Below are 71,554 nucleotides of genomic sequence, written 5' to 3'. Positions count from 1 at the left end.
CTCTGCCTCTCTTCCCCCGTCCCCACGCATGCTCTCTCTCTCTCTCGAAAATAAATAAACATTAAAAATTTTTTTTAAAAACTCTCAGACATATAGTTTTGTTTCCAACAGTGTAATTTGGGTCTTTTTAATAACTTTCATGTCTCCACTTAATATGCTGTCTTTCTTCTAGCTCTTTGAACACACAGAATGCAGCCACCCTAAATTGTAATGTCCTTGTCTGCTAATTCTAACATCTGCATTCATTTTAAGTCAGTGTGGACTGATTTATTTTTCTCGTAATTGTGGATCATATTTTCCTGTTTCTTTGCATGCCTGGTAAGTTTATTATTATTATTATTATTATTATTATTATTATTATTAGATGTCTGGTATTATCAGTTTTGCCTTGTTGGGTCCTGGGTAGTTTTATGTATCCTGTAACCATTCATTGTGACCAGAAACAGAGTCTCCCAGGACGATGTTACATCAGGAAAAAGGGAAGATGGTGATAGATATCATTTTCCAGAAATTCTTAAAGCTATCTAGGTATAGGATAATCATACCATTTTTCTGTGTCTCACTCTGTTTCCTTTTATAGAAAAGATTGAGGAAAGAGGACAGGTGAGATTCCTCTTTTTTTCTTTTATGGCAACTTTAAAACATTCTTTCCTTTTTTTTTCTCTAACAGAACAGAAACTAAAAGAATTTTTAAATTGTTGCTTAATTTAATTCAACCAGAGCCAAAATGATAAGAGAATAACAAGCTGAAAAATTCCTTCTAGCGGTATTCAGTGATATCACATCTATTCCGAATAATTGAAAGTGCAATTTGACTACGTTGCTTAGTGTCCTTTAAAAGTAAGATTCTCCTGGACGCCTGGGTGACTCAGTCTGGCAAGCATCCGAGTCTTGATTTTGGCTCAGGTCATGATCTTGTGGTTTGTGAATTTAAGCCCCGCCTTGGGCTCTGTGCTGACAGCGTGGAACCTGCTTGGGATTTTCTCTCTCTCTCCCTCTCTCTCTGCCACTCCTCCATTCACGCTCTCTCCCCCTCTCAAAATAAATAAATAAGCTTTAAAAAAAAGTGTATCTTTGCTAATGTCACCAAATATCTCTCTCACTGTGGACTGTTCAACACTTAGCTGGTAAATACTCAGTCTAATTAATAGTCAGTTAGGATTAACTCTAGAGGCGAACAAGAATCAGCTCACTGGGAAGGTTTTAGGCCTGCCCACCATGGATGGCTGTTCAATTCCTCCTTTTTGGTCTTCAGACACTGTGCTCAAAGGGGCCGATGGTGCTGTTAGCTGTAAAACCTGTCAGGGGAGAAGAATGCTCCCTGCTGCAATGTTTTCTGGGGCACATGCCTGTCTGAGCAGCATCCTGGGTGTGCCATTTGCCCTGAAATACAATATCATCCTCCATTGAGTGCCAGGGAAACTCTACGAAGGGAATAAGAAGTGGCAAGATCCACGCAGGCAAGGCAGACTTGGAAGCCCTGAATGCCACCACATCCTGAGCCTGTAGCTCCAAAAATTATCTCCCTTTCTGGGGCACCTGGGTGGCTGAGTTGGTTGAGCATCCAACTCTTGATTTCAGCTCAGGGCATGATCCCAGGGCCATGGGATCAAGCCCCACACTGGGCTCCATGCTGAGCATGGATCTTGCTTGGGATTCTCTCTCCCTCTCTATCTCCCTCTGCCCCTCTCCCTGGCTCGTGTTCCTTCTCTCTCTCTCTCTCTCTCTCTCTTTCTCTCTCTCTCTCTCTCTCAATTTAAAGATTTTGTTTAAAACGTAAAAAATTAAAAAAAATATTGTCCCCCTTTCTGACCCTCAAGCACTCCATACAATGGGTGCAATAATACACAACCACCTCTAGAACAAGAACTAGAGCGCATGCCTCTCAGAGGGTGCCACCCAGTCCAAAGAGCAATGCTGCTGACATTAGGTGCCTCTCTGACCTTGTCCCTCTCGTCTCCTCGGCAACCACACCAGCCCACACCCTCTCCTCCATACGTTCCAAGGATGCTTCAGCACAGAGCATTTTTGTTTCCTGTTCCCTCTCTACCCACCTACATCCTTAAGGGTCATTTCTGCTCTACCTTTCCAGGTGGTTTCTATTTCTTTCCAAGTTTGAGGTTTTTTTCTGCATAGCACTTTCCACCACCTCCTGTGGTCTATGTCTACTTATCTGTTTGTTCTGCTGACCCTCTGTAAGCTCCATGAAGGCAGGGACTTTGTTTTGGTCTCTTCCTTACCCCTGGCACGTGGGGCAGTGCCTGATGCCCAATAAATGTTTGTTGAATGAATAAATATGCAAGCATTTAGAACAGAACCAGGATAACTAGTGTGAGTGGATCTTTGGGAAATTGGCTTGACTAGACCAAAGTAGCAAGCGATGTTGGCCATAAATTAAAATGTGACACGTCAGGCAATTGGAGATATTATAGGGATCCGTGGGTATGGGGGGAGGGGCATATCTAGATAGCAATCTAGGAAGGTGATGAGGGAGGATCCATAACAATGGGGCAGGTGGGGCCTGAAAATCTCCCGAAAGAAAGGATTAGAAACAAGCCTTCAGCTGGTTCAGCGGCCAACCTTGGTTTCCGCTCAGGTCATGATCTCTCGAGTTTGTGAGTCAGCACAGAGCCTGCTTGCAATTCTTTCCCTCCTCTCTCTCTGTCTCTGTCTCTGTCTCTCTCTCTCAAAAATAAAATGAATAAACATAAAAAGAAAAAAGAATTTTAGGGACTCCTGGGTGGTTCAATCAGTTAAGTGGCCGACCTTGGCTCAGGTCATGATCTCGAGGTTCACGAGTTCGAGCCCCGTGTGGGGCCCTGTGCTGACAGCTCAGAGCCTGACACCTGCTTCAGATTCTGTCTCTTTGTCCCTCCCCCACTCACACTCTGTCTCTCTCTCTCTCTCAAATAAATAAATAAATAAATAAACATTGGGAAAAAATGGAATTAGAAACAAGAGCCGCTGGAAGAACAGTGCCTCAACCGCAGATACCGCGAAGCGGCCCACAGCGGGCTGCTGTTGGCTTCCCAGAGAGGGGGCCCGCACAGCCTTTCTGTGACCCACACGGTTAGCCAATATAGCACCCGGAAGCATGGTGACAAGTCACATAGCTAATCAAAAGCTGTCAGCCGCCCCTCGGGACGACTTACAAACCCGAGCTAGAGTTTGGCATTAGCACATTCCCCTTCCACGCTGGCATTTCTAACACAGACTTTCCAAAGAATGCCCATGTTGTCATTAGGTCCACAGCCTCTGCCCGAGTCCTCTGATCTAATGGTCGGGACTATGAGAACTCCACCTGCAACGCGCAGCCAAGAGGTGAGGCCTGACACCGATGTTTCCACGGGCCAACCATGGGCCCTGCAGAGCGCCTCACCCTTCACAGGTCCCCAGTCCACGAAATTGAGCCATTTTGGCACCGATGACACAGGTGCCCTCCTGGACGAAACCCGTTCAGGGCCAGGGAAGTCGAGGCACTGAGTCCCTTTTCCCAGGGGAGGCCGGCCGGGGGCACACCCAACACCTCGTCTGTCTGGGAGAGCTGTGACTTTATAAACAGGCTCAACGATCCCTCTCCCTGTTTCTCTCTCCGTCTCCGTCTCCCTCCCTCCCTCTCCCGTCCCCAACGGCCAACGACTATGCTTGTGCATGAGTCTCAAGTCTTCACAGCAAGAGAGAGAAATCCACAGCAGCCTCCCCGGGATGGTTCTCCTGGCAAGACTCAGCAGACTCCTCGGGGAGAAGAGCTATAATTTTGCTCCAAGTGATTCCGCGAGGCCCTCGCCCTCTCTCTGTAAGAGAACAGAGAACAGGCAGCTTGCTGTAGGGGCTATAATTGCAGAGCCTGTCGAAAGGAAGACAGAGGGCGGGAAGGCGAAGCCGGGAATCGTGGGACTCACGTGAACCCCCTCTGTCCGTGCTCAGAAGGGCCTTCGCCACAGGAAAGAGCGGGGGCGACATCCACAGCAGCCATGCTTGCATCTGGTTCGTGGTAGGTGACACGTGACACTTGTACTCTTTGTTTAGTTTTTCTAGAGCTTTGGGGGCCTGATGCGTCAGGTGAAGGCCGGCTGAACTGTCCTCACTGGTGTCAAAATGAGATGGAATCAAACGCGTAGTTAAAAAAAAAAAACAAAAAAAATCAGGGGCGCCTGGGTGGCTCCATCGGTTGAGCGTCCGACTTCAGCCAGGTCACGATCTCGCGGTCCGTGAGTTCGAGCCCCGCGTCGGGCTCTGGGCTGATGGCTCGGAGCCTGGAGCCTGTTTCCGATTCTGTGTCTCCCTCTCTCTCTGCTCCTCCCCCGTTCATGCTCTGTCTCTCTCTGTCCCAAAAATAAATAAACGTTGAAAAAAAAATTAAAAAAAAAAAAAAGATGAGAAATAATTTCCCAAAGGTCAGAGGTCGGTCTCTCCAGAGCCCAGGCTCCTCTTGACCTCGCAGGGTGGGAAGCCTTCCCGTACACGTGAACAACCCAAGAAGCTTCCTGAAAATACAGATTCCGGGGCAGCCTCTTCGGAGATTTCTGATCCTGTGCAGGTGTCCCTGTCGCCGGGAATCTGCATCGATGACCGGGCAGCAGCCTGCATTCCGAGACAGGTGCTACGGTACCTCACTTTGAGAACCAGGGCTCCAGGTAACTACTCAGCATCTCCTGGTCCGGCCCCTTTATTAGGAGAGTGAGAGCCCCCCCCCACCCCACTCCCGCCAACAATGAAATAACTTCCTGGAGGGTGGTCCACTAGCCCGGAGAGGGACCTCGGTCAGAAGGGAGCCAGCCCGCCCAGCATTCTTTCCACCGCATTCCAGTGGAGAAAATAAATCCAAGTCTCTCAGCAAGCTTTGTTCTCCGCCTAGACTTTCAGTGCTGCCAGCAGCCGAACTCCCCTGGAGCGTCAAACAATACGTTCAAGGCCAGCACGGAAAAATCACACCGCCAATCCGAGAAATCTCAGGGCTCTGTGCCCACGTCCTGCCAAAATTGGAAGCAGTGAAAATCATTTAAATATTACTTTTCTTTACTTGTGAGAATATCAGTGTGTGAAAATTGTCACGGGTAACCTCAGGAGTTGTTACAGCTTTCTAAAAAGCAAGCTTCCTTTCCAATTGCCATTCAGTGAGTATTGTTTCTCCTTTTACACATCCCGTTAAGCTCCCAGCCCCGTATTAGATCCACATAATACCTAAATGTGCTCCAGACCTGTTCTTAAGGTGGATGTAAATGGACGTCTCATAATTCTATGAGGTTATTACTGCTAAATTCACTGTTAAGGGGCCGTCCTCTGAGCTAGTACCCTGAGATTGGTGTTTTCTCTCTGTTTTTACCCAGTTTGTGTTGAACGAGCAAACGTCAGGATCGTTGGCTTCATGTCAAAGTTTGGCAAACAATTCTTCCCCTGTTTGGGGGCTTATTTATTTATTTCTGCATGCACTCTGCGAGAGCCTGTCATACCCAGTCCTTTATTTGTTTTTAATGTTTATTTTTGAGAGAGAGAGCATGAGCAGGGGAAGGGCAAAGAGGGAGGGAGACACAGAGTCCCAAGCAGGCTCCAGGCTCTGAGCCGTCAGCACAGAGCCGCACGCGGGGCTCGAACTCACAAACTACGAGATCATGACCTGAGCCGAAGTCGGACGCTTAACCGACTGAGCCACCCAGGTGCCCCTCACATCAGGTCCTTTAAAGGATCCCTAAGATGTGCCTGTCTCCAGCACTTTGGGGCAACTCCGTTCGTTCATTGCTGGTGTTATTACAAGCATCGGTACACAGGTAGCAAAAATCTTGATTATGCAAACGTGTTGCTGTGTCTTTTTTGTGTGTGACGATCTTCTGGTCCAATTCTTTCTCCTTTCCTAGTGCTGGTTTTCTTTATCACACAACTGTTCATAGACAGGTTCGTGAGGTTTCTAAATGTGCTTGGTACTGTTACTGAGGCAACCCGTCCCAGCGGATGCCAGAGGTACGAGCTTCAGAGGCCCCGCACATCTGAGCGACACGGTGTGTGTGTACAAGAGGGGAGTGTTTTCCAGATGCACAGGGTTTGGGTTGGAGTGTCTGACAAAGGAGCCCGCAAAACCAGACCGATACGGGGTTTTTGAATTAGGTCTTTACATTCCAGAAGACGCTCAAAATGCCGCCCCTCGTTTCTGACAACCTGGTGCTGTCTCTTTTTCCAGAAGCCGCAACGCTCCCTGTACTGCGTCCCAGGATACAAAACAGCACGTCAACACAGCGAGGTGGTGTTCCCCGCCTCACAGCCTTCCTGTTGAACAGGGTGCTCCGGGCGAAGCATGGGGGGTGGGGGAGCGGGGGTTAGCGGCCCAATGAAGCCACTTAACAAAATGGTGTAGAGGCCTGGGAGTTCTGTTAGCTGATGAGATAAATTCCCCCTGTGTGGCATCTACTCCCCCGGGAGATTTTTGTCCTTCTGGAAGGGATACAAAGTCTTCCAGGCCATTAGGGTTCCACACAGTTATTTCAGACCCTTGTGGGAATTACTTTATCATTTTAAATCATAGACCAGCAAACATTTTCCATTAAAGGCTAGATAATAAATATTTTCAGCTTCGCAGGCCGTATGGTCTTTGTCACTCATGGCACAAAGGCAGCCCTAGATAATATGTAAACAAATGGGGCTGATTATGTTCCAATAAAACTTTATTTATGGACACTGAAATCTGAGCTTTGTATAATTGTCACAAATTACTAATTAATGTTCTTCTTTTTAAAAATTTTTTCCCATATTTTTTTCCACCGTTTAAAAGTATAAAAGCCATTCTTAGCTCATATGTCTGATAAAGACAGGCGTGTCTGTCTTTATCAAGATCTGGCCTGTGGGTCATAGTTTTCCAATCCATACTTTAAGCCAATAACTGACTAATAAAATAGCAATAAAATAGAAATACCAACAGAGCCATCAGCTTCCCTGTCTTACCTAATTCTTAGCAAGCACTCAAAAAGGTCAACCATGGGGCTCCTGGGTGGCTCAGTTGGTTAAGCATCTGACTTTCAGCTCAGGTCGTGATCTCATGGTTCATGGGTTCGAGCCCCATGTGGGGCCCTGCGCTGACCATGTGAAGCTGGCTTGGGATTCTCTCTCTGCCCCTCCTCCACTTTCCCTCTCTCTCTCTCTCTCTCTCTCTCTCTCTCTCTCTCAAAAATAAATAAATAAATCTTTTTAAAAAATGTCAGCGGCGCCTAGGTAGCTCAGTCAGTTAAGTGGCCAACTTCAGCTCCGGTCACGATCTCATGGTTCATGGGTTTGAGCCCCACATCAGGCTCTATGCGGACAGCTTGGAGCCTGGAGCCTGCTTCGGATTCTGTGTCTCCCTCTCTCTGCCCCTCCCCTGCTCACGCTCTGTCTCTCTGTCGCTCAAAAGTAAATACACATTAAAACCAATGTTTTTTGTTTTTTGGCTTTTTTAATTTTTTTTTCACGTTTATTTATTTTTGGGACAGAGAGAGACAGAGCATGAACGGGGGAGGGGCAGAGAGAGAGGGAGACACAGAATCGGAAACAGGCTCCAGGCTCTGAGCCATCAGCCCAGAGCCTGACGCGGGGCTCGAACTCCCGGACCGCGAGATCGTGACCTGGCTGAAGTCGGATGCTTAACCAACTGCGCCACCCAGGCGCCCCAAAACAAATGTTTTTAATGTCAGCTATGATTATACTAATCAGTCTTTGGGACATGTTTGGGAATGAAGGTCCGCACATAATTTTTCTAGTCACTGCAAACTGAAACCTTGCAGCCGCCAGGTACCCACCCTGCCCTCATGCACTAATGCTCTGAGTGTCACAGAGAGACACCTAACTCTGCCCTCTGGTTTACCCACCATCCCTGGAAAGGTAACTATCTCAGAACGAACAGAAGAGGAAAAAAATCTAACTCCAGAGCTTGGGTGACAGCAAGTAAGGATTTTCTTTTCTTCCTCACCATAACCCAGTTACTCACAGACACCCGTCGTGCACCGGAGAAGAGGGATGAGAAAGAAGCTGGTCGTGTTCCTAGTTTGTAACTTTATGCGTAAAGGTCCTTCCCAGATGGGAGTAAAATGAACTATGGACTTCGTTGTCACTGCCTCCAACCCTAACCCTAACCCTAACCCTAACCCTAATTCTTTCTCCTTCCTTCCATTTTTCCTTTCTGTCTTCTGAAGTAATGGCTCAACATCCACATGTGTTCTATACCTTTCCTACTCCAAGCGCGACCCTCCATCAGCAGTGGCCTGGAAGCTTGTTAGAACAGCGGTCTTTGGGCCCTGCCCTAAACCTACTGAATAGGAATCTGCATTTTTGACAAGGTCTCCAGGGTGTGCACATTATAGTTTGAGAGGCACCAGTCCTTCCCATATCCTCAACCAGTCCTTCCAATATCCTCAACACCCCAGAGAAGAAAGAGCTCAGGTCAAACCTCAGGCTTAAATTCCATAAAGAAATGGAAAGCCAGGGGCGCCTGGGTGGCTCAGTCGGTTAAGCATCCGACTTCAGCTCAGGTCACGATCTCGCGGTCCGTGAGTTCGAGCCCCGCGTCGGGCTCTGGGCTGATGGCTCAGAGCCTGGAGCCTGCTTCCGATTCTGTGCCTCCCTCTCTCTCTGCCCCTCCCCCATTCATGCTCTGTCTCTCTCTGTCTCAAAAATAAATAAACATTAAAAAAAAATTTAAAAAAGAAATGGAAAGCTGGCCGTCTTGAGATTATTCAAAACTGAAGAGGAAAACCAAGGCTGGTGGTCAAACTTTAAAATGGGCAAGTGATGGGGCACCTGGCTGCCTCAGTCTGTGGGGCATGTGGCTCTTGATCTCGGGTGGTAAGTTCAAGACCCACCTTGGGGGTAGAGCTTACTTTAAAAAACTGGGCAAGCGATATGGCCCTGTTTTGTTGAAGATCAAAGGCTTTCTCACACGGCCTTCAATGTGGAAACAAGTTATCCAAGACCAGAGAATGATCATTATGGGCCAGCAGCACAGAGCCTCAGTGCAGAGCTCCAGGGTGAAGGGGGACGGAGAAATGATATTCACACACCTCCCGTGGCTGGGGCTGGGGGTGACCGAGGTCACTTCACTGCAGAAATCAGGGAAGGATAAGCAGAGCAGAGCTATTCCTTGGTGTTCTGGAATATAAGGGAAAAGGCAGTGGTGTGCTGATAGATGTTTAATTTTTTTTTCAACGTTTATTTATTTTTGGGGGGACAGAGAGAGACAGAGCATGAACGGGGGAGGGGCAGAGAGAGAGGGAGACACAGAATCGGAAACAGGCTCCAGGCTCTGAGCCGTCAGCCCAGAGCCTGACGTGGGGCTCGAACTCACAGACCGCGAGATCGTGACCTGGCTGAAGTCGGACGCTTAACCGACTGCGCCACCCAGGCGCCCCAACTGATAGATGTTTAATAGCCAACTCCAGGGACCGGAGGTGGGGAGGCAGAAAGCCCTGATTGGTAGCTTTTATCAGTTTTCACGGTGTCTGTATTCCCACCTTGACTGATTTCAAACTACGGAAGTGATGTCACCGGACGTGAAGTTGGAAAGAGACGCACAGTAGCACAGCACACAGATATGGTAAATATATTCAGAAGTGTAAGAGTAAGTTGTTTTTTTTTAAATTTTTTAATGTTTATATATTTTTGAAGGAGAGAGACACAGAACATGAGTGAGGGGCAGAGAGAGAGGGAGACACAGAATCCAAAGCAGGCTCTAAGCTCTGAGCTGACAGCACAGAGCCTGACACGGGGCTCCAACTCACTAACAGCGAGATCATGACCTGAGCCGAAATCCGATGCTCAACTGACTAAGCCATCCAGGTGCCCCTGTTTTATTTTTTTAAGTCTATTTATTTTTTTGAGAGAGAGAGAGAGCAAGTGCACGCAAAGGGGAGGAGCAGAGAGAGAGAGGGAGAGAGAGAACTCCAAGCAAGCTCCACACCATCAGCACAGAGCCCAACATAGGGCTTGAACTCACGAGCCGTGAAATCATGACCTGTGCCAAAGTCAGACGCTTAACCAACTGAGCCAGCCAGGCGCCCAAGAGTAAACTGTAGTAAAATAATTAGGAACTGGTGAGTTGTGTTCGTTACCTTCATTTTAAATACAACTAATTTAATTGTATGCATTACATATTATTATTGTATTACATAACTTCATTTTTAATAATGATCGTATTTTAACAGCTAGGCCCAAATATTCCTGACAATCAGCTCTCATGAGGCAGTACACGCAAGCTCTCGCACGTTGCTAGAAAAAGAGAATTTTCACAACTGTGGACCGCAGTTAGAGGATGCTTCCAGACACACTTGCACAACACATGTGGGTTCCACCCCACTTATTCACACCCATGTCCTATCAAGTCTCTGTTCACAGGTTGCCTTAAAAGAAAAAAAAAAAACAACTCACACAGCTCATCCTGTAAACTTTCACTAAACTTTCTCGAGAACATTTCTTTGGTGTCTTGCGTTGGCTTATTCTGGTTGAGAGTTTTTCAGTTTCCAGCTGGAACGTTTCATGTGACTTGTTACACCCATGAGTTCATTCGTTCAGAGAAAGAACCCCAAATGCCATCTGAGCCTTGTTTCAACTCTTCATTCACAAATCTGTAATGGTCCTTGCTCAATAATCCTAAGGCTTTGACTTGATTTCCATCCCATATTTCCTCTTTTTTCTCAATGTTAGCAAAAGGAAAATTGACGGGCAACATCGTCCAACCAGTAAAGAGAGGCAGCGAAAGGAGTTTAAACGCTATAACCCAAAGAATCAGCACCTGTAACAGAACGGACCAGTAATTTCCCTGGAAGGATCCAGGATTTTGACATTTCCAAAAATTCTTACTAGGATTTTCCTGGTGTTGCTGATTCATGGGACTGAGTCAGGCTGTTGTAGGGAACCCTCCCTAAGGAAAGGAAAAAAAAAAAAAAAAAGACCTCAAGGCAACCTGGTTATACGCATATGTGACAACATCCATCACGACCCTGTAACATGAGACCACTTAATCAGACTACATATTTGTGTGTTACCGTATGTGGGAGACAGAGAAGTAAAAAATATATTTAAAACACTAGGCCACCTGGCTGTTGGGGGCTCAGTTCTTAGGGTAGGAACCCAACGGAGCGGTGCTGACTCAAATAAAGTTGCTTCCTGGAAAGAAAGGCCTCCGTGTCCCGACTCCCTGTGTCAGAATCCTGCCACCAGGCCACCTGGTTCCTGGTTCCAGATCCCTCATTGACTAGCCTCCCCACCCCGATCTGAACCACTCAGCTTCTCTGAGCCTAGGTTTACAGCGTGTAAAATAGGGAGTTGGTAGATGATGTCTAAGATCCCTCTCACTTTTTTTTTAATTATTGAAAATGGAAAAAATAATCAAAAATAGGACAAAAGGGGGTGGGGGGGATCCAGGAAAGGACCTGTTGCTCAGTGCGGCAGTCTTCCTGGTCCGCCTTGTCTGGTGGGTTGCCGCATTTTTTATTTAGTTCTCTGAGAACGCACTTCCTTACCAGGTAGCAGCTCACAAAATGTGGCTTCCATAAAAATGATTTGCATGACCCATTTCGCGGCCGCTGAGCTGTGAGGGTCCTAATGCCCGCTTTTCTTCACTGTGCGGGTTTCTGTTTGTGTGACCGTCCTCCCCGAGGTGGGCCTGTGACACTGTCGTCTGAGGCTGTCCGGCCAGCTCCACGGCCCCCCTTCGCTCAGCAGCGGCTGGCCACACAGTCCCCAGCCTCCGCAGCACAGAAGCAGGAGGGTCCCACGGTGCCTTAGAAAGGGACAAATAACAGGTCCCGCAGGATGCTTAAGACTACGGTTCTCTAAAGACTAATCGCCCGGCAGTGAGCGCCCCTCACCCTTCACTTTTCAACGGAGAGGGCTGCAAGTTGCTTCCTAGGTGTGATTTAGACGCCTCCGGCCTTCCAGTTTCCAGTTACAAAAGTCCCAGGTCCGCTGATGCGGTTTATTGTGGCAACAGTTCCCGGCAACTGCCCAGACGCCGAGCGCCTCCAGCCCAGGCTTTCAGTGCGGCAGGTGGGAGAGGCGGAGAGTGCTGGGGCGCAGGGTGCAGGGGCGCAGGGGCACGGTGCAGGACGCGGGGCGCAGGGGAGGGGGCGGCGGGGTGAGGTTCAGGGGCGCGGCAGGGAGCGACCCCCGGGGGCGCACCTGGAGGCCCGGCCGGAGGTGGAGCGCGCGGCATGGGCTGCGGACCTTCCCAGGCTGCTGAGGACCAGACACGCGTCCCCGCGCCCAAGAAGGGCTGGGATGAGGGATTTAAGGTAAAACCAACAAAACAGACAAGCAGGCACAAGGCCTTTTGCCAAGTTTGGCGGGGGAGCGACTGGAGTGGGCTGGAGCTGGGTCCGCAGGGGCCTCGCAGCCCTCCCGGTGGGTGGGCACAGGGTGGGCGGGATGGGAGCAGCTGTACCGGTCTGTGTTTCACTGCTGTCGTGTCCAGGGCCCCGCTGCTGTAGGACTAGCTTTGAGAGCCTTTTGTGTGTCGAGAACCTGCGAAGTTGGTCACACCCTAAAAAGTAGAGCCATGGGATCCGCACAGAGCTGGGGCCGGCGGGGATTCTCAGGGGAGGGTGGGAGATCCTGGGAGGTGCCTTATATTACCCGCTTCCGGAAAGTGGGCCCTTTGAGAATTACTTAAGGGCTCAAAGACACGGTTGAGGCCTTCCATCTGGCTGAGCCCTCTTGCTTCCCACCTGAGGACCCTGGGGCCCAGAGACGAGAACGCCTTGCCTGAGGCTGCACAGCTTGTTTGGGGGCAGAGCTAGAGATAGAATCTAATTTTCAGAGTCTCATTCCAGTACTCTTTCTGCTCCCTCTCTCAAGGTTGCCATCCCGGTAATTCTTCTGCAGGCCTGAAGGGGAATTTTTTTCCAGGGTGGGGCATGGAGGGATGGGTTGGTCCAGACAGAAATGAGGTCCAGGATTTCGTCCCATGCTCACCACGGTCAGTATTCCACAAACCGAGCTGGGAAGGCACAATGGTACCCCTTGGAGAGGGGTCACCCAAAGGTAGTAATACCATATAACTGATCACCAAAAGCAGAATACTTTTAGGAGTGAAAAGGAACGCTATTAATAAATTTGCCAGGTCTGATTTAAGCCCATATTGTTGGCAGAAAACCAGGATTTACGGTCACCCTTCCTAAAGGGCATTTTTGGAGCTACTGTCTCAAGAGCACACCTTTTTTTTAGCAGACAATGTGCAAGGTGCCATTTGGTGTCATTTACAGCACCTACTGTGTGGGGGGGGGGTGCATGCACACACACACCCCCACAGCACACCTGCTGGGCTCTTGGAGTACATCAAAAAACAAACTGGAAGCTGGTAAAGGCTGAAACTCAGGCTTAGGACCTGGCGCCCTTGTGGATGCCTGTGCCCAGGTGCCTACCCATCTTGACACTGTTTTCTGCTTTTGTTGTTGTTGTTGTTTGCTTACTTATTTTGAGAGAGAGAGCACAAGCAGGGGAGGAACAGAGAGAGAGGGAGAGAGGAAGAATCCCAAGCAGGCTCAGCACTGCCAGCGCAGAGCCCGAAGAGGGGCTCACACTCACGAACCGTGAGATCGTGACCTGAGCAGATGCTTAACCCACCGAGCCACCTGGCGCCCCTGTTTCCTGCCTTCTGTTCCAGCCACCTCTGTCTGAGTTCCGGGCCCTATTCCCTCTTACTGGGTCTTCCTGCCTCCCCCGTGAGCACCTGCCTCCCACACTGCCATCTGTCTTTCTAAGAAAAAATTCTCCAGAGCACGCAAAACCCTCTACCCGCGGTCCCACCAGGCTTTGTAATGTCGTCCTGTCCGGCCCAGCACACTAGAGGACTCTCGCGTCTGCCAACCCGAGAATCTGCAGGGTTCGGTCCCACCAGTCACGGACACAGTCCATGCTGTTCCCCATGCCATTCCATCCTCCTGGAATGCCCTCCTCAGGCCCCATTCCCAGGTCCCCTGATGCAATTCCTGCTTGTCCTTCAGCACTGAGCCCAAACACCACCGCTGTACCACTCGCTTCTCACACAGCAAGTGTGTGTTTAAAGCTCCTCCTCCCTCATAGATTTACGGGCTTCTTGGAAACAACTTGGTCCTCTTACTTGCTCATTACTTCTGCTTTGATTAATATGTAGGAATACATTTTTCTCCCTTTCTCCAAAAACTGTACGAATATGATTTAAAATGTTAACCCATTGCGCTTTTCTCTTTTTTGCGCGAAAAAATCTTTTTTATTTACTTGACTGGTGCGATTACACGTGAGACTTCCAGAGAAGGACATTTTCACCATTTGTGTTTCTTATCTGGCCATTATCATTTGTTTCATTTCAAGGTTATTACTGAAAATGACTGTTGCACAGAGCAGGAGACAGTGATGAAAAGCAATCCTCTCTGAGTGTCAGATATGCTGGGTCCCTGGAAGCCAAGCTTCCCTGGGTTTGGAAGGGTTTCTGGGTCTCTTCCTGAATTCCCTGGGCATGAAAGTCATTGCCTCTCTCCTGGGGTTTTGACAAGTCTCCTAACTGGTCTCCCTGGATCCTTCCTCCTCTGCCCACCCCCACCTGTGCTCCAGCTCCGGGCTTTGCATGACCTCCAGAGCCATTGTTCTAAAATCTGGTAATGTCATCCTCTGCTAAAAAAAAAAAAAAAAAAAAAAACAGTTCCCAAATCATTAGGTAGGCACACACACCAGGGGTCAAAGAATGTGACTACCTCAGTTATGATTTCTGGGTTCACTGTTTGTTTCAGCTGTGTGACTTTGGTCAAGTTATTTAACATCTCTGTGCTTTGATTTCCTTATCTGTAAAATGAGGGCAATAATAAGAATAATAGTTATGTTACAGAGTTGTCACAAAGATTGGTGAATTCAATTCACGTAAAATGATCGGATCAATGCCTGGCACAGAATAAGTGCTCAATATGAGTCAGTACAATTGTTATTACAGTGATTTATGTAAGATAAAGTCCTGACTCCTTAGCACATCTTACCAGCCATCTTTTTTAAAAAAAATTTTTTTTAACGTTTATTTATTTTTGAGACAGAAAGAGACAGAGCATGGACGGGGGAGGGGCAGAGAGAGAGGGAGACACAGAAGGGGAAGCAGGCTCCAGGCTCTGGGCCATCAGCCCAGAGCCCGATTCGGGGCTCGAACTCCCGGACCGCGAGATCGTGACCTGGCTGAAGTCGGACGCTCAACCGACTGAGCCACCCAGGCGCCCCTTACCAGCCATCTTTGAGCTGCCTCCTGGCAAATTCTCCGGCTTCGTCTCTTCCCACACTCATTGCTGGTCAAACCTCACTACTCGTGGCTCCCCAAATCCATTCCGTTTCTATCTCCATGCTTTTGCACCTGCTGTCTTCCCTCCTTTCAGACCTTTCCCCGTCCTCCAGGCTGGGCCACATGCAGATACGTACCCATCTTTCAAGACAACTCAAGACCACTTTCCTGACCCTGCTCCCCACCCCGCTAGGCTACCACACTGGCAGACCTTATACCTTCTCCTGCCATATTTCAAAACATCGTATTGTATTTATTCATGTCTGTGTTTGCTTCCCATCCTGAGTTGTTATTATCATCTTGAGGACAGAAACTGTTCTCTGTCTCTGCAATCCCCCCTGCTTACTACAGCGCCCGATAAAGACCAGGCACTAATGACCATTTCCTGAGGGACCCGGTGTCCCTCCCACTCCCTCCGATCCTTGGTATCTTCTTGTCTCCTAGTTGCATAACTAGACCAACGACAGTCAGCAAGGAGTAAATTCAGTATTAACATCACCTGAAACTAGGGGAGGCTGGGTGGTTCAGCATCTGACTCTTGACTTCAGCTCAGGGGGTGATCTCAGCTCAAGCCCCATACCAGGCTCCGTGCTGACTGTACAGAACCTGCTTGGGTTTCTCTCTCTCTCCTTCTCTCTCTGCTCCTCCCCTGCTCACGCTCTCTCTCTCCCTCTCTCTCTCTCTGTCTCTCTGTCTCTCAGAAAAAAAAATTTTTTAAAAATAAAACTTAGGGGCGCCTGGGTGGCGCAGTCGGTTAAGCATCCGACTTCAGCCAGGTCACGATCTCGCGGTCCGGGAGTTCGAGCCCCGCGTCAGGCTCTGGGCTGATGGCTCGGAGCCTGGAGCCTGTTTCCGATTCTGTGTCTCCCTCTCTCTCTGCCCCTCCCCCGTTCATGCTCTGTCTCTCTCTGTCCCAAAAATAAATAAACGTTGAAAAAAAAATTTTTAAAAATAAATAAAAATAAAACTTAAAAAAAATTATTAAAATAAATAGCCTGAAAATAGACTCAGGGTCGATGCACGCATATACCTCCTTCCCGACCCCAAGTGGTAGACTTTGGAAATCTGATCCAGCCAAGGCGTAATCACTAATGAAACACTCTCTAGCTACCAGACAGTGCTATTTTTGCTAACTTCCTAAATGTACAGGCTGAACGTTCAGTGGTTCACCAGTGTCTTTAAAATGAGATGTACAGGTTTGCGTGCATGAAATATTTATGTGTCTTAGTGGCACAACTTTTAAAATATTCCGAATCAAACTTGTCAAGACTACTGACTTTGTCTTCACTTTTACCCTAGTCTAACATGGCAGGTAGACATGGTAATAAAATAATGCATAATAAGAAAAGCATGGGGGAACTTTTCTCAATGAGGGAAATGTTCTGTATGATGAACTCCGAGTTTCTGTCTTATTATGAAAGGGAACAGACTAGATTGGAATAGACAATCCCTAAGGACCCCTCACAGTTTCCCCCTAACCTTTGACAAGAAAGTTCTGGCTTATCATCAGCAAAAGGGACTAAATGACTTCTTCAAGTCCTAATTTTTTAAACAGGGTATTTTTGAGTGTTTTTGGAGGGTTGCTATTTGTTACAATATTCGTTAGACATAAACTAGAAAATCAAATGCTGAAGAATGCATTTTTTCCTATATGTCTACAGACAAATGTATTTATAAAATACACCTGCCAATAATGTGATTAAGATTTCAGTCCAAGGGAGACATGACAGATGACTCCCTCCAAACTATTTGGCAAATGTGTTTCCCAAAAGCTTTAGAACAGAACCTATAACACTTCCAGACCGAAAACAAATATATGAAACACAAACAAAAAACAGCCCTGTCTGTAATTAAAAATAATACCTTTTTTGGAATGCTGATGATTCCCATGCATAACTGTTAGCTTAGAATTCACGGCTTTTCAATTCTAAAACTAATAAGATTGTATCCCCAAGACAATGAAACATAAAATAGAATTGACACAAAATATAAACATATCGAATCTCTACTTCTTTTTTTTAATGCTTATTTATTTTTGAGAGAGGGAGACACAGCACGAGCAGAGGAAGGGCAGAGAGAGAGGGAGACACAGGATCCGAAGCAGGATCCAGGCTCTGAGCTGTCAGCACAGAGCCCGACGTGGGGCTCGAACTCACGAACCTCGAGATCATGACCTGAGCTGAAGCTGGACGTTTAATCGACTGAGCCACCCAGACGCCCTTCAAATCTGTACGTTTGCACAACTTCATCTCCAGGAAACAAAGTCAAACCTCCCACCCACCTCCTGATCCCCTCCACGGCAGATAGACTTCTCATTGGTGTGAAAATATAAACCCTGCATGCATAGAAAGAATAAGAAAACTGTTTTTGCGATGCCCCCGAGAGGCATAGGTATAATTAATTTGTCAATATTTCTGGCCTCTGAACTGTGTCTGTTCTCAAGTCTAGATTATGAAATTGGGTTAAAAATTTCCAGAATGTGTTGCACAGAGATAAGATATTTGAAAGACATGCTTAGTTTTTCAGAGAGAAAAACCTTACATTTCTGCTCTGGAAACTGAAGCCTGGTATATGTTATCTTATGCCCAAAGATTGTGCTTCATTTGCTGCCATTTAAGCTTTGGTCACTAACAGAGCTTGAAGGCAGACGGGATCTAAGTCAGAATAAAGGGGTTAAGATTCTTGGTAAGGCCTGGATTCCTCACTTTGATGAAACCAATGAGGGTCACATATTAAATGTGGAATTTAAATATATTCTGACTTGTGGGGTGCCTGGGTGGCTCAGTCGTTTGAGTGTCTGACTTCAGCTCAGGTCATGATCTCAGGGCTCGTGAGTTCAAGCCCCACTTTGGGCTGCTATCAGTGAAGAGCCTGCTTTGGGTCCTCTGTCCCCCTCTCTCGCTGCCCCTCCCCCCTAGCACGTGTGCTCATGCTCTCTCTCTCTCTCTCAAAAATAAATAAAAATTAAAAAAATTAAATCTATTTTTCTGGTTTGTAGATGACAGAATATCTTTGTGAAAAGCCGCCTTTTAGATTGAGAATATTCGTGTGTGCTCTCAGCTCCAATATGGACGTGTTTTTGTTTGTTGTTGCTAAATTTTCCAAGGTCTCTGATGGGAAACGTTAGATGGCAAAACTCATCCCTATGTGTAACTCAGTGCCCTGCTATGTTCAAAAAACGAAGGCCTGCAAGACACAATGAGCTTGTGAAATTGCCTGCTTCACCGCCATTGCAGACATCAGTTTTCAATAGTTTATTTGGAAAGGAGGTCAAGAATACCTAATGTGATCTTTGCTCTTTTTAAAAAAAAAAAAAAGTTTCTGTATTTTTGAGAGAGTGCGAGTGGTGGAGGGGCAGAGAGAGAAGGAGATAATCTGAAGGCGACTCTGCACTGACAGCAGTGAACCAGATGCGGGGCTCAGGCTCATGAACTGCGAGATCACGACCTGAGCCACAGTCGGACCCTTAACCAGCTAAGCCACCGGGGGCTCTGTGATCTTTGCTCTTTCCCGTCAGCATGGACTATGAGCACCTGAAAAAAAACCATCAGAGTCTCCTTGTCCTTTGTTATATGTAACAACATATATTTTTATATATTATATATTTATATATATATAAAATAACAATATATATTTTATATATCTGTAAATGTGTGTGTGCACATGAGAGAGACCCTGTCTGATATAGTAAGATTATTATTATATAATAAAATAATGCACGTAATATACATAAAGACTTTTCCTGGGTCAGCTTACCGTACAGGGACTAAATGGCAGTAACTGTGTCTATGAAGAAAGACAAATGGAGAGAGATAGAAAGAGCACATAAGAGCTCTGATACTTTCTCCGTAGGCCATTGGTATTTCCGATCTGTCGACTTTTTGTTGGCCGACTTGTTTGTTCAGTTGGTCGCGTTTTCATACTTTCCCATGCAGCCCTGAAGCACAGAGCTAATTAACCCCCAGCACAATGAACTGATGTTGATTAGCTGCAGCCAGCATGTTATGTAAACACAGTGATAGGGAGCTACGTGAGTCTCCCCATGAACATTCGAACACTCGAGAAACCGTCATTGAATGACAGGAACCTGAGGGTGGGTGTTGGAGCCGCCAGGACCTGGCGACTGTGGTTTCTACTTAGCCTCTGATGGATTTCACAGCTCTTTGGAGAGCTTTCAGAAAGTGAACAAACGTGCTTAGGTGTTTAAAAATCTGGGTGATTTTTATTGTGAGATTACCAAGGGTTTAATGCTGATGTCCTATTTGTCCCTCCTTTAAATGGAAGAGCTGGGGGGGGAGAGGGTGTCTGCTGTCTTCCTTTCTAATGTTTCTTCCATCTCTTTCCCCCAGTTTCACTGCCACTGTCCTAGGTCACGTTCAATCAGAGCTCACCTGGACAATTGCAATCATTGTAATTGGCCGCCCTGCTCTGTCCCTTCCTTGTTTCCTTCAGCCCCCCTCATTTAAATGAACCCCAGTGATCTTTCTAAAACACATGACTGATCATTTTATTTTACTTCCATACACAAAAACCCTACAAAGGATTCCTGTCACATTCAAAATAAAACCAAGCCCCTTTACTCATCACAAAAGACTTCCCTTTCCCACTCAGCATCTACCCCGTTCTACCTCCATCTTTCTGCTCCCCTGGAATAATTCAAGTTCATATGCTCACAATATTGTTTCGTACCCGTCTTTGTGTGTGCTTAGCCTCTCTGTCTACAATGACAATTTCTCCCTGCCCACTGGAAACTCATTCATCAAGAGCCAATTCAAGCATCTTCTTGAACACCTTCTGCTGCCCCAAGAAGCTACAACCTGGTACAAGTGTGCCAGGGAATTACTGGGAACCATGGGGCCTTGGAGGTACAGTCCTGGGGACCTTCTAATACTCAGGGGAGAAGAAAAGCACCGCTTGGACCAACAAACATGAAATCAATAGACATGAGAAGAATAACCGGAAGGCGAAACTCTGTAGAAGTTGCTTATGTGCTTAGGTCTCCTGGGGACACTGAGGGGGCTTCACTGGTATGTGTGATGGAGAAGAGGTTGGCTGATCAACCCAAGCAAGGAAGGAAAGGCCAGCACTAGGAGAAAGGGGGCAGGGGAGTTTGCGAGGATTGGAGAAAACTTTTCCTGAACATACCAATATTTAGAACACGCTGCCTCTCCAATAAATGCCAACTCTTTAAATTGAATTAATTTAACTTTTTGGAACACTCAGTACATTTTTCTTATTTTTCTTCTTTTGCTGTGGGACTATGAAAAATTTGACATGGGCCAGCATTTTGGAGTCAGTGGTTTACTAAATCACATACGGACCCTTTTTACAGTGTATTGACGTATTTACAATCAGTGGAACTGGTATGGAAGAATAGAGATTCATAAAAGGAAGGGGTGGGATTGTAAGCCAGTGCAAGATTTATGGAGGACACTCTGGAAACACATATTAATAGAAAATGTGTACATCTTTAGATGTAGGGATTTATTCTCATGGAATGATGGGTGAATTCACACTGATATATATATGTACATATATTACGCCAGCATAGTTCATTATATTGCAGACATATACAGAAACACATATAGAAGCATATATAGAAACAACCAAGATGGCCGTCAGTAGGAATTGGTTGAATAAATTATAGTATATTATATAATAGACTACACTACAGTCATCAAATAAATGACTACTCCCCACCGTTAACTAGAATGAGGTAGACCTATATATATTGACGTACGCAAATGTCCCTGACATATCCTTAATGGAAAAAACAGGTTATGGAAATATTAAATACCATTTAATATAGAACTTGATGTATATTATTTATATATAGCTTTCTTAAAATATAATCCACATATTATACAATTCACAGTTGTCACCACAATCTAATCTAATAGAACATTTTTATCCCGCCCACAAAAGAAACCACTACCCATTAGCGGCCAACCCCTACTTCCTAAGCAACCACTACATCTACACTCCGTTTCTATTAATTTGCCTATTCTGAGTGTTTGGTAACTGGAACAATCTTCACGTCTGGCTTCTTTGACTCAGCAGAATGTTGTTAAACGTCATCTCTGAGCAGCATGCAATAGTACTTTCTTTCTTCTTATTGCCAGATAAAATTTCCTGGTCTGGACATATCACATTTTATTTATCCATTCATCAGTTGATGGGTGTCTGGGTTGTTTCTACTTTTTAGATATTTTGAATGTGAATTCTGAACATTTGCGTGCAAGTTTTTGTGTGGATGTATGCTTTCATTTTGTGTGGGTGTATATACCTAGAAGTGGAATTTGTGGGTCATATGCTAACGCTCTGTTTCATTTTTTTAGAAATTCTCAAACTGTTTTCCAAAGTGGCTGTACCATTTTACATTCCCACTCCACTGTACGAGGGCTCCGATGTCTCCACACCCCCGCTCACACTTCCTGTGTGTGTGTGTTTTTTTTTCATTATAGTCATCCTGATGAATGTGAGGTCGTATCTCATTCTGGTTTTGATTTGCATTTTCTTAATGTCTCATGATATTGAGCATCTTTTCATGTGCTAATTAGCCAATTCCAATTTGTTTTTAAAGACTATATTTCTTTGAGCAAGCACATCTAAGAAGTAATATACTAAGATGTTATTAGTGTAGAGTATGGTACTTATATTTTACCGTGTTCCTGTATTATTCAGGGTTCTACCAAAAGAATAGAACCAGTATAATGGTTGACTGGATGGATGGACAGATGGATGGAGAGATAGATAGATAGATAGATAGATAGATAGATAGATAGATAGATGTATTACAAGGAATTGGCTTATGCAGTTATGGGAGCTGGCTAGCCAAGTCCACAATTCACACGATACTACAGGTGGTCAGAAAGGACCATACTGGAGCTGAAGGTACAGTCCACAGAAAAAACTTCTTCCTCAGGGAAACATCAATTCTACTCTTAAGGCCTTCAATTGATTGGATGAGGCCCATCCAGATTATCGAGCATAATCTCTTTTACTTAAAGTCAACAGATTGTAGACCTGAACCACATCTACCAAATACCTTCACGGCAACGATTAGACTCATGTTTGATTGGATAACAATACCATAGACTAGCTTAGTTGACACAAAACTGATCAACAGTTTCCTTTTATGTTATTTATTTCTTCAATGAGTCTCTATTACTTCTTTAATCAGCATAAGCAATAAAGACAGTTTCATTTAAAGAAAACTTTTTTAGGGGAGCCTGGGTGGCTCCGTTGGTTAAGCGACTGATTCTTTGTTTTGGCTCAGGTCATGATCTCATAGTTCGTGGGTTCGAGCCCCATGTCAGGCTCTGTGCTGACAGCGCAGAGTCTGCTTGGGATTCTCTCTCTGCCCCTCCCCCACTCTCTCTCTCTCACACACAAAAGACAAAAAAATTTTTACACAGCAGTATCTTTCCTCTTCACACTTGATGAACATGTTCAGCTTGGCGTCCTCCGGGGTGCTCAGCATAGTAGCTTGTACCTGATAGATTCCTAGTAGATACTATATTAACTTCTATTGCTGCTATAACAAATGATCACAAATTTGGTGGCTCACTACCACACAATTTTATTCTCCTCCAATTCTGGGGGTCTGAAGTACAGAATCAGTTCCACTGGGCTACAGTCAGCTGTGCTGGGGATAAAGTTGGTGGGTTGCCTTCAGGAATGAGCTTTGGGGAAAGAATCCCTTTCCTTGCCCATCCTGACTTCTAGAGCTACATTCTTTCATTCCTTGGCTGGTGACCCTCCCTCATCCGCTGCTGGTAACATCCTCGAATGTGTCTCTGCTTCCCTGGCACATCACCTTCTCCACGTCTGTAGCCACATCTCCCTCCGCCTCCATCTTTTAAGGACAATCATGGTTACACATAGGTCACCTGGATCATCCAGAATAATCATGCCATCTCAAGGTCCTTAGATTAATCATATCTGGGGGCAGCTGGGCAATTCCTTTAAGCATCGGACTTTGGCTCAAGTCATGATCTCACAGCTCCTGGGTTTAAGCCCCGCATCAGGCTCTGTGCCGATGGCTCAGATCCTGGAGCCTGCTTCAGATTCTGTCTCCCCCTCTCTCTGCCCCTCCCCGACTCACCCTCTGTCTCTCTGTCTGTCTCTCTCTCTCTCAAAAATAAACACACAAGGGGGCGCCTGGGTGGCTCAGTCAGTTGAGCGTCCGACTTCGGCTCAGGTCATGATCTCGCGGTTTGTGGGTTCGGGCCCTGCATCGGGCTCTGTGCTGACAGCTCAGAGCCTGGAGCCTGCTTCGGATTCTGTGTCTCCCTCTCTCTCTGCCCCTCCCCTGCTCATGCTCTGTCTCTATCTCAAAAATAAATACACATTTAAAAAATTAATGATATCTGCATGCGTGGTAACATGTACAGGTGGCTGGGGCTAATCAGCCTACTGCGCATACTTGTAGGCTAAATATTTGCAAAGCAGACCTTGTGACATTGTTTTCATTTTCCAAGAAACTGTTTTCTAAGAAATGTTGACTCTCATGGAGCTATTCCCTCTTCACAGGCTGATGTCGGTGTGACTTATTCCGTGGAGAACCTCAGGCCCCAGATTGGAGCTGAATTACCCAAGGACCCTTTGAGCAGCCCCGAGGGCCTGGAAATACAGGCTCAGTTGGGAAGTTTACCTGGAACCACAACAGAAAGTCCCCCATTTCTTAGTGAAAGAAACAGAGGAATAAATTCAGGTAACAGCCCCATGTATATTAATCTCTACAAAACACTATCTCTCTACATATATTGTAAAATGTAGGGGCGCCTGGGGGGCTCAGTCAGTTAAGCGTCTGACTCTTGATTTCCACGCAGGTCATGATCTCACGGTTCATGAGTTCGAGCCCCACATTAGGCTTTGCACTGACAGTGGGGAGCCTGCTTGGGATTCTCGGTCTCCTTATCCGTCTGCCCCTCCCCCACATGTGCTCCTTCTCTCTCAAAATAAATAAATATTTTTTAAAAACACATATATAAGTTATATAAAGTATGATGTATGCTAGCAACCCCTTTATCACAGTTTTGTGGGCGAGGCAGTGCTCCAAATAGCAAAATCCCTATTTCTGAGACATTAGGATGTAGCCTTAAGCCTTCATTGTGTGCGTACATAATGCTAACCATTACTCTTCTTGTAGATCAAGTAATTAAAACTATCTTACTTTTTTTTTTCTCTCCCTCCCCCCCCCCCCCTTTTTTAACTAAGAGCCCTTACTGGTGGTTGGGAACAGGCCTTAGGAGGGAGGAGTCACACAGGCTTTGGTTAAATTCCTGTAAACTTCCACTGTTGTTAACATGTTTCCAAGAGAAAGTTCTACATTTGAAAAAATAAATAAAACCTATGTCAAACTGTTTCCCCTGTGTCTCCCATCCAAAGCATCAGCGAATATACAAAACAAACAGCTTCCAAAATCATAAAAGAAGTAATCATGACCTGGTGTGCTCCTTGGAAACTATTTTGATTTTTCCTACGGTTGTTTCTGCTTTACTTGAGTTACCCCCCCTGGTGTTGATTTGAGAGCTCCCGTTTATATTTCATCAGCCTCTGAAACCAATTGAGTTCAACAGAACTCGAGCAAAAGTGTTCCGTTTTATTTGGGGGGAAGCCTCGTGTGTCATTCCTCGCGGCCGTTGTTTCTTCCCTAGCTACAAGTTAGAGATGGAAAAGAGATGGGTTAGTAAGTGAGATTCTTTTCCTTGGACTTGGACGGCACAGTCTCGTTATGATAGTTTTCCTATTAGCCCTCGTCTCGTGGTTCTGAGGTGAGGTCTTCGTGAGCTCAGAGAACGAGGTAGGAGGCTGGGGATAGAGCGGGGGGCGCCTCTCCTCTCTCTGTGTGTCTCTCTCTGATGATTCTGTGGACGGGAGCGCTGTGAATGCTCAATGTCTGTGGCCCTAGCAGACGGCAGACTGTCGGGCGGGAGGGGACACCTGGGTGCACCCTCCCCGTCAGTCCAGCCAGCAGGGTGGAGCCAAGAGACACGAGCCTGGGGAGGGAGTGAACCAGCAAAGCAGTGTTCCCCAAATGTGTTGTCGATTAGTTTCCAGAAGAGACCTTGCCCCAGAGTGCAGAACCAATGCCCCGAGGCTTAGATTTGTCCTCTGCCCTGTTCCTCCTGTGTCCTCTCTGCATCCTTGCCCTGCCCGGCTACAGAACGCAGTCGATTAAAACTTCAGGTTTCACTCTAACACTTCTCAAGTTTCTTCCTTCTTAAAACAAACAAACCAAAAAACACTTACTGTAAATAATTTCAGATTTAAGTAAAGTTGCAAAAACAAAGGACGCCTATATTCTTTCCCCCAGATTTCCCAGATGCTAACATTATACCACATTTGCATGTGATACAATTGCACATATCATAGCCCCCCACACACACACACACACACTCACACACTCTCACACATGCTCTCTGTCTCTGTCTCTCTCACACACTCTTTCTCACACACATTCACACACCCTCTTTGGCACACTCTCTCACACACACTCTTTCTCTCACGTAAACACACATACACACTCTCTCTCTTACACACACACACACACACACACACACACGCCCCTAGATTGTTTCTAAGAGCAAATCGCAGACATAATGACACTTTACTCCTAAGCACAATATATGTTTCCTAAAACAAGGATATTCTTTGCATAATCACGGTACAGGGATCACAATCAGCAAATTACTCCTTACGCAGTACATCGTCTCATCTGCATATTCAAATTTTATCAATTGTCTCACAAATGTCCTTTGTAAATAAATTTCTGGTTCAAGATCTAATCCAGAATCACACGTTTAATTTAGACATAATGTGTTTTTCTCCTTTAATCCAGGGCCAGTCCCTCAGGTTTTCTTTGTCTTTTATCGGATTGATATTTTGGAGATACAAGGCATTGCTTTTGTAGAAAGTTCCTCAGTTTGTGTTTGAGAATTCCCCATGATTAACTTCGGGTTATGCATTTTTAGCAAAAATACCAAAAATGACATTGTACCCCATTTGTACATCAAATCACAAGCTACATGGTATCTATATTTGACATTTATTGCTTTTTTTTTCCTTGCAAACACTTTTTAATGTAGTTAAAATCAAAGATTTCTCAATCTTTTCTTTTATTGAATCTGGATTTTGAGTCATGTTTAGAAAGTTTTTTCCTACACCAGAGTTTAAGATGAATTCACCCACATTTTCTCGTATGACTTCGCTTTTGACACTTATGCTTATGAAGAGTTTCCGATGTCGTGAAAAAATGCTAGTGTATATGTTGACTGCATAGGAAACATAACTATGTTCAGTATGGTGTCTGATTCTTAAAAGTAAAATTTGATATATTAACAGTGGTAATCTCTGAATGCTAAGAGTATGGGCATTTTTCTTTTCTTTTTTCATTCTTTTCTATCCAAGTTTACTATGTAACCGTGTATCACTTTCATGATCAGAAAAAAGCATAATGTCATTTTCACACATTTCCCCAATCGTCTTCAGCATCCCAAGAAATCATGAGAACTAGTTGAAATGACCATGATAGCTCAGGGTTCTCTTTGTAGGCTAACGACTGTCAATGTCAAGCCAAATACTTTGGTGGATTCAGAAAAATAATGGATCATGCAGTGGACCTCCTTCCATGACCTTGGGAAAGGAGTGGGGGGGGGGGGGCAGGGTGGCAGAGAACACAGATGTGGAAGTCGGATATTCTTGAGTTCAAACCCTAGTTGATTCTCTTCCTACCCATGTCACCTTAAGCAAGTTAATTCGCCTCTCTCATACAGTTTATTTGTACAGTAAGGATAACAGTACCTCTCTCACGGAATTCACAGTGTTATAAAGTCTATAAAGTACCTAATACGGTGCCAGGCACGTAACTGCTCAGTAAATAGCAATTGTTATCATTTTGGCCCTTCCAGGTAAATCCACCTTCTAAAAAAAAAAAAAAAAAAATCCATCTAATTCTTTACCTCTAGCTTTAACTTTTCTCTGTGGTTTCAAGCTTCTAGGTTACATACTTCAAAGACATGCTTTGCCACTCTGTACCAAAATCTGTATATAGCTCTTTACAGTGGGAATCGAGTCTATTCCAGACACACGCGAAGGTAGAAGGAAGACCCAACACTGGACAAGAAATGAGATTATAGGCGATTTGTTGAAGTTACCTGCAGTGGTCAATTAGAGAAGTCTCTCGTAACAAGAAGGCAAATATTCTGAAGTAAGAGACATCTGGCTCGTGTGTATGTGTGCATTTTTTCTCTCTTCCCACTGCAAATTCACAAAAACTGTCTTTGTTAACCAGCGAGGTTAGAAATTTTCATTAAAAGACTCCGTCCACTAGACGGAATCAACGGGGTTACAGTGAGCACTTCTTGATGATTACAAAATAGAAAATAGCTCATTTCTGAAGACTCATTGCACCTTTATTTCATGATGTGAGTCCGGAAAAACAGATGCTTGCTTATTTGGAGCACTGGGCGGTTTGTAATGGGGGGATGGGATCTTTCTCATTAGTGCAGTTTATAAAGGCTCCCGGAGACACGGTTTCGGTGCCATTTTTAGAATCATTAATAAAAATTTAGCTGACATCACTTCACTTCAGTTCTGATTTGGTTCAAAGACTCTTTTCAAAAAGGCATTACTTTTACTTACATAGATTTAGCAGATGGCGTAATTGTAAGCTCAAGGTTGCGGAACTAGAAGTCTCTTGGCAACATCGCACTGTTTATCCTTTGTATACAAAGCATAGAAACCAAACTGCAACTCACAAGAGTCACTGAAAGAAGATCTCCTTCCTTGCTGTGCTCTAGCTTGGTAATTAGTGTCGAGAACCCATGTAGTCCTACCCCAGTGTATAAGTGTTGTTACAACAAAAAAAGTAGTACATAGCAGCACATGAAAGACTTTTTGTTATGTTAATATGGGGCTTGCTAAGCAAACCGTATATTATGGTGATGTGTATCCTCTAAAAGAACGTGAAGACTTTCAACTTCAAAGGATTCAAAGATTTATAATAGAAACAGATATGTAGGTAAGAGTGTTCACCCAAGATTTAATGAAGCGGCATGATTTATGAGGCATCCATTTAGCATCCGATTGATAAAATGTTCATGCTTAAATTCCTATTTCTTTTTTCTTTTCCTTTGGAAGACCTAGTGACCGGTGGATTAATCCATAACCCCCAAGCCCCCGAGACCCGAGAACGACAAAAGTCATCAGACATCCTGGAGGAATTAATTGGTCAAGGAATAATACAAAGCCACAGCAAAGTACTTAGAAATGGAGAATCTTATGATGTCATGGCAAGTATTCCTTAATTAAACATTAGCTATAAGCTAATAGTTATAGTTTAGTTTGAAAGTAATAGTAATAGTTTAAAACAGTAGTAGAATATGATTGATCATGAGTTACGATTTCCAAAGTCACGATGCAGATTATAGCATTTATCTAAGCCAGGTTTCTCTCCCATCAATTCTTTCACCCATCTCCACATCATCCTTTTCCACGGACTCGGGAATTGCCCTAATCATTTTTTTAAGCTTATTTATTTGCTAACTAACTTGGATGTAAATTAAAAAAATAAATAAATAATTCATAGAAAATTTTAAAAAAGAGAAGTTTATTTATTTAAGCAATCTCTATTCCTAACGTGTGGCTCAAACCCACGACCCTGAGAGTAAGGGCCGCATAGTCTATGGACTGAGCCAGCCAGGCACCCAGCAACTGCCCTAATCATTGATGATAAAGGAATCCAGTAAAACATATCTTCGGTTTTACTGAAATTGAGGGACAGTAAGCCCATTGAATAACATGCCTTCGTTCTTTGAAGAATTTTTATTAAGCATTGCCTGTGGACTAGGTATTGTGAATATAAAACTGAACTCTGATTTATCTAATAAAAAATAGGCCTAAATGCCAAAGCTAAAACAGATATGCTTACACATTTACATATACACCTATATGTACACATTTCGATATTGACCCTAAGGTCAAACAGGAAGAAATGAATACGGTTATAAAACTCCTCACACTCTTCTTTTTCTTTGTTGATTCATCTTGACTAATCGGTTGTAGTGTTTCCCTAGCATGAGCAGAATTTTTACTCTGATTTTGACTGGTTGTGGCCGAAGTCTTGAGTCCTTAATTTTTTAATAAGTTCTGTCTAAACCTGTAAAGACGATGGCAGGTGTTGTTTGTTCTGCTTTCTCGGGTGTTCGTTTGTTAACAAAGCTCCCAAGCAACCCCATCGCCTAACGAAGGTGGAAAGAAGAATTAACAGAGAAAAGAAGCCTAGGAAGAGATGAGTGGGAAGGACAAGGAAGACACAGAAAGGATGGAAATGGGGACCAGAAATAACATCGAAGGCTCCTCAACGGCCGCCCATCCTTGTCTTGTAGGGAAAACAATCGACTGCGGACAAATAGACACATTATTTAAATCAAGTATGCCACCTAGACCAAGTCACTTAAGTGTTTGAACAAAGGTAATTTCCTTCTCTGCGTGTAGGAATTGCTTAAGACTCATGAATAAAAACCAAAGTGGCATTTTCTCTTGAAGAAGAAAATACATCCTACAGAAGGTATTTGAGGAAAAGAGAGGAAATCGCTAAACCTCACGAATGATGTTATCAGGCTGCGAATAATCAGAGGGTGTCGGGGACAGGGGAAGGTAAAAATAGATTATATAGTGGAAAAGATAATACCAATATAATGACAGTTCACATCTGTGAGATGCATGGCACTTTAGAGTACAGTATCTTATTTGAAAGTACTGGAAGATGGGTCTTTAACATGGAAAAGGAGGGGGAGAGATTCTTTCCCAGCTATAGGTGAGTCTCTGGGGGTCAGAAAAAGGAAGGTGTGTCGAAAGAAAAAAAGACAAGAGAACAATTTGGAGGAGGATACATTGTGGAAACTTTCAGTCGCTAAGCGATGCCTTCTTCAGGGAAATGCTATAGAAAATTGATGCTAACCACAATGGGACTAGCATTAAAATATTTTCCAGTGATTCAGACGCCAGAGATGGAGTCCAGACTGAGACCTTACAAGGGCACGACAAGGTGAATTAACATAAGCCACCTTGTGAAAGAAATGTATCTGAAAAATGAAAACTACAGGCTTGACTTTCAATAACATCATTAAGTGAGCCAAAGATGATGAGTGTGTTCGTATTCTGTAGAAATGGAACAGTTGTCAGGAGCCTAGTTGGACTGTTCTCAAAAGGATTTCAATGTGACGGGACCGCAGAGGTAGGTAAGAATAACACAGCTCTTTGCTTTTGTTTTTTGCTTTTTGCTCCGCACTTGGGCCACGATGTCCCAGCATAATCTAGATTTGCAAAAAGCCAGCGCGGTAACACACAGCTGTATGTTTTATCACCTAGAGCAGTGGTCCTTAACCTGGCTGCACATTCGAATCACCTAGGAAGCTTTCGAAAACCCCAGGGGCGCCTTGGTGGCTCAGTCGGTCAAGCATCCGACTCTTGGTTTTGGCTCAGGTCGTGGTCTCACAGTTTGTGAGTTTTGAGCCCCACATGGGGCTCTGTGCTGACAGTGAGGAGCCTCCTTGGGATTCGCAGGGTGTCTAGGCGGCTCAGTTGGCTGAGCATCCCACCTCGGCTCAAGGTAACGATCTCACAGTTCGTGGGTTCGAGCCCCACATTGGGCTCTGTGTTGATAGCTCAGAGCCTGGAGACGGCTTTGGATTCTGTGTCTCCCTCTCTCTACCCCTCCCTCCCTCAAGCTCTGTCTCTCTCCCTCTCTCAAAATTAAATAAACATTTAAAAAATATGTTTAAAAAAAAAGAAAAGAAAGAAAATCCCAGTGCCTGGGTCCCCCTGGGACCAGTGGCTGGGGATGGGTTCTGGCCACAGTGCTTTCAAAAGCTCCCAGGTTATTCTGGTGGGCAGCCCAGGCCAAGAATCACTGCCCTGACTTTTCTACCAACATACACAAAGCCCTCAAATTCATTATAAAGCTGGAAAGTGTTAAATCTTTTGAAATGAAATCCCCCATTGTGTGAGAATTCTAAAGGATTCCTGAAAATGTAACTTACTTCCAGGCAGAGGACAAAGAGTATCCCCAGGAACACAGGGAAATGAGGGAGAGGTATAATTGCTTAGCGTCACAGGTAAAGTCTCTTACAGTTCAGCTGTAGCTGAGAACATGCATATATCAGACACCAGGTGCCTTCATATTTTGGCAAAAGTTTTGAGCCAATGTGAAAAGATGAGTAGTGAATACTGAAAAGGGAACATACTAAGAACGGAAGTATTATTGGATAGTTAATGTTTTTCCTATCCAATATTTAATAATATTTTTTAGAAAAAAACAACAGATGATAAAATTGGCTAAAAATGCAAACCAAAGGGATGTTAGTAATGTCAGCAGTTATACAATATGATGAAGCCATGTAACACGGTTTCTTCATTGGTCCCCCAAAATCTTTTAAATCAAATATTATGGGGGGAAAAATAGAACAATAAATGTGAGAAAACTTTAAAAACAAGACTTCTAACATATACCATTAGTATAAATACCAGGGAATGTTAGATCTGTCCCTTCTTTTTTTTTTTTTTTTTTTTTAAGTTTATTTGTTTTGAGAGAGAGAGAGGAGGGGAGGGGCAGAGAGAGAGGAAGAGAGAGAGAATCCCAAGCAGGCTCCGCCTTCGCAGCCTCTGCAGTGCTAAGCCCGATGCGGGGCTCAAACTCACGAATGGTGAGATCATGACCTGAGCGAAAATCAGACAATTAACCGACAGGGCCACCCAGGCGCCCCAGATCTGTCCCCTTCTTTAATTTAGTTCTCATGTAGAGTGAAAAATAAGACAAGATGCTGAAAAGTGAGGTCCTCCATTCATCTGCTGAATTGGGGGACCCCCCTGTGGGTCAGTCTCTCCCTGGAGGTCCAGGGAAGTATCTATCCACAGGCCCCCATTCGTCTTTTTTCTTAATTGTGATCATTTGCTTCTTGGCAAGTAGTACAACAATTTCACAGTGCCCCTGGGGTAACATGCTTTCAAACAGAGTCATACTAATAGAATTTACTCCGAGTAACTCAGAAAGAATTAGATTGATATAATTAATTATAATATATAATGATATAATATTAACCTAAGTATCAGACTAAATGAATTTTTTAGTATATTTTTAAATATTCTAAAGAGACTTAAGTGGCTGTATCATAAATGTGTATGGACTTTATATGCACACGTCGCTGTGTGTCTGGATTGGTACAGATCTCTACAAGAAGTGTAATTGGCTCTCATTTATCCACATTGGTATTATCCACTTGAGGTGTCTTTTATCCCAGACTCGGTTTTTCCCTGCCCCTTGGCCTCCATACACAAGACTCCGATTTCTCTGTTGACTCATTCTGTCTCTGGCCAAAGTGTATCCCCTTCTCTGGGCAACTTTTGCCCTTGGTAACCTTCAGTGCAGTTAGGGAGTTCGTCTCTCTTGCATCAGAGTCCCTACCGTTACTCGTTGAACCTCACGGGGAGTTTTTTAAGGAGGAGGAAGTGGGCTGGGTAAGACTAATGTCAGCTGACGCTGTGACCTTGCTGGGAGGTCTCACGGGGCTAGAGCAAGAACGGCAGGTCTCCTGGAAGCTTTGACCCCTTCTATGCACAAGACTTTGGGGAGGGAACATAGCCACGGTAGGTTTACCTGTGGATCAACAGCTAATTAGGGAAACTCCGAGGGCTACATGGTGGCCACAGGAAGTAATATATACAAGCCAGGTTGGCTAGAAACAAGATCCAAACTTCATCACAGCATCTTTGGGTGTGACAGTCTTCTGATGGTATTCTTAAAGGAAATAATTGAACTAGTAACTTCTACAGGTTTAGGGTTTTTATAGGGAGCACCCTCTCTAAGCATCACACAATTATTGTTATTTTTAAGTGCCCACAGTTGGTAACGCCTGACTTTATAAAATCCAGTGGGAAAGAGTACAGATATTTTCCCTCAGGTCTTCCAAGACTTTTACTTCAAATGTCAAACTCGGGAAACGATGAGGGTTGCCCAGGTTGGATTAACTTCCGGAAGCGGGAGGAAGTACTTGATTTCCTAGGCATCATTTTGAGCTAAAGCCACAGGAAGAGTCCACCCAGACCGGAAATCCCAAGTCTCTCAGAACCACTCACCTACTCCTTTAGTTAAGATTCAGACTCCTGTGTCAAGCCTCATGGAGCCTTTCTTCACTGAATCTGGGATTGCCATCTCACGTTTTTAGCCTTCTGTGAGTGAACTTCCCTAAAAAACTGTTTTCATACTAATTTCACAGTATCTTTAGTTGAGCCACTCCAGCAAGTACGTCCCTCTTTGCAGCAAATGGCTTTTGCCAGGAGGGAGCCTAACAGCCAATTGTCATATAAATAATACAGTGATGGGGGAAGGGGAACTTGCTTTGACAGACATTCCACGGTTTTCGTGTAGTGAAAAACTTCTCACCACATAAAACTGTCTGATGGCTGTAAGTGAGCCAGAGCTTCAACAAATGGTTCCCTCTAAACGGCTTTCTGAGAAGCATGGTTCTTAAACCTGGAGGGAACCTTAGCGGTCCTCAGCCCCCTCACTCGTTTTACATGTAAGAACATGAAGTCCGAAGAGTAGAGGTGTCTTGCCTCAGGGACACCATGGGTATTAGAGGTCAACCCGGATTAAAGCCCAGGCCGCCTGCTGGCCCATTCCTGCCCTTCAGGACAAATACTCTATCTTGGTGATGATTCTGTGTGCTGTCATTGAAAAAAGTCACTGCTTGGGGACACCTGGGTGGCTCAGTTGGTTAAGTGTCTGACTTCGGCTCAGGTCACGATCTCGTGGTTCATGAGTTCGAGCCCCACATCGGGCTCTGTGCTGACAGCTCAGAGCCTGGAGCCTGCTTCGGATTCTGTGTCTCCCTCTCTCTCTCTCTCTGCCCCTCCCCAGCTCGTGCTCTGTCTCTCTCTCAAAAATAAATAAACATTAAAAAAGAAAAGAAAAAAAAATCACTGCTTGAAGACATTTATAGACATTTCTCCAAAAAAAGACATCCAGATGGCCAACAGACACATGACAAGATGCTCAACATAACTGATCATCAGGGAAATACAGATCAAAACCACAATGAACTATCACCTCACACCTGTCAGAATGGCTACAATAAAAAACACAAGGAACCACAAGTGTTGGTGAGGATGTGGAGAAAAAGGAACCCTCCTGCACCATTGGTGGGAAAGCAAACTGGTGCAGCCACTGGGGAAAGCAGTATGGAGATTCCTCCAAAAGTTAAAAATAGAACTACCCTATGATCCAGTAATCACACTGCTGGGTATTTACTCAAAGAATGCTAAAACACTAATTCAAAGAGATCCATGCACCCCTATGTTTATAGCAGCTTTATCTACAATAGCCAAACTATGGAAGCAGCCCAAGTATCCATTGATGGATGAATGGATAAAAAAGTGGTAGGGTAGGGGCGCCTGGGTGGCTCAGTCGGTTAAACATCCGACTTCAGCTCAGGTCACGATCTCGAGGTCCGTGAGTTCGAGCCCCGCGTCGGGCTCTGGGCTGATGGCTCAGAGCCTGGAGCCTGCTTCCGATTCTGTGTCTCCCTCTCTCTCTGACCCTCCCCCGTTCATGCTCTGTCTCTCTCTGTCTCAAAAATAAATAAACGTTAAAAAAAATTTAAAAAAATTCCCTTTAAAAAAAAAAGTGGTAGGGTATATAATATTATATATATAGATGGATTGTTACGTAAGGAATATTATACAGCCATAAAAAGAATGAAATCTTGCCATTTACAATGACATGGTTGGAACTAGAGAGTATAACACTATGCAAAATAAGTCAGTCAGAGAAAGACAAATACCATACGATTTTACTCGTGTGGAATTTAAGAAATGAAACAGACATGCAAGGGGAAAGAGAGAGAGAAGCCGAGAAACACTCTTAACTATAGAGAACAAACTGATGGTTACCAGAAGGGAGGGGAGGGCATGGGAAAAACAGGTGATGGGGATTAAGGAGGGCACTTGTGATGAGCAGCAGGTGATGTAAGGAATGGTTGAATCACTATATTGTACACCTGGAAGGAACATTACACTGTATGTTAACTCTACTGCAATTAAAATTTAAAACTTCAGGGGCACCTGGGTAGCACAGTCGGTTAAGCGTCCGACTTCAGCCAGGTCACGATCTCACGGTCCCTGAGTTCGAGCCCCGCGTCAGGCTCTGGGCTGATGGCTCAGAGCCTGGAGCCTGTTTCCGATTCTGTGTCTCCCTCTCTCTCTGCCCCTCCCCCGTTCATGCTCTGTCTCTCTCTGTACCAAAAATAAATAAACGTCGAAAAAAAAAATTTTTTTTTTAATTTAAAACTTCATTAAAACAGTCACTCCTTTCATTGAATGAAATGTAATTACCATTTCCCGAGTGATTACTGTACAGTCCTTTAAAAAAGAAAATCCTGTGAAATAAGTATCATTAAACCCACCGTTTAAGTGACAAAAGCGAGTTCACAGAGTTTAAGCACTCACACAAAGCACACGTTGGCCAAGTCAGGACTCAGACCGAGGTCTGTCTGACTCTTGACCTGGCATCTTTCTCTAACATGCTAGACTGCCTCTCTGATGTGTGTTCTCGGGACCAGCAGGCTTGTAGAGTAAAGAGACCCTTTCAGATATTACGATGGATATCAGTGGCTCCTTTGCCTTTAAAAGTCTTTGCAGAAATTACCTAGAACAATCAGTTTACTTTATAATGAACTGGAAAGATGTCATAGAACTAGAAAGATGTCCGTAGCAAATTCAGTAAAGAAGGCAAATTGCACAGCCTGTAGAGGGTATCCTTTCATTTATGTTTGGTTTAGCATTACAGTTGTACTGCACATACATATGTCCATAAATATATGTGCGTAGAGAATGCCTGGAAACACACATACCAAATTCTTTCACATAGTTCATGCTGATGAGTAGGACTGGGGGCCAGGGGGTTCAACAGAAGACTATGCAGTTATTTACGTGTCACGTTACTTTTTCCTAAGTGATGTACGTTATAGAAAACTAATTTTTAAAAAGAAAAAAGTGTACATGAAAACTTTCTTTATAAACCCTTCACGACACTTTTCCTTTTTTATAACTAGAAGTTGTCATCAGAAAGTCACTATTGCTGCTTTGAACTTTGGAAAGGGTAGTCAGTCACATGAAATAGTTGGGGATTTTTCCTCCCATCCTGAAAACATTCACAGAGTCCTGACAGCAAAGGCCAGCCCGAGGTTGCTGCTCGGGTTAATTTTCTCCTGCATGAGACCCAAAGTACTCAAAACTGATCTCGATCCCAAGGGAAAGGCGCTTCTAGCTGTGGCATATTACAAAATTATCAGGTTTCACTTTTGACCTTGAACTAAGCATTCACTCATCACTCGTCTGCCACCTTTTCCCACCTGTGTTCATTCTCCAGAACGTTTTCTTCTCGTGAGCCTTCTTCCAGCTCCAGAACGTTGTTGCATTCTTTAATGTGTTTTAGAAAGAGCCTGTCTTTCCTTCTAGGCATCTAATAGACCTTTGTTTCTCTTTTCGAAGAATTAGTTCTGGGGTGACCAGCGTTCACATCGTGATTTTTAAATCTGCCAACGTATCTGTTCAGATTTTTAGGATCGACATTGTACACTGTGTTGATTCTACCTCTCCCATCTCTCTCCTCCACCAGTGAATATGTCTGTTTCTCCCTTTTGTTGTTTTTTCCCTTTTCTTCCTCCAGGCAAACGTGACCGAGTGGCCTCTGAGAAAGCCTCCAGCCAGGCTGAAAAAACTTCAGCTCAAAAAGGAAGCAAAGGCTTTCACAACGAACGATCTAGAAGAGAAGGTGCGAGCGGTGGAGATGCACAAGAAGGTACCTGAGCTTTTGTGTCACTGTGTGCTACCTGCTGAAATGAGCCCACGTAGGCCTTTCCTATCTGCAGCTTGAAGATTCAGATCCAGTGTCTTAGTGATCTGTGCTTCCTAGGCAGGATGCTTAATTTTACTTTAATTCTCTTTGTGTGGTGAAGGAGGGAGGCAACATCTTGAAGCTGGCTGAAGTACTGTCTCATCTGAATAGCCTAAGGAAGCATTGTTCAATTCTCAGAATGAAGTATGGAGCTTTCTTCATTGGAAGAAGAAAAGCTTCATTTGGGGTGGGGATGGGAGGGGGGCGTGGGTGGAGGATAGAGGCCGAGAGGAGGCCGTGCAGACCATTAGACCAACACCTGTTCCATTACCGCCCCGGGTCCCCATCACCCTCTGTCCCCCATCCTGCCAGGAAGCAGCTTTCACAGCTGTGGTCTGACAGCCTTTGTCTCCATCTCTTTACCTGGCCTCTCGGGGAGGGTGGGGGGGAGGGGGGAAAGTGACTCCCCATTCAGCTCCACTAGGGTAGGGAGTGTGCGCCTGTCTTTAATAGTGCAGTAAAACCTTGGATTGCGAGTAACTTGTTCTGCCAGCGTTCCGCAAGACAGGCAAACGTTTCTAATGAACTTTAACTTGATAAACAAGCCATGCCTTGCAATATGAGTCGTACCTGAACGTCACACGATCACAACTGAGCCAGTGGTTCTGAAATTCGCTTCGATGTACAAGTGGATTACCAGCCTGTTTCCGGAACGAATTATGCTCGCAAACCAAGATTTTATGTAGTTCCTCAACACATGTTTGTGAAGTGACTGAATAATGAAATGGAAAATCATACAGGTTAATTTCAGGCATATTAATGAGAACTCGGAGGAAGTTATTGGGGCTCATTTTCATTCTTTAATACCGCTTTTCAGACTAAAGAAGAAGAAATAAGAAAAAGGCTAAGGAGTGACCGACTTTTGTCCCCAGCCAATCATTCAGATGCAGCTGAGCCGGACGGGGCTGAGGTTCTGTTTGCCAAAGGACCTCACGCTGTGAGTTCCGCTGTGTTTGAGTTTGAGCCGTCTGACCCGCAGGGAGGAAAGCCTTTGAAAGGGAAGAAGAGTCATATGGCATCGAGTGATAGAAACTTCAGTTATGAAGGATTTGGGTTGGTGGAGTCAGATGTGTCTTACAACCAAGCAGATGATGTATTTGAATAAGCCATCTTATGTGGATTTCATGAAAAGACATCCATTCTCCCTGACTGTGACAATTTTAGTCTGTCTCGTGTTTTTCTGGAGGCCTGATCTCACCCCACTGGGATTTGCCATGGGTTTAGGAACGATTGTATAATGTGCATGGGCTGAACTTGGCTGAGTCAATTCAATATCTATGCTAGCTAGCAAAAGGGGGGGAAAAAACCCCAGGAAGATCTGACTGGCTTCCACATTATAAAGTTGGCATTCTCTTCCAGTGGGGCTTCAGACGCTATGAAGACATCTTTATGAATACTTTCCAGCTTACGTTAATGTGTTTGTGCCAGATGAAACCCTTCTTTTTTGCTCCTGCCCGTTGGCTATGTTCACCCTCTGAGGGTCCCTTCAGACAAATTGCACAGATTTGTATTACGTGTTTGAATGATCTGTATGCTTATCTGTATGTTTCATTATTCTCATTCTGTGTTGTGAAAGATGGAAAGCAATATCTTGAAGCTGTTTGAATTACACTTTCATCCATACAGCTTAAGGAAGCAATATCCAATTCGGAGAATTAAGTATGAAAAAAGACAAACTTCACTAGGGTCTAGGGGTGGGGGATGTCCCGGAGGGGGTACACTGGCAGGAGGCCCTGGGCCTAACTCCCACGTGGGAGTCTGACGGGTCTACATTCTTTTTTTTATTTATTTATTTGTTTATTTATTTTGAGAGAGAAAGCGTGTGTGCAAGCAGGGGAGTTGCAGAGAGAGAGAGAGAGAGGGCGAGAGAGAATCCCAGGCAGGATTCCCAGGCCCCATGTGGGGCTCAATCCCATGAACCGTGAGATCATGACCTGAGCTGAAATCAAGAGCCCGCCACTTAACCGACTGAGCCACCCGGGCGCCTCTGATGAGTCTACATCCTGAAGATCTCCCATCCATTTTCACACATTTCCCCTCACACCACCCTCCTGTCATCCAACTGGATCTCTACAAAAGTTTCCTTGGTCCCTATACCACAGTCCTCTGGTGAAAACCCTTTCCTGGGTGCCTTTCGTGGTCAAAGCAGAGTCCAGAACCCTTTCTGTGACTGGTAAGGATCTCTGCTTTCACAATTCACTTGTGCTGAACTTGAGCCCCTCAGACTCATCACACTGCTTCTCCTCCGCTTCAGGGTCTTTGCACGTGCAGCTCCCCACTTCCCCTCTCTCCCTCTCGCTGCTGGAGCCGACTAATGCCTTCTTGTTGTTTGTGTCTCCACTCAGACCACTTAGTCCAAAGCTCCCGGTCTGGGTTGGTGCTGCTCTCTTCCAGTTGACTTTCGGCACCCTGGCCCACTCACCTCTGCACTTGCCACCCACTTGAAATCGCCTGATAGGTTTTCAGCTCCACCACGAAATATTTCGGTTTTAGCAGAGCAGGAGATGAGTGTCTTGTTCACAGTTGCATTTTTTTGTCCCTCCGAAGGTGAATGGCACATCATAAGTGCCGTGTAAATATTTTGTTAGTGGATGCGTCGGTGTCCCCACACATCTCCGAGAAGCAGGACAGCCCCCAAAGATGGGAACCAGGGGCTGGGGACAGTGCAATTTGACCGGAGGACCACGAGGCACCTGCTGCTTATGCATTCCCTTTGGGATATTGTAGGATTTGGGATCCGGTAGCCAGGTATGATGGTGGTATGATGGACGGACTTCTTTCAAAACCCATTCCGGAACCCAAACCTTTAAGAAGCACGATCTCCGTCTTACAATGTGACCTGCAGAGCCCTGGTCCAGGGCAGTCTGTGTCTCCATTACCTTATATGTTAATTTGGGATAACCGCTTCCATCAACCCAAATGAAATAATGGGTCTAAAAGTACTGTGGAAACTAGAATATGCCGTAATATTATAGAATGCTATTTATGTAAAATCCCAGGTGGCCAACATGATGTTTTCCATATTGTCCTGAGATTTTTTCTGGCAGCTGTCTTGTGGTGACATGTGATAATCTTACAAAATATTACAGTAGCTGAAATGATTGCAGTAGGCCACTTCAAAAGGATTTAGGTATCATTCAGATCTCTGTAAATAAAAAAATTTAAATGGCCCAAATATACACGGAGTGCAAATGTGTAGTAATTGATTTGTTTTGTTTTTAAAGTTTTTTGTCTTTAATTTTGAGAGAGAGAGAGAGAGAGAGAGAGAGAGAGAGAGAGAGAGAGAGAATCCCAGGCAGACTCCCCACTGTCAGTTTGCATCCCAAGCCCTGAGACGATGGCCGGAGCCGAAATCAAGAGTCGGACGCTTAACCAACTGAGCCACCCAGGTGCCTCTATAGTAATTGTTGTATATTAAATCCCCCAATTTGATAAATATCCCACTAATACTTTCTCTTGAACTTCTATGCTCTTACTTATAGTGGCTTGGGTGACACATTTGTTGAGTTCAAATACATGCACTACAGATGTGAACATCATCGCTGATAACCTGGCTTGGAAAGCTTTCTACATAGAGAGAGTTAAATACAGCGGAGTAACACATCCAGAATGACTAGCCATGTATTTTCTTAGCAAGAAACACTTTAACGGGGTGGGAAGAGAGGTGATGAAAATAGACACCTGGATACAAGGAACGGCTCTTAAGCTCTAAGTATATTACTACTCACCAAACAGACCGAGGCTTTACGGACGAAGAAACAGGCTCAGAGGCTCTAAGGACTTTTCACCTTCACGAACCCTGGCATCAAGGGGGTCCGGCTGGGGTTTGAATCCTCCCACTGCCTCCAGAGCGTCAGCCCATCCCGGCAACGTACTATTTTTTAACTTCAAATGTAAATGTGACTTTTTCCCATGATCCTCTTTTTGTTTTCATTTTTTTTTTTTTTATTTAAAAGGATGATTTACACTGAAGAGTAAGAGAAAAGAAAGAGATTTCTAAAATATAGCCTCTGGGATCACGTTAATTTTATGTGTTGAGAATAACCTAATTGGTTTTCTCATTGCTGAAGCAGAGGTTTTGAACAGCCGCCAGGGTATTTCAACTCAAATCCAGCTACAACCTTCAGGAAGTTATGAGTCAGGAAGACAAACTTAGGTAAATGTCCCTATAACCATTTTAATTGGGTGCAACAGAAAAACGCCTATATCGATTTCCTTGTGAAAGATGGTCTGGTCCAGTCTCATAGGAGGTAAACTTGATGTTTAGTAAACCCTCCAGTTTAGGGGGGTGAACAAAAAAACCCTTACGGATAATTTATACCTAAACTAATATTTAAAAGGTATATTTAAGGGGCGTGTGGGTGGCTCAGTCAGTTAAGCATCCGACTCCGGCTCAGGTCATGATCTCGTGGTTCATGAGTTCGAGCCCCACATCGGGCTCTGTGCTGACAGCTCGGAGCCCAGAGCCCGCTTCGGATTCTGTGTCTCCCTCTCTCTCTCTCTCTGCCCCCTCCCCGGCTCGTGCTCTGCCTCTCTCTCTCAAAAATGGATAAACATTAAAAAAAAGTTTAAAAAAATAAAAGGTGTGTTTAAAATATTTCACATATATTGAAAGTACTACACGTTGTAAGATTCTTATTTATGTTAGATCAAAAGTGATTGTGCAATCACAGTAACAAGAATAGAACTTATCGCAGTGTTGCTATAGCGACTACCAGTAATTTATGACTGAGCCTATTTCTGTGTGTTACTCCACCGCTAGTAAACAGCTAGTATTTGAAGTCCTAATTACACGGTAAATACTGCATTTTAAAGCTGTGCGGTGCTTTGGGGTGTCAGCAGATAGATCGCTTTGCCCCCACATAACCTGTAGACACCACACCTTTTTCTAGAGCATCTTGGGGTCAGGAAAGGGCATTATTTTAAAATAAACTGTGGGAGATGACCGTTATGGTCTCTCTGTGTCACTTGTATTTGCTGCCTCCTCCCCCCCCCCCCCCCCACCTAAGCAATGTGGAATTACAAACACTGAGAAAGCTAAGACGCAAAAAAAAAAAAAGAAAAGAAAAAAGAAAAGAAAAGAAAAAACCCACCAGGAAACCAACGTGCTTCCCTCCAGCTAAGAAACAGCTGGGAGCATTTTGCTGTATGTATTTCAACACGTTTTTCCTGGCAAAAGTGGACTCGTGCTACACAAACTCTTTTGCAACTTGCTTTTTTTCACTCAACAACTTCTCATTCTCATTCGTAAACACATCTACTTCCGCGCTGTCGTTCTTAATGATGCAACACTGTATGGTTTTCCTCTTAGGTTTCTAAGGGTTCCCATAGCTAAAGACGAGAAGAACGCATGCTCAGTCTCTGTTTTTAAAAGGTGGAGAAGTCAAACATCTTGAACATTTCCCCTGTGAAGATGACACAGTCTGAACACCTTGCAGGGCAGAAACTGCCCTGCTGGTTTCCCTGGCTCACGCTCTGTTCCACGCCCTTCCCCGCAGGATGGTCAGTGCAAAAGAACACAAGATCAGATGCAGCCAGTTTTACAGACCCACCTTCAGACTCCACTCCCGACTTCGCCTCATCACAGACGCTGTTCAGCACACGGAGACCTCAAGTCTGCTTCAAAAGCCCGTGTGCTAAAGAGAAAACAAGACTGACAATTACATCTTATATCCGAGTTGGCTTTTCGTGGATCAGGAATAAAGATGAGCTGTATTTGCAAAGTGTTGTGGACAGAAGAGTGTTTGCAGCTAAGGGTCTGAAACTTTTTCTCTCATCATTCAGAACCAAGAAATTAGTCTTAAAAATAAAGCGACTGGCTATTTTAAGCACAGAATGCATTCATTCCAAGCAGTAAGGTCATGAAAGCTGTACTTCAATTCCTACGAATTTCTAGTAATTAACACATAAATTTTCTCTCTGTGTCACACAACTCAATCCCTAAAGCAAACACAGTGTATCGTCTAAAATGCATATGAAAACAATTCATGCTTTTTCCTTGCTTAAAACAAACAGCAATGCTCACATGCTAAGTGGGAGAAAGACGGTAAGGAGATTTGTTCACCAACCCTCCAGACTGGTTTATGCCAGTGATTTTTGAAAGGGCGGGCCTACCCCGGCGGACTCCATCTTGTTCTGTGTCCTTCACCTAGACCACGCCTCCTCCCCTTGAGTAACCTCCCGCTCACCCATTCAAACTTCCTGATCAAAACACGCCCAGCAACCTGCGTAACAGGACTCTGACCCTTCCCCAGCCAATCGGCCGAGGCCACGCCCCTTCCCCAGCCTATCGGCTGCCCCTAGACCCCTATAAAACCTTTGTGCTTTTGAAACGCCCTCTCTCTCCCTGGTATCTCACCGCTGCCTCCGTGCAGGTAGGGGACTGAGCTCGAGCTAGCTCGAATAAAGGCTCTTTTGCTTTTGCATCGGACTCGGCTCCCTGGTGGTCTTTGGGGATCACGAATTCTGGGCATAACAATTTTCAGGGTGTGCCCCTTCCCCACCTTGTAATAAAGGCAAGTTCTCAGGTCCCACCCCAGCCCTTCTGTATCAGATGGTGGGGCCCAACGTTCTGGGTTTGCTCAAGCCTTCCAGGTAGTTCTGATTCTCACCGAAGTCTGCCCTGTTCTTTCACTCCCTTGTAGGCACTCAGTTCAGGCCACTTTCCAGCAGGCTCAAGGACCCCTACCCTCTAGCATCGAGTTAAATACTTAATAAGTCAGGGGCGCCTGGCTGGCTCAGTCAGTGAAGCGTCTGGCTCTTGGTTTCCGCTCAGGTCATGATCTCACGGTTTGTGAGTTTGAGCCCCACGTGGGGCTGCGCACTGTCAGTGTGGGGCTTGCTTGGGATTCTCTTTCTCCCTCTTTCTCTGGCCCTCTCCCACTTGTACTCTCTCTCTCTCTCTCTCTCTCTTTCTCAAAATAAATAAATAAACTTAAAAACAATACTTACCAAGTCAGTGATATTTCTTCTAAAACCTACTAATGCCATTTGTACTGGTTATTATATTTAATTTTTAATACTTCTCTATTTTAAATAAAAATAGTCTGTAATAAATAAATAAAAATAAAAATGGTCTGTAAAGAAATAGATAAGATTGTTAAAAAAAACACTTCAAAGGTTCTATGCTCACATCATTTCAAAAAATGTACAAATTGCACCCTCCAATTAAAACACCTAAAACTTTGGCTCTAGATAATGCATGACAGGTGTGGTTCATGTTAAGCATTCCAATCATGCTTTGTTGGTGTTATGCCAAAATATTTTCAATGAAAATTTATGTAACTGTTTTAAGTTAAAATAAACTGCTTACCGTATATATGCATTGTTTCTTAAGACTTTCTGTCAAATTGACTATTTTTTATTAACTAATAGTCTTTTAGACCTGACTGCATCTATTATATTTTATTTTTTTAAGTTTTTTAATTTGTTTTGGGGGGGGGCAGGGGAGGGGCAGAGAGAGAGGGAGAGAAAGAATCCCAAACAGGCTCCACACTGTCAGTGCAGAGCCCGATGCGGTGCTTGGACTCACGAACCAAGAGATAATGACCTGAGCTGAGATCAAGAGTCAGACACTTAACCAACTGAGCCACCCAGGCACCCCTACATCTATTACATTTTGAAGGAATTTTATAACACAGCCTTTAATATATGGATCAAAACTTTTTTTAATATTTTTTTATTTAAAATCAGTTCATTCTCGCATGCCATTCAAAATTGCTGAAAATATTTTTGCTGAAAATATTTAAGGGGATTTGCGTTTCCAAAAAAGCTGGAAGATACTGCTATTAATTAATTAATTCATCCCTGTTATAGGAGGTTTGGGTTAGTTTCAATTTCTCGCTTTTATAGGTTATTATAAATGATTCTGCAGTCAACATACAAATGCTAGTTTCTGAAACTAGTCTTGAATACCTTCAGTTTTGTCTCCTAAGCTCTATAACATGGAAATGTTTGTTTTGCATCTTGTGTCTCCCATTGCAGAAAACTTGGCGATGCAGGAAATTGCCATTTGGACAGAAATACCGTGGCACTGACTGAGTGCTTGACTAGTTCAGATGGCTTGAAACCATTTGGGTAACTCTCCTAGGAGGGACACTTATTCCTTTATCCCTCCACATTGCTGTGACCTGTGCAGTTTACGTGCTGGAAATCCGGACCAGAAAAAACAAGTGAGTGATCGCCAGCTGCAGCAGCCGAGGTAGAGAAGTTCGTGTGGACTTGAGTCCTCGGACCATGGGGAACAATTGCTGGCCTGCGAATCGGTTGCTAGAAAGACTAACATCTCCAATGTGACGTGCTGTAGGGCGAAAAGGAAGAAAGTGAAGCCCTGGGCAGATGGCCTTGGAGTATTGGCTTGGCTGAAACATTACATTCCACTGTCTGTAATATAAAACTCAGAGGTTAAATATGGTCCGTTCATTGGCAATTTCATACTGCTCAGCCTGATAAAAGTCTGCTATTTCATATGCTCAAGGGGCATAGCAGGGTGTGCACAATATTCCCAGCTCAGTGGGGGACACCAGGACCTTCATGGTGCCTCCTGGAACCTCCCAACAACCGGCCAGCTTGAGCCCTCCCACATCTCCAGTATAGCCCCACATCACCTCAACAAGATCAGTGAATACTTTTCAATATGCTTTTCCTCCTTCTTCATCTGTTCTTTTTTTTAAAATTTTTTTTAAAATTTGCATCCAAATCAGTTAGCATATGGTGCAACAATGATTTCAGGAGTAGATTCCTTAATGCCCCTTACCCATTTAGCCCATCCCCCCTCCCACAACTCCCATAACCCTCAGTTTGTTCTCCATATTTATGAGTCTCTTCTGTTTTGTCCCCCTCCCTGTTTTTATATTATTTTTGCAGCAGCGTTTCAGGGATTATGGAAAATCACAACACACATCTGGCACCAGCCTTCACCCTTAAGGACCTTGTTCCAGCACCAGCGAATGTGGCCGTTTTCTGGGGTCTGCTGGGACCAGCTGACCTCAACAGTCTCTACCAAATGTCCTTCCAGCAGTGGAACTGCTTTTCCCCGTGTGGCCTGAGAACCTCCCGGACCCCACTCTGTTCCTGGGGATTCGCTCTTCCCACCAGAGCACCGCCAGGTATCGAGCCGCGGAGTTGCAGCCTTTGCGCTCTCCTTGTTTACAGTCTTAATGGAATTTAGACCCTCTCCTTTCTCTTTTCTCCCTTTTTAGTTTAGTCCCTGCGGCTATTTCCAATTTTCCACTTTCTCTCCAGCTGCTTTTGGGGAGGGGTACTTTTCCCATATTCTAGCCCCCCCCCCAGGCTCCATCCTCTCTCTGCCTGCAAAAGCAGCTCCCTGCCCTCCGTGGCTTCTCGCTCCCCAAGTTCACCTCTCCGCGCCACGTACCTGCTGAATTCTGTGGTTCAGGTGGTGCGGACTGTTGTGTTAATCCTCCAATCAGCTTTCTAGGTGTGTAGGATGGTTTAGTGTTGGTCTGGCTGTATTTCATGGATGCGAGACACACAAAAAACTTCCATGCTGTTTCGCCATCTTGGCTCCTCCCCCGTTCTTCATCTGTTCTTAAGCTGAATGTCTAAGAATGGTTTTAGTTACTACTCCTTCTAACTCCCAGGGTTGTTTTGTTTGTGTGTGTGTGTGTGTGTGTGTGTGTGTGTGTGTGTGTGTGTGTGTGTTTGAGATAATTTAGTACTTTTGATTTAATATACAGAATCTGTATACTTACATACAGATTCTCAGATATAGATATATCACAGATGTAAATATCTCAAGTTTCATTGCCCATGATGGTTTCCTGTCGTCTTCTTGCCTTATCTTCATGTCTCTTTAGGTTTGTGATCTGATGAGAACATTTGCTTGAGAAAATTCCTCCTTTGGGGCCACTTAAGTGATACAGTCTCTGAATTCATGCATACCTTCAAGTTTCTTTGACGTGTGAAATGGGATATCTTGGCCGGGTATAGGATTGTGGCTTGTAGTTCTTTTCTCGGAGAAGTCTGTAGATCTGAACCTACTGATTTTCATTTTCTAGCATGACATATGAGAAGTCCATGGCCAGTCTGATTCTTTTCCTTTGGGAAGTGGTTTTGTCTTTTTGTCTGAAGATTTTATGATTTTCTTTCTTTTTTGAATTCAGGAATTTTATTGGCATTTTCCTAGGTGTGTGTCTTTTTTCATACACACAGTCTAGAAATCAGTATTCTCTTTCAGTCTGTAGGCCACCAATATTTGTTTAACTTACAGAAATGTTCTTTTATTATTTTTTAAAGTATTGCCTCTTTTTCTAGAGCTCCATTATAGAATTAGGTGTTTAGGCCTGTCCTCCAAGTCTCTTATCTATCTATCTATCTATCTATCTATCTATCCCCCTCCCCCTTGTCATTGAGATATTTCTTGGACTTGCCTTCTTAAGTACACTAATTTGGGTCTCAACAGAAAATTTGTATTTATCTTTAGAATTGCTTAATTGATAAATTATGTTTTGTTTTGCTTTGTTTTTTAGCTTCAGCATTTCTTGTCCCTGTTGCCAATGATTCCCTCAATGTGATGTTATTTTCCCCCTACTAAATTGTTGTCTGTCTTCTCCAGCAGCTTCATTTCCTTGGGCATGTATTCTATTTGTTACAACTTGTCATTCTGTCTTTGACTGCAGACCATCCTTAGGTGGGATTTGTTGTTGCCATCACTCTTGTTGGATGTCCAATGGGAGCACCCAGGTAAGATTGTTTAAATTCCCTGGGAGGCAGCAGTGACAGGAAGAGGGAAGAAAACCAGTTTCCATTCTAGGGAGTTCACAGGTAGAAGTCAGGCCACAATCCCCAATGTTGTATGTACATGGGGGAGAGTTCCCTGACTCTGGTCTCCGTGTACCTTACCAATCTCATGGGCAAAGAGGGATTAGTTAATCCTATTAACTTTTTAACGTTATAGAACCCCAGTAGCCAGGCATGCTTTGTTAGCTCAGATGGTGATCATCACAACTAGCTCCCTTTATCTCCAAAAGCTTCATCCTTCCCAGTATCTACCACTGTCAAATGTCTGGTCTCCAGGCAATCGTCCTGCCCTTGGGAGAGACAGTCCTATTCTAGTTCTCTCTGCCAGAGTCCAACAAAACCTGAGACCTTGCCTTCCTCCAGCTTGCTACGGACTCCAATAGCTGTTTGGCTTAGAAAACCCATAGACATGAGGGTAGGAGTAAAGGGAGAGAAATGAACACAGTTCGGTGGCTCTGTTCACCAAATGTTTCTGCATCCTCTGACAGAGCTTGTATTTTTGTATTCATTTTTTCTTATTCTTTGATGATAGAGAATCTCTCCCTCACAAATGTAGTTTGACTTTTCCCAAATGCCTCTTTAATATATGCCAAAATGGATATGGTGTTTCTCTCCTCTGCCCTACTAATGGAACGAACTATACCAACATCGTTGCCAATACCGACCAATACTCCCACTCCTGGAGTAAACCCCTAGCCAAGTCATTTCATAGTTAGGATGCTTTCAACTAAAAATTATAAAAATCCAAGCTAGCACCATTTTAAACACTAAAGAAATGTATCGATGTATCTTGCAAAACTGTTATACGCTAGCACAACCACAATATTGACATTGATACAGGCAAGATATAGGATATTTCCATCAGCACAAGCATCCTTTGTACTGCTCTTAATTTTTTAAATTTTTAATTGTGGTAAACACACACACATAATATAAACCTTACTATCTCAACATTTTTGAGTGTACAGCTTAATATGTTAAGCATGTTCACATGGCTGGGCAACTAGCTTCACTCTTGAGTTCTACTTACTCCAATCTTTGGCAAATATTAAACATTTACTTTTCACCTGGACCTGTACTAGACTCAATGGCAGGGTGGGTATATCATCAGTAATGTTTAAAATGGGGTTGCTGATTACAGAAAATGTTAACAAACTAGGGTGGGGTGGGGTAGGGGGAAATACATGTACACGTGAAAAAATAAAATGGCGACTGCACGTCCCAAAGGCCAAATTGTAGAATAGACAACTTCTGTCTCATCCTTGCCTCCTTTTCTTTTATCCCTTTGTGTGCCTGGGCTTCCCTTTTATGACCTTCCTCTTTCTTTTATCTCTTCTCTAGATATTTCAGAAACCAAACTCTGTGAAATTTATTACCTCTGGTGAAATGCCAAAGTGATTATCTAACTAATCAGAGTGCCCGAAGGACTTTTCCGTTTTTCTGCACCTGTCATGAAACTTACTAAAATCACGTGGAAGGCTTTCCTTAGAGGCTTCATCCTATAGCCATTTGCTTTGGTCTGTGTCCAGCAGGTGGCGCTGAAGGATAGTTAATTGAAGCCATTATGCCTCTCAATAGTACCCTAAATATCTACTGGGTTTTAGAGCATTTTGGCTTATTCTACTTGATTGCATAATAATCAAAATCTTGGATAGTCTATCCCTTGACTCTTTCGCTCCTGGATTTCCAACATTCTTTTTGCCCCAATTCTTGGCAATTTCAACATCTGCGTGGATACCCTTCCCGCATCTTGACTTCTCAGTTCCTTGACTTCCTTGTATCCTTGATTCCTTCCCATTAAACAACCTAGGACATTTTCCTTTGGGCTTCTTTTCTTTCTTACCTACATCATGGTTGGTGATATCCAGTCCAGTGGCTTCAAATACCACCTACATGCAGATGACTGTTGACCTTCTATCCAACACCAATGTCTTCTCTAAGACCAGGCTCCACCTGAGTGTCTCATCAGCATCTCAACTTAACATGTTCCAAATAAGAGCTTCTCTCTGCTTCCCTCACAGCCCTTCGCCTCTCAATGAATGGCATCTCCACCTCCATGGCTTGGGCCCCAAACCTTGACGTCACGCTTGACTTCTCTCTGTCTCTCCCATTTTCTGTCCCATACAGAATATATTGTATGGGTTCCTGTTGGCTCTTCTTTCAGAATATATCCAGGGTATGACCACTTCTCACCATCTGTGTACCACGTCCCTCTCCAAGCCAGAGCCACCTCTCACGGGGACGGCTGTCATGACCTTCCAATTCATCCCCCAGCCCCTGCCTTCTCTCCTTCCCATCTATTCTGAAGACAGCAGCCAGCCTGACTCTGTTAAAACATAAAAGAGATCCTATCCTTTTTCTTTTCTTTTTTTTTAATAAAGTGTATTTATTTTGGGGAGAGAGAACACGCAAGTAGGACAGAGAGAGGGTGACAGAGAATTCCAAGCAGGCTCTACGCTGCCAGCACAGAGCCCCAGGTGGGCTCGAACTCATGAACTGTGAGATCATGACCCTAGTGGAAATCATGAGTTGGGTGCTTAACAGACCGGACCACCCAGGCACATCCCCCTCATCCTTTTCCTAATTGACATTGCCAAGAATTCCCATCTCACACCCAATAAAAGCCCAAGTCATTACAATGGCCTGCAAAGCCATATACAAGGATGCCCCCACCCTACACCAAGCTCTCTGGACCTCATCTTCTAGTACGTTCCCCACTCACTCTGATCCAGTCTCACTAGCACTTCTCAGTTCCTCAGCACCCCAGGCCTGGTCCCATCTCAGACCAGTTGTGTCTCTTTCCTCTGCCCAGAAGGATCCTCCCCCAGCAGTGGCAGGGCCCCTCGGCCACCCTCTCCCCACCAATGAGGTCTTCCCTGAACCCGTGGTGGAAAATCACAAGCTGGCTACCCTCATAATTCTCTAGCCTGCTTCTAGCTTTCTTCTTCTCCATAATGATTTCAGCACACACACACACACACACACACACACACACACACACACACACCATACACATACAGATACCCATCTGGTTTCTTGCCTGTCTCTCCCCAACTAGAGTGTAAGGTCCATGCGGGCTGAGACTTGTGTCTGCTTTGTTCACTGTTGTCTCCCCAGGGCCGACAGGAGTGGCAGGCACAGGACCAGCCCTGCATACAAGCTTGCTGAATGACGAGCGAACAGATAATTATTCTGGACCACATTAGTGGTCGAATCCCAGAATGTGTCTGGACACACAAATAAATACCACCTACCACTCGTGACAGTACTTTGCCCTTCCGAAGTACAAGCTCAGGCAGATCTCCAAGTCCTTTCAAGGTCAAGGCTTTCCTGAAAGGAAAGATTAAAACTCAGAACAAACCAACTCACATGTCTTCGTAAATCATTTCCCAACAAATGCTCTGCCCACAGTTCCCTTTCCTGGGGCCAGCTATTGTCTGAAGGTATAACTCCTAACGGCATAAATTCTGCAAAGCTGAACGCAGTGGCATGTTTTATAAAATACCAGCCAGCAACAGAAAAATATCCTCATCCTTACAATCATCTATAAATGCAGGGTTCCCCCCCCGCCCCCCCCCCCCCCCCAACCCCCGCAGCCCAGCCAGTATTTTAGAAACCTGAGAATAGATGACTGTAATTCATTTTGTTTGAATGACACTAAATTTCTTCTGTGGCCACTTAAGTGTCTTTAAGCCTTAAGATACTGGCATTAATCTTAATAAAAGGAAGAACCTTGGATCTCTATCCTCCAAATGGCAGTGTGTCCTACATTTCAAATGTGAAGGGTGTTACCAAGTCGTTTCTCTGACTTTTTGTCACTGAGATAATTGCAGTTATATTTGCTCAGAAGAGTGAGACCACACCCAAACTCTCTTTAGTACTGATGAGACTTGAAATGCTAACACCTTTCTGGAAGTGCGGAGTAAGGATTAAGGAAAGTGGCATTAATTCCCGGGTAGAGAAGACAATGGTCTCAGGAAATTCTTTCAGGAACTCTACATGTTTTCCATAACGTCCAGCCTTGAAAACATTTTCCGGGTCCTTCTGATACGCCCACCCCCCCCCCCCCATCTCATGAGTGAATCTGTCTTTTCATTTTTAGTATTTTCAGGCCTTAAGGGAAAAGTCACCCGCCTCTTTGCTATATAGTTTGTCCTTGACTAGCCAGCGTTTCCTGTAGCAAATGTTCACTTAGCGTATATTTTGTGCTGGCCGCTGTGCTAGCTCTTAAGATGAAGATAAAGAGAATAAATTGAGCTTTATTCCTAGGAGCTCACAAGGCATTAGAGAGATGTGCAAATAGATCATCAAAATGCGAGGTGATGATTCCAAATCAGAGCACAGACGAGAGAGGAGAGGCAGTGTATTCCTGACGGGCTCTGCGATGGTTTCGTGGAGAAAGTGACATTTAGGCAGAATCTTGACTGATGAGTGGGAGTCCACCGAATATAGAAGCAGGAGGGAAAGACTTCAGGCAGAGGAAAGGATATGCAAAGCCTGAACGTGTGAAAGTACCAGGCAGGGCGGCGGAACACGGAAATGTTTGCTGTGCCTGAGCCCGCGATGCCGAGGGGAGAGAGACGTCCCGAAGCACTGAAGAGTCTGTGTGCCCTGCTCCACGGTTGGGCTCGATCCCGTAAACACGAAAGGGTTTTAGGCGATGGGTGAACGCACCCAGGGTTGTAGGGTGATGGCTCCAGTCCCGGGCTCCCCGAGGCATAGGCCAGACCAGCGGCCGCGGCCTCACCTGGGAAACTGGTAAAAACCCAAGTTCTGGCCCCCAGTTCAGATTTCGGAGTCAGAAATTCAGAATTTCTGGTCATGGAGCTTGGAAATCTGTATGGTATTAAGGCGTCCAGCTGCTCCTGATCCACATTCAAATGTGAGACACACTGTCCTAGTAACAGTTTGGGAGAGACAGATTGAATCTGCACAGATTGTTCCAAATAGCTCAGGCCCGAAAAAAGAAAAAGCCAGGGGCGTGAGTTTAAGCGGGACAGGATGCATTAGAAAGACCTTTCTGAAGGTTTGGCAGGAGGTAGGCAAAGGATATCTCCAGATACCCAGTTCTCAAATCTCACCAACTACCCAAATTGGGTGGCTTTTAAAAATTGTAACTTCCGGATCCTGCTCCTGATTTACCAAACAATCAGTATCCTCTTTTGGGCTCTTCTTCCTCCGCTGTACTTAGGTCTTCTCTGTACTTTGTGTTTTCCATTCAATGGAATCTTCCCTCTTGCTAAAGTTGTTCAACCTCTTGCACTTTGGGGGGATTTCTGGCAAGTGCCACTTGCCTTCTTTCTAGGGGAAGACAGCCTTACAGCATCAGAGCTGGGGGTTGGGGGGGCTGTCGCTATGCAGAGACCCGTCCGTGGCTCTCAATTCTGGCCACTCACTGAATCCCCTGAAGAGAGTTATTTTTTAATGTTCATGTTCGAGGGGTGCCTGGGTGGCTCAGTCGGTTGTGCTTCCAACTTTGGCTCAGGTCATGACCTCGTGGTCCATGAGTTGGAGCCCCACATCCAGCTCTGTGCTGACAGCTCAGAGCCTGGAGCCTGCTTCAGATTCTGTGTCTAACCTCTCTCTCTGCCCCTCCCCCTCTCATGCTCTCTCTCTCTCTCTCTCTCTCTCTCTCTCTCTCTCTCTCAAAAATAAATAAACATTAAAAAAAATCTTAAATGTTCATGCTCAGGTTCAACCTCAAGGAAAATAAATTAGATTTCCTGGGACTGAAGTATTTCTCAAATGCCCCCTCGGTGATTCTAACGTACAACTAGCACTAAAAACTGGCAAGTGGTCCGACAGCCTTGTTTTAGGGAGAAGGAATCCAAAAAAGAGAGATCCTAGGGCCACGTAGGAGCCTGTCACATAACCTGGGTCAGATAAGGGCATAGTCAGCTACATTAAAATGCTGAGGAGGTGGGGGGGGTGGTGAGTACCAAGAAAAGATCATTACATTTCATAATGAGGACACTGCTGTTGGACTTCAAGGCACAGATGGCCGCACAAAGCCAACCCATAGACTGTTGCTAAAGCAATGAGGGAAACATTGAAAACAACCGCAAAAGCTAAAAAGAAACAATAAAAACTTACCAGGAGTATTCAAACAAACAAAAAAAAAGAAACCCCTTCATGTCCTACACTTGGAAAAAGAGACAGGGGCAGAGGAACGCACGATTCTGGAGTGATACAATCCATGTGGCTCCTGACAGCTCTCTCCTCCCCCAAAAGTGTTACTGAGGAAAGAACACGAATGAATCAGCAAAATCTCGAGCCTTCTCACTAATGCCTTCCAATCCGTGGAGAAGTAGACCAAGGGCATGGAAAGGCTTTCCCAGAAAAACTGTGGAAAAGTCTTCCAGATTAGACGCCTTTCTCTCTGGTGGGGTCCTGAGAGATGCTAGAAAGACACAGGAGGGCTTCCCACCCTCCAAGACATTGTGTTGAGTTGGGGTGATGAGCTCAACCTTACTGAGGTTGGTTGTCCCCCTGAGTGGGTCGAGCAGACTCTGTTACATAGGAAAGAATCTCGAAACACTTTCAGCACTCATGCGCCCTGGCTCCGATGTCAGCCCCAGTCTCCATGTCTCTTCCTGCCTCCAGCCTACAGAAAAACCGAGCTGAAAGCGACACCTACCTTAAAATTGGAAAGACATAATAACCTGGCCTCACGATCAGGCAAGGAACCTGTCAAGTAGAATCCATTACAGTGCAGAAGAGCAATTAGACGTCTGAGAAGAGTTGTCTGTTTAAAGCATGAGGAATTTCTGTCTGCTCTACAGATGATTCTGTGGCTAAAGACAAAGCCACACAAAACTAAACTAAAAGAGGAGGAAAGTGAAAGGAAAGGAGCCGTAGGGAACAGACAAAGAACTTCATCTGGAAGAAAATATAAGCCGAGAAACAGAAGTAGATTTCCCACGAGTGCATCATGATATAGAAGAACTTTTTTTTTCTTAATTTTTTTAAAAGTTTATTTATTTATTTTGAGAGAGACAGAGAGAGTGCCAATTGGGGAGGCACCGAGAGAGGGAGAGAGAGAAAATCCCAAGCAGGCTCTGCACTGTCAGCGCAGAGCCTGATACAGGACTTGATCCCACGGACCATGAGGTCATGACCTGAGCCGAAACCAAGAGTCAGATGCTTAACTGACTGAGCCACCCAGGCACTCCCTCTTAATTTTTTTAATGCCAGAAAGTTCTAACACTCTTCAAGGAAATAGTTTTAGAAGAGTGGTGAGCTTCAATCCAGAGGAAAGGACTGAATACAGGTCAGTTGGGGTTTTATGATGACAATGAGTAAAAAGAGGAAAGACATAAGTTTGAGGGTTTATCTGAGAAAAGAGAGGAAAGTATTATTTTCATTATTTCAGTTATGATGAGATGGAATCCTTGAGCATATGTGTAGGCTAAAGAAAGCAAGGCATCAAATGACTCTCGTCAGTCTTAGGAAAGAAGGATATTCCAGCACATGCAACCCGTGAGTGAACCTTGAGGATGTTATCAAAGAGAAATGGGCCAGTCGTGAAAAGGCAAGGGCCATATGATTGCACTTACGTGAGGTATCTAGAGTAGCCAAACTCACAGAAGCAGAAAGCAGAATGGTGGTGGCCAGGGGCCAAGGCGGGGGTGGGGGGCAGTAGGGAGATGATGTCCAAAGGGCATAGAGTTTCAGCTTTGCAAGATAAAAAGTTCCAGGGATCTGTTGCACCACAATGTGAACATAGCTGTCACCGATGCACACTTTAAAGTGGATAAGATGGTGTATTTGATGGTCTTCAGGGATTTTTTTTAAGTTTATTTATTTATTTTGAGAGGGGTGGGGAGGGAGAGGCAGAGAGAGAGAGAGAATCCCAAGGACGTGATGCACTGAGAGCTCGCAGAGCCCGACCTGGGACTCGAACCCATGGAACCAGAACTTTGAGATCATGACCTGAGCAGATATCAAGTGATGGGCTCTGAACTGACTGAGCCACCCAGGCACCCCTGTGACATATGGGTTTTTTTTTTTTACCATAATTATAAACAAACAAATAGATAAAATAGACAGTCTTAAAGTCCAAATAGCCACCTTTTGTCACCTCATTCTCAGGGCTGCTACTCATTTGTTTAGAATGATCTCTATTCTCTCTGATGGGAAGAAATCTTGAGTCAACAAAAAGGAGATAAAAGCCAAACGATGCAGAAAGAACAAATCACCCTTTGAGCCCCTGGGTTATACCTGAAACAATAAACCTTTGGAATTTTAGTTAGGAAGGATAATAAAAGCCTTTTTTTTTCCTTAAAGGGAGGAGGAGGAGGAGGAAGAGGAGGAGGAGGGGGAAGAGGAAGAGACAGGCAGAATAAGAACTAGGAAGAGGAAGGGGAAGGGGAGGGAAGAGGAAGGGGAAGGAGAAGGAGAAAGGCATTCTACTGGATCCAGCCTGGCTTTTAAATCCTTCAGGCCACAATGTAGGAAATGAATTGGACTAAGTCATTTTTTAGACAATAGGTTAATAAGCCTAATAATAAGTTAATAATCATAAGTTAATAATAGATCACAAGTACTCCACCATAACTTAATATGCATGTAGCTCGGTAAGTGTTCACTGACTGGCGTGGCCTGGTGGGGGCGCAGTTTGCTGTGCCATCTGGACAGGCCGGCTGGGTTCACCAGCAGTGGTCTCCGCGTGGAGCTACGGCTTTGCTTTCCCGTTCGTAACTGGTCCGATTCGACTCCAAAGCTCCAGTATCCATGTCAATTCTGGAATTCTCACAGATGGATTTGCAAGTTAATCCTTACTCGTTTTGTAGCAATTCCCTTTCTGTGCACCCACTTTCCTACTTGGTGATTTTTATCATTACTGGAGCTGGAGGTTCTGCTCTGCCTTTCGTAACTCTTGGCCCCAACCGGGTAGTCAGCAAGGCTCTTTAATTTAAGAACATGTGGAAATTTCAACCTGAAGGGGGAAAGACCTCAGGAACAGGCTCTAAAAGGTGAATGGAACAGGCTTGTGATTTCTCCTCCGTGCAATACCAAGAGAGAACTTTCATAGGACTTAATAGCTTCCCCTTTTAGTGATCTCTGGCTGTCCTAAGAAAGTGCAAGATAGTAAGAAAATTAAAAAGTGTCTGTAGTACTTTTTAGTCATAGTAACTTCTGATGAAAAAGACCAACAGCCATTTCAAAGGAGAAACGGTTTAGATCAAAGATCTGAATCCAAAATGGAGCCATCATAAGAAAATCTACACAGAAAGCAAATGTTTGGTGTGTCAGAATAACTCCCAGGAGAGAAATGCTTTGGAATTGAATATGTCCCAGGTGACTTTCTGAAAAAAAAAAAAAAAGAAAAACTATGGAAATCATAGTTTGCAAATAGTGTGATATGATTTACTTAGCATCAGAGCTAAATTTTTATGTGCCACATTTTCTTTTCTATCAATATTGATAATGGCTGTATAATATTCCACCCAGGATCTATGAAAGATAGATCCTTTCACATCTTTTTTAACCTTTCTCCTGTTTGATACTTTGGCTATTTCTCATATTGCACCATTAGAGATAACCATGATGAATATTTTGTCCATGTAGATTTTCCAGAATGGTGAATGGTTTCCTTAGAATAGACTCTCAGAAGGGGAATCATGGGGTCCAAGGGTATACATTTTTATCATCCTTGATCCATGCTGTCGAGCAAAGCTGTTTTACACTCTCCCTGTTAACACTGGGAATGGTCAAAATAACTTTATTGTAATTAAAAGGAAGGAGTGTTCATTTGCCCTCACACTGTTGCTGCTGAAATTGAACATTTTTACTATTTTATTATTTCCTTTTCTGTGAATTGCTTGTTTATGGGATAGTCTGTAAACCTGGGGCAGAGGTGAAGTTTATTTCTGGAACCTTCAGATGCCCTCAAACTCTTCCATTTTTTGGAACTCATCCCAACTACTCATGACGATCAGGCCAGAAAAGTTCCCACGGTTCTCTACTGTCACGCCAGGCAACTCTACAAGGACACACACATTGTCGTGTGTTAACGAGCAAATCTGGGGGACCTCTGTGTCACCCACGTCCTCCTTGCTTCCTTCCACCACCTGTGAAAAGTGGTACTGCCGTTTCCGCATTTGGAGAATTTACTCCTATAATCAGTGGTTCTCAGCACTGACTTGCACGTTAGAATCATCTGGGGAACTTTGAAAATTCCCAATACCAAGCACATTCTCCACACCAATTAAATTAGAGTCTCTGGGGTGGCACCTGGCGTCAATGTTTTTGAAAGCTCTCCTGAGGATCCCAAAGTACAGGCAAAGTTGAGAACCACTGCTTTAAATCCTCCCAGCACCATGCGAGGGGCTCAAGGTGCCAGGGCCCATAAGCAATGGCTCCTGTCCTCAGGGGCCTCACAGCTAGGAGGTTTGGGAGGGAAGCACACTCTGAATGCTTCGATGTATATACAGAGAGCATTAGATAGAGGTATAGATACATAGATACATATATATACATACGTGTGTGTACACACACATACGTAGATGCATACACACACACACACACACACACACATATGGGCCACTTTATTAACTATAACCAATAAATTCATTAACCAGTGCCACCAACTCCATAAAATTGTGTGCACTAAGTTATTGTCATTAAGAGGTAAACTGTATGAAAACAAAGAGACTTACTCAAAACACATGTGACAAAGGCTGAGAGAGTTTGTGACGATCTCTCACTGTCTGCATTGCCAACCTACACTACTGATTCTCTGCATAGGAAACTGATTTTTCTAAAGGATGCTTTTGAAGTACAATCGCTCCGGTTTGCCTAAGAAATGGGTGGTTCTGCTATGTTATGTTTATCGAGGCAAAATATATATGGACATATTAGAAAAATCGTTTTAAAATGAGGCAACAAAGGGTTTTCACTTCCTCTTAAGAAATTTAAACTCATTATTACATGATCCCTCCCTGCCGTTCTGCAGCCGCACCGATCTGTCCACGAGGTGGCGCTCTGGACAAATTCATGAGCTGTGCGCTTTAGAGACGCTCATATCTTATTCCGTGGCCATTCATTTATGGTCTGCGTCTAAAACAATCAGAAGTGGTTTTCTTATCTTTTGCTAATTGGGAAATAAAGTTAGGCCCATTTGAACAGTATTTATAACTATCAATCCAAATGTTGTCTTTAGAATGCTTTAAATATACCTTATTTTATTGAATTCTAGTGCATTCTCCCCCCCCCCCCCCCCCCCCAGTTATCAAGACAATTATAGGCTTTAAAATGGTTTCACAGGCTTCATCTTACAGGCATTTAGTCCCTGATTTTTCTATTAAAGCCAATAATGAAGTATAGCTCCCATTGTCTCTGTATAAAGATCCAAACACACATCAGACTTCAAAGAATTGGATTTATTTTTATGGGTTAAGGCATCTGAATGTTATCTGAGACAGAATTAAATGGCCAAGCGTTTCTGATTCTTCTCAACAGATATAGGACCGTCTTTGGCCCTGTGCCCTGCGGTTGAGTCCACAAGCTAGAATAATATACAGGATTCAGCAAAAGCCAGGTTGGCCCCAAAACACCCCTGGAGGCGGGGTCACTGCCCAAAAGTGGTTGCGCGGCTTCTCGGGAAGTTTGATCAGAATTTCCAGGGGCAGCTGCTACCGCCATTCCTCTCAGCTCTCCTGGAAAGGGCAGGATTTTGGAGTGTCCAGGAGGCCCCAATGCCAAATTGTATGCTGTGCTTGTCGGGATCTCTCCAGAGGTGCTGCTTCGTGGGTTCTTCTTTCTGACACGTATATTGACACAGACAGACCATCAGAATGAATTTGGGCTCTTCTGTTGGAGAACTAAGCTTGATATCCAGAGCCAGAGAAAGCCAAAGACGTATTTGCTTCCTTCTAGCACTGGGAGAAATGTCACCTCAGGAAAAGCGGATATTAATGAGCAGAGAAAACAACGGTCGTATATCATCCTTGCGTTGGCAATGGCCACGAGTTTGGCTGTCCTCTGATCCTGCCTCAGCAAATGTGATGCTCTTGACATTCATAACAGTTTCTTGGATGAGGCTGTTGGTGCCTGAGGGTTTACATGGCACTATTTCTGATCACCAGTTGACTCTCCTTCCTGTCACTCTCCCTCCAGGGACTGGGCCAGCCGTGGAAAGGATTAGCAGGCCCTCTTGCTTCAAAGTGCCCCTCAATCTGTTGTTGGTGCATTTACACAAACACTTCTTCCTCTTTCTACGAAATGTTCTCCAAAAAACATGGGGTACTTGGGGGGTGCCTGAGTGGCTCAGTCGGTTAAGCGTCCAACTTCGGCCTAGGTCATGATCTCATGGTTCATGGGTTCAAGCCCCGCGTCGGGCTCTGTGCTGACAGCTCAGAGCCTGGAGCCTGATTCCAATTCTGTGTCTCCCTCTCTCTCTCTGCCCCTCCCCCACTCATGCTCTGTCTCTCTCACTCTCTCTCTATCAAAAAATAAATAAATAAACATTAAAAAATTTTTAAATAAAAAAAAAGAACATGGTGTACTCGGAATTAGCACACAAGTAAATATGGATGGTGACAAGACAGAACTGGAACACCCACCAAGTCATAACTTTTGAAAGACCATAATACTCTGCTCAAGACAAACTTCTCACCCCGATGGGGCATCCGGACGCATAGGACAGAGGACACTCCATATCAGATGAGTGTTCTCCCCGTGTGAGGCCAGCCGACCAGAAATGACCCAGCGCTCCTGTAAAAACAGTAAAGAGGGAAGACAGAAGGGAAGCTGTTGGTTAAGTGACACCACTGGAAGGAAAGTTCACATGAGTGGGGCTGTGGCCCCTCCTACCCACCTGGTCCTGGGGACACGCAGGGGACCAAGGAGAGAGACTGGGACAACCCAGAAAAGGAGGTGAGGTCAGAGTATGGTTAGAAGCAAATGGAACTCTTGCCAGCTAATAATGTGCCAAACTCATTACACAGATAATCTCCTTTAATACTCAGAACAACCCTAGCTAAAATCATCTCAACTTTACAAATGAGAAACTCAAAACCCTCAAGTGTTAAATATGATGTTCGGCACGATGAAGTGACCAAGTGTAAATCTGGAGGCAGGACGGTTGTCTCCAAATCTCCGCTTCTGCACTATATCCCCGTGAGAGATGGGGGGTCTCTGCTTAGTCTTTTGGCCTCACCCTTCGAAGTGGGCAAAGAAGGACTCCTAAATGACGTGTGAGCTACTCCGAGGAACCAGGAATGTGGAATGCACGGGACAAGGGAAGAGCCTTGCTCCATTAAATGACGACTGAGTGCAAGACAGCTGAGCCTTGTGGTAGAATCTGGTCTGCTTTTCTGATGGAACCAGCACCTGTCTTTTCAAAGGACGGTGACACGTATTGCCCATACTCTTATTTTTAACATATGGGGACATAGCCTAGAGTTGCTTTTATCAACTGCCCCCACTTTTTTTTTACATTTATTTATTTTTGAGAGACAGAGCACAAGTGGCAGAGGGGCAGAGAGAGAAGGAGACACAGAATCCGAAGCAGGCTCCAGGCTCCGAGTTGTCAGCACTGAGCCCGACGCGGGGCTCGAACTGTTCAATTTACTGTGATCAGTCAAATCACAGTAACTGGGAGATCATGACCTGAATCAAAGTCAGACGCTCAACCGATTGAGCCACCTAAGCGCCCCTAAACTGCCCCTTTTCAATCTCAGCTTTAGTTCCTCAACAAATGAAATGTATATTTAAAGCAGAAAAGAGGGTTTTTTTGCTAGACACAATATTATAGTGTTTGTTAAATCTATATCGGTAACACTAAATTTTTTTTTAATGTTTATTTATTTTTGGGAGAGAGAGAGAGAGAGACAAAGCACAAGTGCGGGGAGGAGCAGAGAGACTGACAGAGGTACAGAATCTGAAGCAGGCTCCAGGCACCGAGCTGTCAGCACAGAGCCCCATGTGAGGCTCACACCCGTGAACTATAAGATCATGGCCTGAGCCGAAGTCAGACACTTAACCGACTGAACCACCCAGGCGCCCCAACACTAAATATTCTTTATGTGATAGCACTTAACACAGAATTTTAAATAAAATATCTGACCCATTTTAATAAACTTGGAGTAGTAGGCTTTTTTTTACTGAGATGGATATTTTTGCTTGTTCCAGAAAGGTTCTGTCGAAGGAAAAAACCACCATACTACTCAAAGCATCAGTTTCTTCAAAAAGAGAAGGTACACAGCAAAATCATCCAGATTTGCATTGCAGAAAAGAAGACAGGACTTAGAGTCATTGGCCTCAATACAAGTTCAGAAACCGTCCAAAGGAAGGAACTTTTCCAGATATGTGTGGCTCTTGGATCTGGGAGTGATAGTCTTGCCTCAGCTGGACCAATCACAGCCTTTTCCCTGACACTGTATTTTACCGTGGGACCAAAAGAGAGTGAGTCAGTGCTGTTGTAGTTGTGGCCTCAGCAAGATGAAAATGTGGGCTGGTCTGGAGTGATCATGAGGTCAACACGTAGAGAGAAGCGTAGACAAAGCACAAAACCTTGGGATATTTCAAGGCTCTCCGGATCTTGAGTTGAGCCACATCCTTGCCCTCTCGCTGCTTGGCTGTTGGTTTCCTTCGGTTACGTAAGAAACCCCAGTATTCTATTAAATCCCTCTTCATGCCGCAGCTAGTTTGAGTTGATCTTTTATCACACTCAGGAAAAAAAACAACAACAACTCTCGACTAATGTGCCCTCAAACTGAAAATATATGAACGATTTGTCTCAAGAAATTTTAGGGCTATGTCGGAACTTTAACTTCTTGATATAAGGAGGCCAGCTTCTTTGATTAGATCTGCCAAATTGTTGCTACCTTAAAAGGGCCCTGGAAGATCTGAGCAGATGAAAGCCGTCAGAGGACAACTCTGTTGTGGATCAGACACTTACATAAAAGGAAAGCATGCATTCGGCACATCTGCATAAGAGCACGGAGCCTGGCTGTTGGAAAATGCTAATAAGAATCCAATGCTCCACCCTTGGGCTCGTGCATTGCCTAAAAAAGCTGCACTGATGGGGCTGTGAGACCAAGCTCTTGTAGGTAGAGATGAAATTTTCAAAATAGTACTCAGTAGCGGGGGTGAGGGGATCCAATCCCGTTCAAGTCATAGCAGTAACTAACAAAAATGCTTAGGCAATTAGAGACTGCCATTTACATGGGTGAATGCCACCAGTAATTTCCTTCCCGGACAAAACCCACAGACACCAGTCTATCACATTCAAAACACTCTAAGCCTGAAGCCGTCCCAGGTGGAATCAGGTGCCTGGGTAGGGAGGAGCAAGCAGGCAGGGGAGAAGGAGCAGGGCAAGAGAGGAGGCAAGCCGAGGAGAGAGTGTTTTCCAGCTGGACTGCAGGTATAAAGGATAGCAGGGAGCTCAACACCCTATGTTGGTATCTACAGGTGCAGTTCCTGTCCGCTTGGGCCGCATTTTCTGACAGGAGAGGCCTAGCCTCACCTGAGAAGAGGGGAGAGGAAAAGCCAGCTCTAGAGAAAAGACAATTTTGCAGCTTATCCTGGCTCCTATCCAGCACCACCAAAGGGCCCCTCCCCTTTCTCCCACTTGCAACGTCTGCCCAGTCCTTGAATGGTATCCCGCGCCAAAGTCATGGCCCACCACAACCTCAGCATGTGACTTTGTTTGGAAATAGGGTCTTTGCAGATGTAATTAGTTAAGAACCTCGAGATGAAACCATCCTGGATTTCGGGTCATCCTAAATACAGTGACTGGTTCCTCCTAGGAAGAGAGGACACAGAGAGACGCATAGGGAAGGAGGCCACGTGAACAGGGAGGCAGACACGGGAACGATGTGCCCACCAGGCAGAAGCTAAAAGAAGCAAGGAAGCGTTCTTCCCTAAAGCCTCCAGGAGGAGCATGGCCATGCTGACACCCTGATTTGGGACTTCTGGCTTCCAGAACTGTGAAAAATAAATGTCTGGTGGTTTAAGCCACCAAGTTTGTGGTAATTTGTTACAGCAGCCACAGGACACTAATGCAATCTGGAAGCTCTTCAGGCATCTCCCGCCCTTAGCCAAGTACAGCAACACACACACACGCATTGACCTCACCTCCCTACACACCTTCTTCCGTCACCCCACCACATCTCATCTCTGCCCTCCACTTTCTCATCCTAATATCAAAGTCCTCGTTTCCTAAACGTGGCTCATGTCAGTTAAAGGTTCAGAGAAAACCAGTTTGATTGAATCAATTCTCATTAGAATAGATGATGCCACCATTTGTCCAAAAACATTTCCCCTTTTACAGAGAATTCTTTAGTTGGTCAGATTTCCTATATGAGAAGGATAATTGAAGAGTGGACACATTCCGTTCTGAAGAAGAGAGGTCCACCCCTGGGGATGTCTTGGTTCCATATTCAGATGGCTTTAGGGGGGCCCCGAGAGCAGGAACCCAGCCCTTCTTCTCCCCACCCAATTGATTCCCATCAGCCAAGATCACATCAAAAATTCTTTCCTAACCTTGGCTGTATGTATTTCACCACCCTCTTTCTAGCCCCAACGTCAGCTCTACAAAGACAGGAGAGCTAAAACAGTACTCAGAGGTTATCTTGTTCAAAGCCCCTGTTTTATTGACCAAGAAACACAGCTCACTAGTGGCGGGACTAAGACAAGTACCAAGGTCTCTTTTAGTCTAAAGACAGTCACTGGGATTCTTGGAGTGGTTACCATGTGCCAGACGCTGTGCTCAGTACCTTGTATACATTGGAGCATTTTATTGCCTCTAAGATTCGCAGGTAAAGTCACAACACATGTAAGGATGTGCAGGAACAGTCCATTATCAAACAAGGAAAAAGACAACAAGAAGACCGTGTATATTTCTTTTTTCATTGAGAATCTTTCAGCCCATTGGTTCAGAAGGTATCTAAGTGACCCTTCTCTGTCTTGTCTCTCTTCCTCTGCCCCCTTCACTCAGGATCTTTTTGGCCTTTGCTACCCTTGTTCTCTCCCACGGGTTGGTTGCCCTTGGCAGCAGGAAGCACCACGGGATCCCAAGGGTTCTGAGTATCCCACGAAGGGCTCGCAAGCCCTCAAGTGAGTCCGGAGAGGAGCGCCATCTTGTGGAACATCAACAGGAGGCCCCTTCCTCTTGCCAACATGACCACTGTTCACCGCAAAGCTTCAGGAATGTGCACTTGTCCACGCAAAGCCTTGGCCCTTCTCCTTGACTCACTCCACAGCCTTTCGGCACCTAGACTGATGGTCAATGAGAGGGAGGAAAGGAGAGGAAGAGCAAGAAGAAAAAGTCCACTTACTGTGGTTACCATTGTTACATCCTGTCTCATAGGCGAGGAATCTAATGCTTAGGGGGGCTAAGTAACTTCACTGAGAGCTAGGGAAGCACGGGGCCAGTGTCAAACCCACGTCTGTTTTTATCTGCCTCATTTGTATTCCGGGGAGTGGAAGCAGGACTCCCCAGGGAGCTTGGCCCCAGACCTCTGTGCCCTTAGTGTCTCCTATCCACCCCGGGAGCCACCTCAGCCTCAGTCATGCCCATTGTCAGGACCCACCAAGAGACAGGGATTAATTTTGGAAGTGTGGGGAGCTCTGAGGAGCTGCCTCTGGTCAACACCCTCTAAAAGCATCTTACTGTGGGGGCCTCTGAAATAGGAAGAATCTCCTATTCAGTTCATTACACAGATTCCTTTACACAGATCAGTTGTTCAAGGTTATTACCTGAGATCCTGTATTTCCTGAGGACTGGGACGAAAGTCACATGTGGGTGCCCCTTCCTTTTCTTATTCCTTCTGCTGGTTGAAAAATGGACATGGTGGCTGGAACTGCAGCAACCAACCTAGAGCACGAGGTGACCTTTGAAACCAAGGCCATGGATTACTGATCATTAAGCCAGGATGACCAACTTCTGAGTTTCTGACGCCATAGGATGCTATACCAACGGGACTGCTTATTTCCAGAGTCTTAAGTGAAAGAGAAAGAAATTTCCATCTCATTTGAACCACTGCTATGCTGGGGTTTGTACCTCACAGCTGAACCAATTCCTGCTAATATGCTTTAGCTTTGTGTATACGTGATGCTCTCAGTAAAGTGTGTCTGGCCACAAGTGACAGAATAGCCGGTTAGTGGGAATTCAAGCAACGAAACACTTCATTATGTCCTGTGAAGAAGTCTTGAGGTAGGGAGCATCAGAATCTTTTCTGCGGCTCAACAACACCAGGACCTGAACATGGTATTTCTGTGGTTCTCTTGGCCTGCTACCTCTGCTCACAATCTGGCTGCAGCAGCTCCTTCTCACACAACAGCATCCAAAACAGGAAGGCAACCTCTCCTTTATCAGCTAAGAAAATCTTTCCCATAAACCCACAAGCCAATTTCCCCTTATACCTCACTGTGTGTCCCTAGTTTGGTTATTATCAAGGGGGAGTGGGATTTCCAAAACCGGTCTAGCTTATGCTTATTATTCCCCAGGATGGGGGCACATTGCCATTCAAGCACAACCATGGGTTCCATTAGCAAAGAAGGGAGAATAGATGTTGGGGAGGCAGCCAATTATGTCTGCCCTATGAATAAAAAAAAAAAAGCCCTGAAGGATAAAGACATTTGGGTCCTTGAGTTGGGGTGACTCTGCAGTTGTACTGACATTATTCTGAAGTGTCAACACTAATTTTATTCACTCGGGGCTTGTAGCTTCTCCATTTACAATACACTGTCCCATGATTTAAGGCTAAAGAAGACCTAAGTGTGGACAATATTTCACCAAACCTACAATCAGGAGAGATGATGATTTCATCTTCTATGCTTTCAGCGCAAATCAAGCTGAAGCTCAGAGAGAGCTATTTATTTTAAGAAATACCAACGTCAAGGGCTCCTGAGCCCTTCCCTGTCATTCCAGGTTATTGGTTCTCTTCTGTAGCACTGTGTCTGCCCTTTCCTCCTTGGCGGTCTCCAGCTCTCCCCCCACCCCCGCCCCCACCGCGCACCGCCTCCCTCTTCCTCCAGACTTGCCCCTTCCTCCCCTTTTGTGGCTGCTCTTTTTCTCTTTATTTCTTTTGTCCTTCTGGTTCCTTCCTTCTCCCCGCACCACCCCCCACCTGCCTTTCCACTGCTCCCAATTGTGAAGCGCTCCTGGTTAGGAGCTGTGGTTTCATTAGGTTTGTTTCATGCTCATTATCCTTCCTCCAAAAAGCAGGGGGGTTCGGTGCTTGTGCGTGGCCCTTGCAGAGAAAGCGTTCATAAAATGAAACCCAACTGAATGGAAACAAGACCAAAAAAACCTGAACCGTCTCCATTTCGGTCGTGTGACTGATTAATTCCATTCAGTATTTGGTCTTAGGAGGGAAAGAACCAGCAAAAAGCAAAATCCTATTAAGCTCTCTTCAGTTTGATTTGATCTAATGAATTCAGTCAAGCCTGGCATCTGTGCAAAGCCATATGGGCCGTCATGAAGCCCAGCAAATATTCATGTAGCTGGATCCTCTCAGGTACTTGGCTACCAACACAGAGAACTGGCTCAGACCCAGCACCGAGCAGGAAAGTCCTACAAGGGGAGGAGGTAGAATGGAATTGTGTCTCCCTAGAGTTGAAGCCCAAACCTCCACTGTGACTGAATTTGGAGACGGGACTTTTAGGAGGTAATTAAGGTTAAATGAGGTGATAAGGGTTGGGCTCTAATCCAGCAGAACTGTGGCCCTATAAGAAGAGAAAGATCTCTCGATCTCTCTCTCTCTCCCTCTCCCTCTCCCTCCCTCTCCCCCCCCCCCCCCGTCTCTCTCTCCCTCTCTCTCTTCCCCTCTCCATCCACCCCCTCTTTTTTTTTTTCTCTCTCTCTCCCTCCCTCCTCTTACCATTACCACATGAGGACATATCAAGGAGGTGGCCATCTGCTAGCCAGGTAAAAGGTTCTCATCAGAAACCAAATCAGCTGGTACCTTGATCTTGGACTTCCTAACCTCTAGAACCGTGAGAAAATACATTTCTGTTGTTTAAGCCCCCAAGTCTATGGTATTTGTTACAGCAGCCTGAGCTGACTAATACGGGGGCACAGTCTCAGAGCAAAGTGTTGAGGGATGAGACTAGAACACTGTGAAGCTGTTGCCTCATCCAGGCTCCTCCCAGCCTAGAAGCAAAAGCCCTGCCTCCCCAAGTAGGCTCTGTTTGTGCATCCATGACTCCGTAGAATAAACTCTGACTTCTAGGGGTGGGTTGGGGGAGGAAATGAAACTTTCCTGAAATCGATTATATCTCTTTCCTATCTGTGGTGATTCCTCTATTATTCCCAGGGTGATTTCTTTCTTTTTAAATTTCATCCATAAAATTTTTAAATTTTTTTTTCAATGTTTATTTATTTTTGGGACAGAGAGAGACAGAGCATGAATGGGGGAGGGGCAGAGAGAGAGGGAGACACAGAACCGGAAACAGGCTCCAGGCTCTGAGCCATCAGCCCAGAGCCCGACACGGGGCTCGAACTCACGGACCGTGAGATCATGACCTGGCTGAAGTCGGACGCTTAACCAACTGCGCCACCCAGGCGCCCCAGATCCATAAAATTTTTAGCATGTATCTCTAAAAGATAAGGATTCTTCAGAAATAGCCATAATGATTATATCCCAAGAAATTAAGTCATTCCTCAATATCATCAACTATTTAGTATACAATGTTCACGTTAATAATGATTTCATAACTGCATTAATGGCTGTGCTTTCATTCTTACAAATTGTTTACTTGAATCAAGATCCAAAAAGCCCATCACTGGACGTAGTGATTATGTTGCTTAAGTCTCTTGTAATCTACAGCATCCTCTTGAAATCGTTGTTGATTCAACAACCTTGAAGTTTGTTGATGTTGCAGAAAAGCCCGCTGATTCGTCCTGTAAAGTTTCCCAGTTTGGATTTGCTCCTTACATCTCCATGGTGTTTTAACATATCAGTCTCTCCTTTGTAATTTCCTGTACGTGACTGATTGGATCAGGTCTAGGATGAAATTTTTTTTTTAATTTTAACATTTTTTTTTTTTTGAGAGACAGAACGTGAGCAGGGGAGGGGCAGAGAGAGAGGGAGACACAGAATCTGAAGCAGGCTCCAGGCTCCAAACTCAACACAGAGCTCCACACGGGGCTCGAACCCATGAACCGTGAGATTATGACCTGAGCTGAAGGCGGACGCTTAACCCACTGAGCTCCCAGGCGCCCCTGAATTCTTTTAAGGCTGCTTTATAAGTGGTGGTGCAGTCTTCCAAGTGGAAGATCCACTTGGTGACGTTGCCAGATGCTAATGGCTATACATTAGTGTAATATGTAGATGCATTAATTCATTAAGGGGAATATGTAGTGGTATGTAATATGTAGAGTAATAGAGACATTAATTCATTCAGGGGTAAAATGAGAATATGCTATCAATCGTTGTTCATTTCTTAGCGGGAATAATTCTACAGAGCAACTCCCCCTCATCTACCATTTAACCAGTGACACCACTCATAGAGAAACATCAGATAAATGCTTGATTATTTCCCTTTGTGTATTAGTTTTATATGAACGTGCTGGTTCACCAGCATTCTCCAAAGGTGACCACTTGGCAGTTAGTCTGAGTTGATTTTGTGGGGTGTTTTTGTTTGTTTTGGTTTTGGTTTTTGTTCCATCATGAACGTGTGGACTTCAACCTGTTTTTGTGTTTCACCCCACTGCACTTGCTCTCTCGATGATGTTTAAATTGCTCAGTCTTTAGCCAGGGGACCTCTTCAGGTTGGCGCCTAAGTCCTTCTGACACATTTTAGTGAATAAGTTGTCTTCACCATCTTCCTTTCTTCCTCGATTTCTGATCCCAGAAGATACTCCAGGTTTCTCCTGTACATGTTCTGACCCAGACCTAGAACCATTCATTTCTCCAAGGAGCGCTTTCTTCTTAGTGGGAAACGGCATGACAAGACCACCATCTGTCTGCTGAAGATATTCATTGCTGTGAGGCTCATCATTATTTTCTTGGCTATTTCCGTACACAGAACCAGAAGTTTGTTTTAGAAAAAAGTTTAAAAAATTTTTTTAAAGATAAAATACATCATGAGAATATATTGAACTTCCAATTCAAACTTAGAAGTAAAGGGTTTATTTGAACTTTTGTATCCCTAAAGATGTGCTTTTTCCTGCACCGATAAAGCTGGTTGCCAAGGACGCTGGAAATGATAGAATTAGAATATCACACCCTTATTCATTTGCTTTATCCCGCAAGAGACCCAGAACAGTCTTAGAGAAACAATGCTACCACTCACCATTCCCAGACAATATGAATACCGTAACCGATGTTGAAATATTTTTCTCCATTATGTTTTGTCCTTATGGTATATCGCCCTAGGAGAGTAGAGTTAAATTATTGTATTTAAAGCCTCTTGGAATAGTTCTTCTACGTGTGTCCATATTTCAGAATGTCTGAGGAGGAACAAGCCAGAACAGAGGTAAAGGACCGCCTTGAAGGAGGACCATCATTCTTCCCAGGAGAACCCAGTGCTCTCACATCCAGCTTAATTAATACTCCTTCCTCCTTCATTTACATCCTCCAACTCCCCGCCATCCCCACCCCCCAGTACATCGCTTCACTTGGTTCCTCCAACACTACCTTGTAACATCCCGATGATCAGGTCTCTGTGGCATAGTTATCCTTGCCACATAGAGGGAGGTGTGCATCAGGATTTTCAAAAAACTGTTCACACACCTTTAAAAAATAACCTTTAAAAATAGACTTTATTTTTTAGAGCATTTTTAGGTTCACAGCAACGTTGAACTGAAGATACAGAGATTTTCCATATACCTCCAACCCCCTTCATGCGTGGCCTCCCCCATTGCAACACCCCCCACAGAATGGTATGTTTGTTACACCAGATGAACCTGCATTGACACATCATTGCTACCCAAAGACCACAGCGAGCATTGGGACTCTCTCTTGGTGTCGTACTTTCTGTAGATTTGGACAAATGTTATAACGACATGTGTCCATTATTCTAGTATCATAGACTATTTGCACTGCCTTAAAAATCTATGCTCCCCCTTAGTCTTCCCTTCCTCCCTCCCTGCTCACCCCAGACATCCACTGACTTTTTTTTTACTGTCTCTATAGTCTTGCCTTTTCCAAAATATAGTTGGAACCATACAGTATGTGGCCTTTTCAGATTGGTTTCTTCCGTTTGGTCACATGCACTTAACTTTCCTTCATGTCTTTTCATGGCTTGATAGATCATTTCTTTTAGTGCTGAGTAATATTTCATTGTCACAATGTGCCACAGTTTATTTACCCATTCATCTATTGAAGGACATTTTGGTGGCTTGCAGAGTTTGGTAATTATGAATAAAGCTGCTGTAAACATCAGGCTACACACTTTTGTGAGAACATAAGTTTTCAATTCTTTGGGGAAAATATCAAGGAGCATGATTGCTGGATTATGTGGTGAGAGTATGTTTAGGTTTTTTTTTTTTTTTTAATTTTTGTAAAGCTTATTCATTTATTTTGACAGAAAGAGGGAGAGAGTAGGGTGGGGGCAGAAAGAGAGGGAGAGAGAAAGAATCCCAAGCAGGCTCCTTACTGTCAGTGCAAAGCCCGATGCAGGGGTCC

The 71,554-nt window shown here is 44.6% G+C and overlaps 1 protein-coding gene and 2 long non-coding RNA genes across 5 annotated transcripts; all 3 read left to right on the top strand.

Moving 5' to 3' along the window:
- The first annotated feature begins 12,068 nt into the window (after positions 1–12,068).
- On the top strand, positions 12,069–40,381 carry STMND1 (stathmin domain containing 1). The gene is made up of 5 exons (XM_006931422.4): positions 12,069–12,248; positions 23,786–23,966; positions 28,397–28,548; positions 36,984–37,115; positions 38,029–40,381. The coding sequence occupies exons 1-5, from the start codon at positions 12,168–12,170 to the stop codon at positions 38,314–38,316; spliced, it is 834 nt and encodes a 277-aa protein (XP_006931484.2). The 5' UTR covers positions 12,069–12,167; the 3' UTR covers positions 38,317–40,381.
- Positions 40,382–43,551: 3,170 nt separating this feature from the next.
- LOC109500126 lies at positions 43,552–46,135 on the top strand. 2 transcript variants are annotated; one of them, XR_002157758.3, is made up of 3 exons: positions 43,552–43,585; positions 45,195–45,382; positions 46,077–46,135. It is a non-coding gene; the product is annotated as an uncharacterized LOC109500126 (long non-coding RNA). The 2 variants fall into 2 exon arrangements; XR_006598641.1 differs by having other exon boundaries at positions 45,195–45,411; positions 46,077–46,132.
- Positions 46,136–46,254: 119 nt separating this feature from the next.
- On the top strand, positions 46,255–51,336 carry LOC109500125. Of its 2 annotated transcripts, XR_006597522.1 has the most exons (3): positions 46,257–46,318; positions 47,852–47,915; positions 51,090–51,336. It is a non-coding gene; the product is annotated as an uncharacterized LOC109500125 (long non-coding RNA). The 2 variants fall into 2 exon arrangements; XR_002742177.2 differs by lacking the exon at positions 47,852–47,915 and having other exon boundaries at positions 46,255–46,318.
- Positions 51,337–71,554: the final 20,218 nt, after the last annotated feature.

This window comes from Felis catus, chromosome B2 (genome assembly GCF_018350175.1).
Source record: "Felis catus isolate Fca126 chromosome B2, F.catus_Fca126_mat1.0, whole genome shotgun sequence".
Taxonomy (NCBI): domain Eukaryota; kingdom Metazoa; phylum Chordata; class Mammalia; order Carnivora; family Felidae; genus Felis; species Felis catus.
The sequence above is the reverse complement of the archived record's forward strand: the minus strand, read 5'-3'. Positions and strand labels throughout refer to the sequence as shown.

Bases quoted from the DNA above. Each gene is read 5' to 3' on its own strand.
- STMND1 (XM_006931422.4), top strand. From the start codon at position 12,168: ATGGGCTGCGGACCTTCCCAGGCTGCTGAGGACCAGACACGCGTCCCC. The intron at 28,549-36,983 runs GCAAGTATTCCT...TTCTTCCTCCAG, and splicing joins GAGAATCTTATGATGTCATG to GCAAACGTGACCGAGTGGCC. The intron at 37,116-38,028 runs GTACCTGAGCTT...ACCGCTTTTCAG, and splicing joins CGGTGGAGATGCACAAGAAG to ACTAAAGAAGAAGAAATAAG.